Raw genomic sequence first — 72,089 nt, forward strand, 5'->3', positions numbered from 1 at the left:
GCTCACAACCCTCTGTAATTCCATTTTCAGGGCATCTGATATTATTTGCTGGGCTCCTTCGGCACCAGGAACACACATGGCACACATATTTAGATGCAGGCAGCACATACACATAAAATAAGTAATTTAAGAGAAAGTGATGGTGAGAAATATATAGGGAAGGGGACCCATCATGAGAGGGAGGGTAGGGGTGGGAAGGCCAGAGGAGCCTCCAGAGATAACACCCTTTAGGGCAATCTCTCCAGCAGTTTTAGTCATGAGCCTTGGACCAATCATCAGAATTAAGAGGAAATCTCAATTTTTATAATCTTTTAGGTGTGGTGGGAAATTTTATATTACATGATTTAATTCATGTGACAAGGAACACGGAAGAGCCAGTTATTATGAATGCCAAGTCCCAGCACAGGCAACTACTGCTTCTCGTTTTTTCCTCCTCTTCCTCTTCCTTCTCTTCCTCTTCCTCCTCTTCTTCTTCCTCCCTTTCCTCCTCTTCCTCATCCTCCTCTTCCTCTTCTTCCTCCTCTCTTTCCTCCTCCTCTTCCTCTTCTTTTCTTTGAAACAAGGTTTCACTATATAACTCTGGCTACCCTGAAACTTATGTCAGCTTTTGAATTCTTATATTATCAAGACTAAAACTGCCAAGAGGGAGCTCTAATTTCCCAAGTAACATACAGTGCCCCAAATTGCAGTTACCCAAAATTTCTGAGAATAGCAAATTTTATGATATGAATAATAATTCAGAAACATTAGTTTTAGGAACAAACAAACAAGAAGGAAACTTTGTAAAACAGAAGAGACAGTCTAGAGTCTGTACCAGTAGGCTCAGTCCAAACTGTGAAGGGCTGTGCCCCCAGAAAACCAATTGTAACTGCAGAGGGTCAGAACATTGCTTTAAGATAGAAAGCTGCAGAAAATGGGCACTGTGCTTTCAGTAACAAGTAATTTAAAGCGAAGGGAGCAAAAGAGAGGAAGTGACAGAAAGAGGCACAGCTCAGAAGATCCCCTCTTCTCTGAACTCGCACAGTGGTGAGAAGCAACTTTTAAAAGGTCCCTGTTGAAGTGGAGGCTATATGGCTCTAGAGACAAAGGATCCTCCCTTCTGCAGAAACTCGGAGAAACTATTATGAGAACATACTCTGACGTGGCCTGCAGAATTCCTCTAGGTCGAGGGAAGAGCTTAGATGAATGCAGTGATCCTTGAGGTTCAAGTTTGGTTTGGGACACAGACTGAATTGTATTATATAGAGACAGGGAGAGATTGGGGAAGAAGACTAGCATGAGTGGGCAAGGGAGAGAAGGAAAAAGAGAGCACAGAGAGAACTGTGGCTAAGATGCATGCTATATGTGAAAGAAATTGTTATTAAACCAATACAATAATTAAGAATGCATGTCAATGTTAAAACAAATAGGCAACTAGGTGGGGAACCATTTATTTTCTGATTTGTTATTATTGTGTTGCACAGACTTTTCTCAGATTTTTTTAGTTGGGCAATTGGATACTGTCTTAGTTAGGGTTTTACTGCTGTGAGCAGGCACCATGACCAAGGCAACTCTTATGAGAACAACATTTAATTGGGACTGGCTTACAGGTTCAGAGGTTCAGTCCATTATCATCAAGGCAGGATCATGGCAGCGTCCAGGCAGGTGTGATCTAGGAAGAGCTGAGAGTTCTACATGTTCATCTGAAGGCTGCTAGGCGAAGACTGACTTCCAGGCAGCTAGGATGAGGGTATTAAACCCATGCCCACAGTGACACACCTACTCCAGCCTCTTCCCTGACATTTGAAGTTAGGTTCTACTGATGCAAGGAATAATAGCGGCTATAATCACTCTTATCAAAATGGATATTACATCTCAAATAGCATCTGCTCATATGGTTTAAATATTATTCCATGTGGATTATCTTTTTTTTTTATTGCTGAGAACTGTGGTTTTATTAATTGGTTTTTTTTTTGTTTGCGTTTTTTGTTTTTGTTTTTGTTTTTTTTAATGTCAAATGGTAAATTTTCATTTTATTTTATACTTTTTAAAAATTAGGTATTTTCTTCATTTACATTTCAAATGCTATCCCAAAAGTCCCCCATACCCTCTCCCCCCCAGTCCCCTACCCACCCACTCCCACTTCTTGGCCCTGGCATTCCCCTGTACTGAGGCATATAAAATTTGCAAGACCAAGGGGTCTCTCTTCCCAATGATGGCCAACTAGGCCATCTTCTGCTACATATGCAGCTAGAGACACGAGCTCCGGGGGTACTGGTTAGTTCATATTGTTGTTTCACCTATAGGGTTGCAGACCCCTTTAGTTCTTTGGGTATTTTCTCTAGCTCCCCATGTGGATTATCTTAAGAGGGTTTCAATAGTCACATAAGAAAGTCTCTCATTTTAGGGGTGAAGACCACTTTAAAAAAATTCAAATGGCTTGCTGAAAGCCACAGACACTAGAGAAATAATTATGTTTAGGGTAAAGTCGGCTTGTCCTCTTGTGAAACTGTGTCCAACGGAGACAAGCTGAGGAATTATGGGCAATGATAACATGTTAAATGTTGAGCTAAATGTATTAAAAAGCGCAAAAAAACAGGTGTGGTGGGGGAACAGAGGCTAGAAGTCTCCCTGAAAAAAATCAAGTCTTATTTCCTACTTCCCCCGTGTTTGGTCTGGGGAAGAACAATAGTGTTTGCTTAAGCATCTCATTCTGTTTTCAAAACCTTGCATGGTTGACTTGGGAACTGATAGAGAAAATGAAGCAAACAATACTCTGTAATCAACATTAACATCAAAGCTAGCTCTCTCCACTGTGGTCCCTGACCCAACCACGTTAATCTCCCAGGGTCTTGTTAAAACTGTAGGCTTGGGAGAGAAGTGGTTGTGGTGAGGGGTACCTTGGAGTAATTCTAAGTCTCTTGGGGTTAAGCCTGGAAGATTGGTGCTTTATGTATTAAGAGTCCTGGGGATCCGAAAGTAGAAAAATAATGATTTTTGTTAGTGACTCAGTATGGTTCTTACTTCAACACCTCCTCTTAAGGGAGGAAGTAGTGTGTGCATGTAGCTGGAATTTTAAATAATAACAGTTCAGGTGTGTGAGTATTTCATTAGACAGTCAGCTTCCATCCTTTATGCATCCTTTAAGCAGGTTGGTTTAGACAGGTGCACAATAAACGCCAGGCTATTAAACACAGGGACTCCAATATTTAAACCAATTCTTTTGAATTGTCTGGCTAGAAGCACATCCAGTCTGATAAAGTAGACAAAGCACGTGGAGTCTTGAAAAGTTCGACACCCCTTCGGTCCTCAGATGACTATTATTTAGCAATTGAGAGCACTATACTCCTTCTTTTGCCCACACCTATAAGGAGATGGACATGGCACGTACATCCCAGCACTTTTGACAGCTTTAAATGGTGTTTATTACGAGCAGGTATGGATGCTGGGAACAGTGCTTATACCGAGTCCTGGAAATGCTTATTAAACCCAGGAGATACAAGGAGTCTGCCATTAACCTCTCTGTAACTCAAGAGTAGTTATCAGGAGCCAATGAGGGAGAACAAGAGAATTGAAACACGTGGGAATATCGGACCACCAGGTAGCGGGTGTGTGTGTGGGGGGAGGCAGCCCTAGGGAGCTCTCAAGCCGAGGCCCCTCGGGGTCCCCGCGGCACGTGGCGGGCTCGGGCCGGAGCGTCGCGGCGGTGGGGGAGGGGAGCGGCATGAGCCCTGGAGGAGGGGTCTAGACTGCCCGGGATTCGTTTGAGCAGGCGCGGAGTGCGCAGGCTCGGCCCAGGCGCAACCAGTGCGCGTAAGACCGAGGGGTGAACCTCACTGCTGCGCGTCCGGGTCTCTGAGCAAGGGGCTAAAGTCCGCTTGTGCGCACCTCCGGACTGTGTGTGACTACCCGTAGAAACACTACTGTCGCCCTGGCCGGTGGCGTCCACTCCGTCCCGGTCGCTCCCTCCCGACCGTAGTTGTGGTGCCCCCCTCCGCGCAGCCGCAGTGGTCGCTCCCGCCTCGCAGCCCCGCCGCCCGGAGGCCTACCCCTGCCGAGTGTCGCGCGTCGGCGCCGCTGCCTATCCCGCTCTGTGCCCTACGGCCCTCCCGGCACCCGCCGCCGTCCCGCTCCGGGCTGCCCTTGCTCCGAGGGCTGCAGCACCGGCCGTCCCCGTCAGCCCTCTTGTCTGGCCGCCGGGCCGCGGCGGGCGGGAGCAGCCGGAGGAGGAGCCGCAGCCGGGAGGCGGCGGCCTGAGCCCATGGCGTACAGTCAAGGAGGCGGCAAGAAGAAAGTGTGCTACTACTATGATGGTGAGTGGCCGAGGAGCCTGCAGCCGGGATGCGGGGAGGGCGCGGCGGGGTGTCGGGGGTGGCAGCCCGCGGGGACACCAACACGGCCTACCCAGCGGTGGCGTCTCGGGGACGCCCGCCTTCGCTCCTCTCGGGTCCTCTCGGGCACACGCAGGTTTAGGGTGCACTGCCTCTGACCGGTCTCCCGAGGAACCCCAGTTGGCACCCTGGGCCTGACTGCACAAAGCTGGCGTCCTGGAGCTCCGCCCCACGTCCCTGTCCCCTCCCCCGCTCTCCCGGTCCCCCCTTCTCGCCCCCGATCTGTCCGCGCTGCGCTTCCAGCCTCACCCGGGACCCCGGCACCCGGGTGGGGCTGCGGAGGAGTTACTGCTGGCCGGTGGCCAAGTTCGCAGAGCGGCGCTGTCTCGCTGGTGTTTTGCGTGGACTACATCCCTCGCCTTTGTTCGCGTTCTTCGAGCTCCACTTTCTCAGGGTTCAAATGGAAGGGCTGCACTTCCTCGGTGACAATTAAGGGGTTTTGAGTTGGAAGTAGGTAGGTCGTTGGGAAGTGGTAGGAGAGAGGAAGCGTGCAGTTGTTCTTGTTTGATGGGTCCTGGCATGTCTCTATGGGAGGTTATTACCTCCCCCTTCTTTGTTGCTCTTTGTTCGATCTGCTATAATACCCTGCTCTGGGGGGTTAGGAAAGAACACCGGCATCTTGCTTAGGAACTCTTCTACTGTGGTGAAGACCTTGCTGCAGGAAACTTTGAGAAGTGGACTAAATATTCACAATGCAGTGAACGGTACAAGGTGACTGTAAGGATTTTCTAATTTGGAGTATAAGTAGTAATAGTCTCTGGGTTCAGTTACACCAAATGGAATGGTGCCCTGCCTATACAGATTTCACCCAAGACATCAATAGATAAACCATTGAGAGAAGTAATAAGGAAATTTGACAGAACTTTCGAAGCTCATTGATTGAACGCTTGATCTCCACAAAGCAATATGAAATTGGGAGCGTTTTCTGTAGTTGTATTGAAGTCACAGTGTTTGGAGAGGTAGATTAGAGAACTAGGCTGAATGAAACACTTAAACTTGTTAAAATAGTCGTGCATTTTCTTGGTTTGACAGAATCTTTTAATACAAGCTTTAAATAAAATAGCCACCTGTCATTGGCTGGAAAACCAAAAACCTTACAGAAAGCTAGGCCAAAATGGAAAAGGCTGTTTTGTTTTTTGAGACAGGCTCTAAGTTGACCTGGCTGTCCTGAAACTCACTGTGTAAATGAGGCTCTAACTCATAGAGATCCACCTGCCTCTGCCTCCCAGATCCTGGGATTAAAGATATGTGCCACCATGGCCTGGCTTAATTGGAAGTTTGAGAGGACTCAAACTGTATTGCATGTTTATTTGAAGTTACACCATCATGGAGAGCAGAGATGGGAGAGCATGTCGGTTTAAACATGAGTTACATTATGACGTTGGGGTCATAGCAAAGCCCTGACCTGCATTCTCTGATCCATTGGAAATTACAGCCTTTCTAAAGTAAAGTCCTGCTCTTGTTAGAGTCAGGGGAAAGGTTGAGCTGTTGGGGAACAGCTCAGTCTCTTCAGCTGTCAGCTTCTGTCATCAGTGATGAACTCTAAGTCCCATTAACTTTCACCAGGCCTGATGGAGAACCAGAGAGGACTCTCTGTCTTGAACAGCTCCTTCCTGGCTTCATGCGTAGGGATGAGCCTTTGCTGAGGAGTGGGATAGACATTGGTCATGGAGATAAGGTGTGGAGGGAGGCATTTTTCAGTCATGTGATTTTCGACTTATGCCCATGCAGCTGCTTTACCTAGTTGTGAGTGACCAACTGTATAATTGATGGTGGAAATCTGCTGAGTTATCTATCTGTGGTTCTTACTTGACTTGTTTTTAGAATGTACTTAACTTATTTTTATTCTGACTATTTGCATTTGGGGGACGCTAACAAAAATTGAAGATATATAAATTGGTGTCATAGTTAAGCTAATTAACATGTCATAGCATGCTAGACTACAGAGAATTCTCTGCAGAGAATTCCCTTCACGTCTGACTTGATTACAGAAACCCTCTTCTTGTTAGTTTATAAAGGTAGCAGCAATCTTTAATTGTCTTTATTAAATTCTAAACAAGAGGAGCAAGTAAAGTGACTTTTGTACCAAGAAAGTGCATGACTTTCAGACGCATGCAGGGTTGGGTTGGTGGAGAACCCGGCCAGTAGGATTGGGGCTCGAATAGTATACTAGTCTTATGTTAGTGCTTTTAACTTGGTTGGTAGGGGAGGAGATCAGGAAAGGAGGAGGTTAACGGGGCACTAGGCACCCAGAGAGCCTCTTGACAACTCATGTGAGTGTTTTCCTGCTAAGACTGTGTGCTTAGTGAAGAATACTTCTGAAGATTGAATATGGTTTTCTCCGTGTGTGCTGCAGTCTTCAGAATTGTACTTGTAGGGTCTCTGTGCCACTGATCTGTGAACTTTCAGATAGGAGCGTATGAACTATCCCTAAACCTCACAAGAGAAATCAGAGTTGTTCTTAGTGGACTGTGACTACTGACTGGTCATCATAACTCCCAGAAACACATTTCAGAATGTTGGCTAATCTCTTACTAAACTAAAAGACAAAGATCGGTAAATGATATAAAGCTAATTATGTGTCTACACTGAGATCCTTTCTGACCTCTTTCCCGTTTTTCTCAAAGTGTAATTGAGCAGATGGGGCTACATTTAGTTCTAATTGCAAGGCTCAGGCTTTTAATACTTTATCTAGAAATATAAACTTTGCCTGGTTTAGAGTGAAGCTTGGGACCAATCATGTAGTGCCTTCTAATGTATAGTGTATAACAGAATTGAATGTATGCATAATTTATGTAATTAGACACCAATTGCTTTATGCTTTGTTTATTTTCTCTGATAGAGATAATCAGAATCAAAATGTTTGGAGACATAGTCCAGAGGAAAGCACGTGGCAACAAAAATATAGAATATAACAATTACTATAATTATATTTCCCAGTGTACTCCTAAGTTTCTTAACAGATACAAGAGTACTACAGAGTGGCCATCGGTTGTCAGATTTATTTTACTTTTATTTAAAATGTGTGTGCTTCTTGTGTATGCCTGGTGCCCTTGATGTTTAGGAGTGGTTGTGAGCTACCACGTAGATGCTGGAAACCAAATTTGGGTCTTCTGGAAGAGCAATAAATGCTCTTAAGCTACTCTCCAGCCTGTCCGTTCCCACTATAACAGTAGGCAGGAGGATGGTTAGGCTTCTGCCACTTATAGATGAAAACAGGTGGACACTTCATATTCTCCACATGGGTTTTCTTTCCCCACATAGGTTTCTGTTTTAATGTCTAAGAAAGATTCGTACCTAGAATACAAAGATTTTATTTTTCTTTTGCAGAGTTTTGTTCTTCTGTCCCTAAAAAAATGTATTAATAATTGGTTTTTTTCTTAGCAAAATTAAATGTTAGTAAATTCTTAAAACACATGGAGTTGGTGAACAAAAGGAAAATTTCTTACATTAGCAAAATGAAATGTGAAGTCATTAAGTAACGGTTTGGGCTTTTTTAAGGCCGCCATTGCTATGGATAATGACACCGAGATTTATTTCTGTTTAGTAATAAATGCCTAGGCCTTAAGCTAGGCCTACTCCCAACTAGCTCATCACTCAATTATCTCATTTATACTTCTCAGTTTCCTACAACCAACTTCCTCCGAGTCCGAATAGGGAATACCCCACGCCTAATTCTGAGTTCCTCTCTCTTCCAGATGTCCCACCTTACTATCCTGCCTTTTGCTGTAAGCCATAGGCTTTTTATTTTAATCTGTCAGGAGGTGCCTTAGGCAGTTGGGGAAGGATAGAGACACATCTTCACACAGTGTACCGAAACATCACCCTAACACCATTACATTGAAGTTCTACTCTCACCATGTTGGTTAGTCGGTCTCACTCTGGTTTCATGGTTTATGCTTGTACATGAAGTCAGTTTGGGGTTCAGAAACATAAGATTGTTTTAAGTCCCTGCTTTGTCCCATATAGACAAAGATTACTTAAGAAGGAAATGGGTGTTTGTAACAGAGTAAAAGAGGAATGGAGTAATAAAACAAGCATCTCTAGGAAGCATATGCGCCAGTCTTAAAACAGTCCTCCCTGTGAAACAACAAAGGCCAAGTCCTTGGAATGTGTTGTACCCAAAAGAAGGGCAACCCAGAGATAGGGATGCTGGGCTGAGCCCCAAGGGGCCAGGCACAGCAAGCTTGGTTGAAAGAGAGTTTGACTCTTAGAGGGAGTGTCTTGGAGCTTTTAAAGTGGAGGCTAGTCAATAAGAGAATTGGTGAGAAGTAGAATGTAGGCTAGAGGAAAGTGTTAAAGTGAAAGGAAATGGTTGTCTTTAGATAGAATCGGGTACATTTGAGAGTGGTTTATAAACCAAGAAAAAAATACATCAAAACTACTTGTTGGTGGCTTGGACGAGGGATTAGGGCTGGGAGTTGTGATTTCTGGACTGGTCATGAGATGGACAACATACTGTCCATTGAGATTATATGGAATCAAGGGCTCTATATTGGCTATTATGTATTTGAGATCTTGATTTAGATCAAATGAAAATACTTCCAAAAATTACCTGGAACCCAGGGAGAAGTAGTATTTCTTAGCTGGTAAGTGATAAATACTGACGTGTTTGTTGAAGGTAATGGTATGGAGAGACACAGACTCCGGAAATTGTTCCTGAGAAGTCATAGGATGAAGTCACTCTTGGTGTACTGCTTGGCCAGTGACAAGCTCTTGACTTATGAGGAAAGTGAAGAAAAGCTGAGATTTAAAAGGTTTGGAGGAAGTGAGCTTAGAGAAGGAACACAATGGAGGACAGAATTGTGGAGATCCAGACTCCACAGTGTTTCAAGGAGGAGGGAGGGTCTAACAGTGTTAAAACCTTCACAGAACTAATGTTGTGTGGCAGACAGAAATTGCACAGTAGTCTTTTTATTCTTGATTTTTTCCCCTCCCTCGAGCCCCCCCACACACACTACTTTTGGCAGCTTCTCTATGTACAGTGTGAAAGTACATTTCACAGTCCTGAAATTTACAATGATCTGAAATTTTGTTCACTCAGAATCAAAAGCTTATCCTGAAATTAACGAAATTACAATTTATTGTCTTTATTCCACTAACTGTGATAATTACACATTTTTGCTTTAGAAATACCTTTGATTATAGAATGTTGTCCCAGTTTTAGTACATTATATATTTTTATCTTGAGTCAAACTTTTCTGGATATTCTTAATTGGTAAAACTATATTTAAGTATTTGAACAAAAAATGGGATCACATTTTAAATGCCCAAATTATGTAACTGACAGAGACTATAGGTACATGAAATTAAGAAATTATGTAACTGACAGAGACTATAGGTACATGAAATTAAGAAATTATGTAACTGACAGAGACTATAGGTACATGAAATTAAGAAATTATGTAACTGGCAGAGACTATAGGTACATGAAATTAAGAAATTATGTAACTGACAGAGACTATAGGTACATGAAATTAAGAAAAGAAGAGCAGTGTGAGGTTTGATCTTGCTGTGCATTGCAATACTAAGTGCAGGCCCCAAGATCTGGAGTCTGCACACAGACCTGAGTAACAGTATGTGGCCTTGCCTTCAAGTTATTTCTGACTGGTAAATAAAGATGCCTACAGCCAATAGCTGAGCAGAAGAGTTGTATGTGGGGCTTAGGATTCCTATTGTAAATATAAAGGTTGTGTGTATCTTTTATCTGGAAACTAAATGGTCAAAGCCAGGGTAGAAACGCCAGGTTGGGATTAAGCGTTTTAACAACAGGGCTGGATGGCTTAGCAGTTTAAAACCCTGGCTGCTCTTTCAGAGGACCTGGGTTGGATTCCCAGCACTCACAGGGTTGTTCACAGGGGTCATTCACTACAGCCACAGGGGATCTGATGCTGTCTCCTGCCCTCCATGGCCACCAGACACAGTCATATGTATGGCAAAATCACCATGCACATTAAATAAAATTTAAAAAGAATCAGTTCAGAAAACATTTTCTTAAAAAAGAAAAAGGCAGAAGGTTTTTTAGTAAGAAATAGATGACTTCAAAGTCGCCATGTATAAAACTAATAGTGAACAGGAAACATTAGAAATGAAGATTCTTCCCTCTCCTCCTCCCAGAATCACCTACCCTCTGCTGCTAGAGTGCTGGTTTAAAGGTGCCTTGCCCACAAAAATGGTTCTTGTTTGTTTTTGAAATTATAATATGATCACACCATTTTCTTCCTTCCTTTACTCCCTCCAACCCCTCCTGTGTAGCCTTCCACCTGCTCTCTTTCAAATCCATACCCTTGGATTTCTTTAACTGTTGATACATATAAATACTCCTAAATACATAAATACAGTGTTACTATATGTTTTTAGAGCTGGCTATTTGTTATTGGATAACCAATGGGTTGGTCATTACCTGGAGGAGATTCTTTGTCCTATCCTTAGTCCTTAGTTGTCTGTAGTTCTTTGTCTAGGCTTGAGGCCTCCTGACCTTCACTAACGTGTCTGTTAATGACCTTGTTCAGGTCATGTTTAGCCAGTCATGTTGGTGAGACTTTGTGGATGTTGCTTCTGACATGTCTCACTGACAGGCTTACAGTAAACTCCTTGTTCTTCAAGCTCTTTAAACCCTCTCTCTCTTCCCCAATGCCCTCTGACCCTAAGGTGTAGGGGTTGTATTGTAGATGTGTCACTTGGTACTGGGCTCCAAAACTCTGCATTTCAATTGTGCTTTTCTGTAATGGTCTCTGCTACAAGGAGAACTTTTCCTTTATAGGGGTGAGGACTACAGGCTCCTGTGTTTACAAGGACAATTATGTAGAATGTAGATCGGGATGCTGCTGCTTTTGTAAAGTAGCAATTGCATATTTTATTCAAAGATGGATGACTTCAGTAGTCTTGAGTTGGCTAGGTCTCCAATACTAGGCATGATTTCCCTCTTGCTGAATGGATCTGAAATCCAATTAGAAAGCTGTTGGTTACTGTAAAGGTCTGCGTGCCACCACTCCACATTTATGCTGCCATGGTGGTTGTTACTGTGGTTCAGAGGTGTCATAACTGCGTAGGACTATTGGTTGCTTCCCTCCTCTGGAGCCTTGCATGACTCCTTTTTATAATATGAAGGGTAGTCCTCAAGAAGGATTAGGCTCTCAGTTCTGTCCAGCTCAGGGGCTTCTTGGGCCCTGCATCTCAAGTGCATGATGTCTTCAGCAATATGCAGTTACCTCTAGGGGGCAACCAAGGGCAATAGCGTATAAGATTTTGGGAGTCTCTTGGATAGTCCTGACCAGCAACTCCAAAGACGGCTGCGTAGTTTTTTGTTTGTTTGTTTGTTTGTTTTGTTTTGTTTTGTTTTTGTGGATAATGGCTCCTGGAGGGAGCCTGTGTCTATTTATACACAGTCTTATGTGTATTATAGGTACAGTAGGGCAATGGCATGATTGTGCTTGATCCTTGAGACATCCTCACTGTTCCTCTACCGTCCTCATTCCTTGTCCTGTATTTGTCTTCCTCCCTAGTTAGAAGCCCCACTCCATTCCCCTTACATTTCCTTTCCTTCCCCTTCCTTCTCCCCCTTTGCGTTCCCGTCGCTCCCCTTTTGTGCAGAGGAATTAAACCAAAAGCTTGTACATGCTAGAGAAATGTTCCACCACTGTATATCTCAAGCCTTTGGAGGGATTCGGAAAAATTCATATTATGGCTCAGCTGCCCTCGTGAATATGTGTCTTTTAGGCTAAATGAATATTCTTACTGAGAATAAGGCCTCAAAATTATGACAGAAGTTTGTCGAAAGCTGTATATATTAATATAACGTTAGGAGTCTCATAGTTAGAAGGTAACTCCCTTCATAAATTAGGTAAGCCATCCATTTTGTTCATATTCGTCAAATGAACAAATTCGATGCTGAGCACAAGCATGTATACTGTATTCTTTCCTCATTCGCCATTGTCCTGCTATTACATTGCTGTGCCAGTGACAATACAAAAGAATATTCACTGCCTGTGCTCTCTTCTTCCTAAATCTGAATGTAGCTCCTATCTGCTAGTTGTATAATTTTGGCTACATTATTTAACATGCTTCTCGGCAGTTATAAAGTTGTGGTACATCCTAGAGTTGAGAAATAAAAGCTGATGCTGAGTACTAGGAAAATGTTCTTGCTGTTACTTCTCAAACACTACAACTTAAAGTTGGCTGCATAGGGAGAACATCTGGAAGGATTAGGGGAGGGGAAAATAGGACAAAAATATATTTAAATTTAAAGTTAAATAATAATATAATAAAGAAAGTTTCTACTTAGGTCAACAAGATGTATTGTTTTCTGGTTCTGAAGTTTTCATTTACCTTTGAAAAACTAGTTAGCATTCTGAGTGCTCCTAAATTTGTAAATCATTTTGTGAAAAAATTGAACTAAATAAATCAGAGGTACTATACCAACAGATTCATACTGTTTGAAGGCAGGTTTTGTAAACCTGAATGTTCAGCTGGGTCTGGTGGCAAAAGCCAGTGGTCTCTCAGTGGAATCATGAATTCAATGCCTGCCTGGGACACATAGCTAGAATTTTGTCTCAAGGGGGAACAAAAGCAAATGTTTTCTGGATTATTGTCAAGTAGATAGATAGTATGAAAATTTCTGGATTTTTGATTGCCCCTATATAAGTGAAAAGGTACTATGAGAGGAGAGTTTGAAATGGGGATGTTTGTGTTTGAGAGCTGGTCTTGCTGTGTTGTCTGGCCAGCCTGGAGTCCTGTTTGCAGGTAGATAAGGCTTGCCTTGATCTTACAGAGACTCCTGCTTCTGTTTCCCTCAGTGTTAGATTAAAGGTGTGCACTACCATACCCTGCTTAAGCTTTGTCCTTATAAGGGCAGATATATGAAGTGTGGGGGCTGTCTTTTGTTGTATAAACCTGTGCTGAAACAGTAAGATCTGCAGGCTGTTAAAGTCAGGTCAACTGTCCTAACAAATTATGAATATTTGATTTTAAACTATAACATTAATAGTAATTTCTCATTTCTTGCTTGATAAGGCCATTGTAAAATTATTCCTTATAGGGCAGGAGAAATTACTCAGCAGTTAAAAGCATTGGCAGCTCCTACTAAGGACCCAGGGTTGTGTTCCTAGCATATAGCCATCTGTAACTCCATTTCCAGGGGATCTGACACATCGTGACCACCACAGGCACCAGGTGTCAATGCAGGCTGCCTATGTATATATAGGCAAGCTCGCAGGCACATAAAAGTAGATAGTGTCCCTCACCTTAGAAAAAGTAATACATAAGTTTTCTAAGCTTGTTGACAAGCTTTCTTATTGTCTAAAAGTATTTTGTGGTTGAAAATCAGATTTTGGCATTATTCTGTGTGTTGTTTTAAGACATTGGCATCTGTCTTACTTAGTTTGGGTTTTACTGCTGTGAACAGACACCATGACCTAGGCAACTCTTACAAATGCAAACATTTATTTGGGGCTAGCTTAGTTTCAGAGGTTTAGCTCATTATCATGGTGGGAAGCATGGCAGCATGCAGGTAGACATAGTGCTGGAAGAGGGTTCTACATCCTTATTCAAAGGCAGCAGCAGGAGACTCCTTCACAGGCAGCCAGGAGGAGGGCCTTTTCCATACCAGGTAGAGCCTGAGCATAGGAGGCCTCAAAACCCACCTCCATAGTGACACACTTTCTCTAACAAGGCCCCACCTCCTAATAATGCCACTTCCCATGGGCCAAGCATATTCAAACCACCACAGCATCTAAGATGTTTTAATGCACAGGCTACTACTGTGTAGTCCTGAGAAATGAAGACAAGAGTGTCTTTATTACCCTGAAAAATGCTGTGACTCTCCCACTTGTGGACACTGAACATTTAAGCCCTTCCATAATTCCAGCTCGACTGTAAGGTATTTCTACAGGATTCCAATAAGTTATCCAAGAAGCACTACTAGCTGACAAATTAGATCCTACTCCGTACTTCAAGAATACTTCTTATGTATCTAAATTTACAAAATGAACAACAACAACAACAAAAATCCACTAAAAATGGATTTCACCTTAAGGAACCAAACCAGGGAAATTGGAAAACTAAAAGTCAGAAAAACTTTCTCTCTCCACAAAGAATGTGAATCCTAGGCATGTATAAAATCTGCATAATATATTAGATTTCTAATGTAATTTGAATGTTACAAAAACAACTCTTGTTTAAATATAAATTTTTTGATGTTGGGTACATGTCAGTGGTGGTATTTAATAAGCATCTTTTCTCTTTTAGGTGATATTGGCAATTATTATTATGGCCAGGGTCATCCCATGAAGCCTCATAGAATCCGGATGACTCATAACTTGCTGCTAAATTATGGTTTATACCGAAAAATGGAAATATATGTAAGTACTAGTTGGCACTGTGTTTTTAAACTGGTATTTGAAAGCTCTTCTTAGGCTGCTGTGGGAGATGCATGTGGTAGATGAAAAGATCTGAACGAACACAGACAGGTCTTGTGGTTGTGTCCCTCAGAGAACGCTTAAGGAATTGGAGTAGTCCTCTCTTCCCTCTGATCATTTCAAACACCAAATATTTTTGTGACAATACTGTTAAGTTGCCTGTGCTGCTAGAAACAATTGTCCTGGGGTTGGTGAGATGACTTAATAGGTAGAGGTGCTTGCCACCAACTGGATGGCCTGTTTACCTTCCCCAGAACTCTCACAGTAGAAGGAGAGACCTAATTCCCCCAAATTGTTTTCTAATTCCACGTGGGCATGAGGACACACCTCCAATAATAAGTAACCACAGTGTAATTTTAAAAAGAAATAAAAGAGAATTGACCTGAATTATTGCAAGAGTTTGGTAGAAAATTAATCATAAATATTTATTTGGTTAACATACATATGAAATGTTGCCAATGATAACAAGGTAAGTAAAAAATGGTGTAAGATACACAGCCACCTAAAAAGTCTTCGAAACATGGGCAGGAGCATACATAAAAAGTGCAAGGTAGGATAAGGCTTAACTAACTACTCCAGGAGAAGAGGGCTAGACAGTGTTATAGGAAGCATTTCTTTAAGATACAGGTATTTTAGAGAAATGGGAAGACTTGTGGAAGAAGTCTGTGGTAAGTGAAGCTGAGCTCTTCAGAGCAGAAGTTAGAATAAACGAAGGCTAAGGGAGATCTCAAGCTGGTGTTCTTAGAAACCTTTGATGAAAGTCAGTGGGTAGACAGCAGCGAGGCTATGCTGGGAAAGAGCCTGAACAAACAGGAGTAGCCTCGCTTGGAGAGGGGCTGCCGGCTGCCTGCTGCCTGCCACAAATGTGTGCATTTGAATTAGCATTGTAACTTGCTACTCAGGTGGATCTGGTTCATTTAGAGAGACTGATCGTGGAAACTTACACATATCATTTGATAATTCTCATTTAACAACTGATACTTCCAACATCCTGGTGTTTTTCTTTTCAGAGGCCTCATAAAGCCACTGCTGAAGAAATGACTAAATACCACAGCGATGAGTATATCAAGTTTCTACGATCAATAAGACCAGATAATATGTCTGAGTACAGTAAGCAGATGCAGAGATGTACGTTATAAATAATTATTTTACTAGTGCTGAATGTAAATGAATCTTTTTAAAGTTTCTGATCAGAGTTGCCTCAATAGGTATTTTTCCTCATAATTTAAAATATTAATATAATTATTAATTCAGAAGGTCATTGAACCAATATTAATGTTACTTTAGAAAACAAACCTATTTAAATTTGTTCTTTTACTTTTTATTTTGCACCCATGAAAAGTTTGGGATTGGTAGGGAGATCACAGAGTTACAAGAGAAAAATATATTTCTTTCTTTTTTTTTTTTTTTAATAATTTTTTTGAGACAGGGTCTGACTTTGTAACCAGCTGTCCTGGAGATTGCTAATGCAGATCAGGCTGGCCTCAAACTCCCAGAGTTCCACCTGCTTCTCTCTTGCATTAACAATCCTCCATTTCACCTTCTGTGTACTCCAGTCACATTGTTCTGTAATGTAAAGATGTTGCCTTTTGTTGGCTTCTTTGTGTTTCTTTTTATTCTTCTACATGTTTTTGATTATAGGTGAAAGTGTATTGTTATTGGTAGTCAATTGTATTAACTGGTAGTCAAGTGTATTAAAGAAATATTGCCAAGTATCCTGAAACTGTGGGCTGCTGTCTTTTGAAGCTTAATACCGGAGCCCATTTCCTCAGTGAGAGGTGGATTTAGTTCAGTGATGACGAATGATAAGGATTTCTCAAGTTCACTGAACACCATATTTCCCTACCGTATGTTATCGCATTTGGTTGACTCAAGACTGGAATAGGACGGACGGATGCTATTACATCTATTGTTTTTTGGGTTTTTTATTTGGGATTTACACAGTAATGGGTAGCCAGCCCTTGGGTAAATGACAGGATTTGTTTAAACCATTATAGTGCTTGTTTATATTAAATTCTATTTGAGCATAAAAAACTAAAACTTTTTTTATAGTATCTGTAGGTCTGTAAAACCCCTGCCCTCTTGCTAACGTGTGATCTGAGAAGTGAAGAATGACTAGGGATGGGCCACACACACTTCTGTTGTGTTTTTTCCTCTCAGCACAGGGAGCCAACCATGTCATGACCAAGTGACATGTCATCTGTCTTATGTTCCATGAAACTGATTCATTCATGGCTGCTTCTGAAGTCAGTGTTAGCCACAGAAAAAAAACAAAGTAACTTAATATTTTGATACTCACTAAAACATGTTTCGGAGTCAGGGACACTGTGTGTGAGGGTCAGTAAGATGAGTTAGAAAGGGGTTGCAGCCACTTAATCTTTAACTCACTATCATATTTAAAGAGAAAACTAGATTTGTGCCTATTTTCATATAGGCTTTTGATTTATGTTGTTGGTGATGGTGGTGGTTGGGTAGAGTGACTTCACAAATTTCCTAATAAGATTTGGTAATGGAATTACATAGATAACAATTTAATTATCTTGTAAAATAAGCATTATATTATAAAATTATAACTTTTATAATACTACCTACATTGAAGTACTACTCCCTGTGAATTTTAAAATTCATAGGTAATATTTTAAAATTACAAATTTCACATTGCTACCATGAAATATTATATTATTACCTATGATTGCCTGAAACAAATATTTTTAATAGTTTATAAGAAAAAGCCTTCAATGACTTGATAATAGATTGACTTTAATGAAGTTCACCTTCCACAGTTAACGTCGGAGAAGATTGTCCGGTGTTTGATGGACTCTTTGAGTTTTGTCAGCTCTCCACGGGTGGTTCAGTTGGTGAGTATCCTAAATCAGTCAGCCTCAAGAGGATCTGAAGGGGTTAGAGTGTCTGTAGGTTTTGTCTAAAGCGGAAGTTGTAATGGTAGTAAGGTTGTGTTGGCTTGATTTTGCTGTATCACCCAGGTGGGCCTCCGTCTCAGCCACCTCTGTGGCTACCTCCCAAATGCTTGCTTACAGACATGTGCTATCATTCCAACTTAATGAGTACCCAAGCTGTCTTGTAGTTCACTGTGGGGCCCGGGCTGACCTTGATATTGTGGAAATCCTCCCCTGGAGCCTCTCAATCATTGGGATTAGAGGCTTGGAATATTATGATATTGCTATTCACTCTTCTGTTAATGTAACAAAACCTGCGGTAACTTTTAAAAGAATGGTTTATCTTGGTTCACAGTTTGGGAGCTTAACTGGCCCTGTCCTTGGGGACTGTGATAGCACATTATGGTATGTGCATTTGGGAGAAGGCCAGTTTACCTCATGGCCGCTGAATGGAGAAAAGAGGATTCCAGTATCCCTTTCAAGCAAGATCAGATCTCCAGTAAACTAAAATCAGATCTTGGCTCTTAGAGAGTCCACCCCCTTCCAGTGGTACCATACTGGTGACTAAATGTTCCCTGGGGTTCTTAGAAGGCATTTCAGGTTCAAAGTAGCAAGTATAATTGTCTTTAAAATGCCAGTGTTTAACAGTTTTTACTTGAACACAGTCTTTAAGCTTGTGTCTTTTTACTCAGAGACCTTTTTCTCCTCTTCTTTCTTCCGCCATTTTTACTAAGACTTTGCATGTGCACTGTGATTTAGTTGGGTAAACTGTAGGAAAATGGTTATCTGAGGAAAGCTTAGGCTCCGAAGTTATAATCCTTTGCTTTTGAATGCCAAACCTTTTGTGCTTACACATGGCATATTTAATAGGGCTTCGCTTATATGTATTTTGTGTAACCTGATTTTTTAAAATTCTGAGTATTTTATAAATAACATAGCATGTATCTCCTTCTTAGCTGGGGCTGTGAAATTAAACCGGCAACAAACTGATATGGCTGTCAATTGGGCTGGAGGACTACATCATGCCAAGAAGTCAGAAGCATCAGGGTTCTGCTATGTTAATGATATTGTGCTTGCCATCCTCGAATTACTTAAGTAAGTTAATTCAAACTGAATTTTCCCTGTGATCAGATCTCTTAATTGAAAGAAAAAAATGATTTTAAAGACTATCAAATAAATGGTAATAGATTAATGCTGAGTCTTCCAGGGTTTGTTGTGAGCCCCTGCAGAAGTGTGAGAAATAGACCACTACAGTGGGAGAGCGAGAGGGCAGACAGTGCCGTGCCTGAGACTGCCGGTAAATGGTCTCTGCTCATTTAGGTTTGCAGTCGTCTAAGCTGATTAAAAATGGCTGCTAGAGATCCGGAAATGTGAATGCTAAAGTAACTTGAAGTCAAGCCTTTGCAACTTGTGTTATAAGAAGTTTGTCTGGCCACTTAGTAGCGTGGCTGACCCCAGTTCTCTCATCCATCCTCTACACAGACACACAGAACACATAGATAATAGACACACAGTGATGCCCAACTGCTGAAGGGGTTTTGGAAGTTATCCTTCACTGCTTTTTCAGAAGTGTGAAGGTCCTTAGGAGTGTGGACACTTGTGAAACTAGCTTATTTTCCACTGTTAGCTATAATGCTGCAGTGAGTTGTATTTCAGCTTTGACTGCAGCTGTGTTCTGTGGGCTTTGAGAGTGATGCTCTTGCCCCGCATGTACATCCCAAGAGTTAACTTCCTGACCTTAAATAAACAGCAGCTAAGTGCTGTCAGTGTAACATATCTGACTCCCCCAACCGACAGAAACCGGAAATCTCCTTCATTGACTTGAAGCTTCTTCCACTGGCTTCAGTTCTAGAGATCTGCTGCTTTTTCCTTCATAGCTTAGTCTTGAGTAAGCCCAGTTCTGTACAGTTCTTCACCTGGTAAATCTGAACATGATTTGATTGGTTTGGTAAGCAGCTCTCTTTGCTCATCTAAACACATTGGGCATTTGATCATGTTTGATTTTGAACTTTATGAAGAAGTTCTGCTATGATGAAGCCCGCTCGCTGTTTGCACTATTTTAGATTTTCTTAGTGTTGCTTTTCTGTGCCTTGAGAACATAAATGCCTGGGTTTGATCATGCCAGCTTACGTTGTATGAGCACAGTTACAGCATCTTTAAATAATAAACAAAATGTTTTAAGTCAGCCACAGTGACAAGATAATCATTTACTACCTTAAATGGTGAATTTAAATTTCATTTTGTATGTATTGGTGTTTTGCCTGCGTGTGTGTCTATGCACCACATGTGTGCAGTGCCCATGGAGGACAGAAGAGGCCGGTAGATCCCCAGGAACTGCTGTAAGAGATGGTTGTGAGTCACCATGTGGGTGCTGGGGATTTAACCTGGATTCTCTAGAAGGCAGCCAGTGCTCCTAACTACTAGTCCAACTTTCCAACACCAGTAGCTTTTTTTAAATACAGTTTTTTTCTATTTGCACTTTGACATAGGGATGGAACTGATGTCATTCTATGGTGGAGTGACTACAGAAGCTCATTTGAGTAGTTGCTGTGACTGGTGGTGTACAGAGCATCAGGGAATGATGAAGGCACTTGTGATCTGTCACAGTCATGAGGTCTTAGTATGCTGTAGATGATGTGTAAAATGTGCTCATCTCGCTGTAAAAGGTGTTTATGGATATGGACATTGGACTGTCTCAGAACTGTCATGTTATAAAATACTCTGAGTTTTGTTTTATTCTTGGACCATTGGAAACCGGGGAGTGGGGTGGCACACCGGCATGCCAGAGGCAGGTAGGTTTGAGATGAGCCTGGATGAGCAGCTATCAAAATAACCACAGGGAAAAGGAAACAACCTATAGTTCTGCTCACTCCAAAGCTGTTGAAAGAATAAAAATAATAACAGCACTATGTTGGTTACAGTTGCCCATAGATTATTTTATAATGCTGAAATTTTTTTAATTGATTTATTTTCACTTTATGTCATTTGTGTTTTGTTTACACATGTGTCTGTGTATGTGTTGGATTACCTGGAACTGGAGTTACAGGTAACTGTGAGCCTGCTGTGTGGGTGCTGGGGACTGAACCTGCGGCCTCTGGAAGAGCAGCCAGTACTGCCAACTGTTGAGCCATCTCCAGCCCTCCCTCCCTCCCTCCATGTTGAGTTGTGTTGTTTGTTTGTTTGAGATAGGGTTCCTCTGTGTAGCCATGGGTCTCCTAGAATTTTCTCTGTAGACCAGGCTGACCTCAGACTCAAGAGACCCACCTGCCTGTACCTCCTGATGGCTGTGATGAAAGGTGTATGTCACTAAGCCCAACAATTCTGAAATTGTGTAATGTAGCCCTTGGCATACCCTTTAGGTGTGAGTACATAGATAATGTCTGCCCGTTTTTAAAGTGTAAAGACAAGGGTAGACCTCAGAGTACAGTACTCGATTGTCTTGGTAGCCCGAGGAGACGTGACGTGCTGGGGTCTGGATGCTGAGACTGCGGGGGAAGAAGGGTGAGCATTCGCTGTAAGATGAAGGACCTGCTTCCACATTCCGGCTTGCGCTTTCCTTTCAGGTATCATCAGAGAGTCTTATATATTGACATAGACATCCACCATGGTGATGGTGTTGAGGAAGCTTTTTATACAACAGATCGCGTGATGACCGTCTCATTCCATAAATATGGGGAATACTTTCCTGGAACAGGAGACTTGAGGGTAAGACTGAGTTCTGTCAGAATAAATATAAGAAGAGCATAGGAGGTTGCTAATTTCTGGAAGAGCCATGTTGTCTTAGTCATTTTGTTTGTGTATTTGTGATGGGACCTCGGCATCTGGTGTGTATGGTTTTTTTTGTTTGTTTCCGGAGATGTGGCCTCACCTTAGTTGAGCAGTTGTTGGGATCATTGCTTACTGTTAGGATTTGTCACATGTGGACCCACTGAATGCTGCTTGTTGTTCAGCTGTGATTACTTTGAATATGTAGAAACGAGGGATCAGAAGTGGTCTCAACTCAGTTAGGTGTAAGTGCTGATCCTAAAAAGTTTGCTGTCCTCTCCAGGTTGCATAGGTTGTCTTGGGTAGCAGGGGTGGGGTCACAATGGGAATGGACAGTGTTCTATAGGTGTGGGGTACAGATTATCACACTGTCTTGTGGTAGGTTGGGAGAGGTCAGGCAGTGTCTTTATCTGAGATCACAGGCATAGAGTCCCAGGGTGTCTTATTAGGTGGTGTTGAAGACTGATTTTGGGCTCCCTACCTGGGGTTGTGTTCTCAGGACTCCATGTTGCCCCAGAGTGGCGCAGTGGATGTAGAAGCTCTGAGGATCCCTCCCTACCTATGGGTCTGGGTCACAGGGCTCCTCACTTTGAGAATGGTGGATAAGTGGGCTCTACTTTTACATCTTGTAAAATTGTTTCATGCCTCAAACTGAGGTTTGTAAGAACTTTTTAGTTTATTTTGTGTGGTGGGGAGGAGCACATGTGTGCCCTGTTACATGTGCAGGAGTCCTCCTGCCATGGGTGGATCCTGGGGATCAAACCGTGGGGATCTCACTTGTTGGGCTTTATCTACCCAGGTATTTCGCCAGCCCAAACTACAGTGCTTGTGTGTTATCTAAAAACTGCCTTAGAGCTTAAAACGTACTTCTACAACCTAGAATACCCAAGACACAATTTACAAAACTCATGAAACTCAAGAAGAAGGAAGACCAAAGTGTGGACACTTTGTTCCTTCTTAGAAGGGGGAATAAAATACCCACGGAAAGAGTTTCAGAGACAAAATTCAGAGCAAAGACTGAAGGCATGGCCATCCAGAGACTGCCCCACCTGGGGATCCATTCCATAAACAACCACCATACCCAGACATTATTACATATACCAACAAGATTTTGCTGACAGGACCCTGATATAGCTGTCTCCTGTGAGGCTATGCCAGTCCCTGGCAAATACAGAAGTGGATGCTCACAGTCATCTATAGGATGGAACACAGGGCCCCCAATGGAGGAGCTAGAGAAAGCACCCAAGGAGCTGAAGGGGTCTGCAACTCTATAGGAGGAACAACAATATGAACTAACCAGTACCCCCAGAGCTCGTGTCTCTAGCTGCATATGTAGCAGAAGAAGGCCTAGTCGGCCATCACTGGGAGGAGAGGCCCTTGGTCTTGGGAAGATTATATGCCCCAGTACAGGGGAATGCCAGTGACAGGAAGCAGGAAATGGGAGTGGGTGGGTAGGGAAGCAGAGGGAGGGGGGAGGATATAAGGAATTTTTGGAGAGGAAACTAGGAAAGGGGATAGCATTTGAAATGTAAATGAAGAAAACATTTAATTTTTTCAGAATTGTGTGTTACTTGGTCTTTTAATCATTTTAAAATATGTCAGACTTTTTGTTATGAAATAGTCTTCTAAGATCTACTTTTGTGTTTTAGGATATTGGTGCTGGAAAGGGAAAATACTATGCTGTCAATTTTCCCATGAGAGATGGTATAGATGATGAATCATATGGACAAATTTTTAAGCCTGTAAGTACTGCTTTCAGAAATAAAATGGGAGTTGTAAATATCCTTAGATACTAATGTGTCTTATTCTGTGGCTAGATCATCTCAAAAGTGATGGAGATGTACCAGCCTAGCGCGGTGGTGCTGCAGTGTGGCGCAGACTCCCTGTCTGGGGACAGGCTTGGTTGTTTCAATCTAACTGTCAAAGGTAAGCAGTTCACGTTCCCCCTGGTGTGGTGTTTCTCCTCCCCAAGAACTTCCCATAAAAGTTTTCATTGCTGAGGGCTGGAGAGATGGTTAAGAACACATGTTCCTTTTGTAGAAGACTTGGGTTGGATCCCAGCTCCTACATGTTGGCTCAAAATCTAGCACTCTCTTCTGATTTGCATGCATGTGGTACGCACCATACATGTTTAAAAACATATTTTTAATTTCTCATTGTTACCTTTTGCTTGCCAACTCGATGCCAAACTCTATATTTGAATTTTTAGTGGATTTTTATTTGTTGTTGTTGTTTGTTTTTGTTATGTGGCTGACTAGTTAATTTAGTTCCCCAAGTCTTACATGTTATCATATTTATGTTTATGTATTTATCCATGAGTAGTTTGTTGCCATGTCAGCGCCAGCAGTTTTTAATCAGTTTTTTCAGAAGACCTGTACCTTGTTGTCTGATTCAGTTGCTGTTACAGAGTATGAGGATTTAGCTTGGCGCACTTTATTCTATCATGGTTACTCTCTTCCTTACCCAACCCTAAGAACTTCGGTCGCTGTGGCTAGTGCTCAGCAGCAGTGGTTTTTAGCTTAGCAGTCTTCTCTACTGGCAAGACTCACTTTTTTTTCTTCTGGATTTTTTTGTTTGCTTAGTTTCCATATTCCTTATTACTAAACTATGAATTTCTAATGTATTCTGCTCAGCTATCTCAGGTGCTCTGTCACTGAGCTCCTCCTGTTCGGACTTAGTGTCCTCATGGGTTTAATGGGACAGAGAGCTCTCTGCTTCTGCTTTATTATGTCTCCTGATCAGTGGGCACTGTATCTAACTTGCTGGTGGAACACATAAGTGTCTTCATGAGGAAAGAAGCCCAAGTGTAAATGTGTAAGGTGGTGTTGAAATTCTCAAGTCCTTACGAAGAGCCGAAGTCCACATGCTGAATACAAGTCTCATATTGCTGTTATGGGATGAACTTCGAGGGTTTCAGAATGAAGCAAAGTTGCATGTGGCAGCGCATGCTTTTAGACTCAGCATTAGAACAGCAGAGATGGGTCCAGGCCAGCTAAGGCTTTATATATAGTAAAACCTTGTCTCATAAAGAAAAAGATAAATAAAATAAATCTTTTTAATAAAGTTAATGTTTGGATTAGAAATGACTTAGCATGCACATTGCATGTTTTACTTTAGACTTTCTGTGTGAACTTTGAGGTAGTAAGTAACATCTTGCTTTGAGTTCTCTTACAGAACTTTTAAGATAATTAAATATAGATGTTAAGAACTTCTCATGATTGTACTCTGCAGACCAGCCTCAGCACTGTGGCATGCTCTGGTACTCTCCTTCGTATCTAGTTGGGTCATACAAAATTAGTTGGCCACTCTCCTGGAGGTCAGCATTCAGTTAACAGCACTTTCATGTGGGCCATAGAATGTTCATAGATATCTCGTGTTTCCGAGCAGATAAGACTTAACCGGAAGTCATCAGCCACCAGGTAGTTCCTTTCTTTTTAGGAGCTATATACTGTTAGTGTTCTCTTTTGTAACTGAAAGTTTATAATGCTTGTATTTAAAAGTAGTAGCTTTCATTATAAACTGCATTTGACTCTTTATAGTACATCTGCATTGTGTTTCAACAGGTAGAAGTTCATTTGTGAATTTGCAATTCCATTTTCAGACTTAGAATACACTGCTGCGACTGGCTTCAACTACATTGTCTCAGGCCTAGTGAAGCCAAGCAGCCAGCTGCTGTCCACCTTGCCTCCTTAATTATTTCTTCTTGTGGTGTTCTTTTCCGTGCTTCCTCTTACGGGTTATAGCCTTCATTGTATAAAACCCCTTTGTAGTAATTTTTCCTGCTGTTGGGTGGTAGAATGCTGGTCTTGTCTGGGCTCTTTCATTGTACTCTGAAGTTAACTTCTGTCCTTAAAAATGTCCAAGAGACACTGTTGTAGTAGAAGATGCCTGGTTGATAATGTACATGAAGAAAACAGAGAAGGCACTATAAACTCTCACTAGGTAATGAGGATTTTTTTTTCTTTTGTGGCATTTTCTTTTTTTCCAAATATTTTAAGCTTTGTTATAGAAAAGTTACAAAAACAAACAACAAAAATAAAATCACACACTGAAATTAACCAGACCCAAAGATTCAATGACTTTTGTGCTTAGAGCAGCCAGCGTCTCAATACCAGGTGAAAGCCCACTGCAAAAGGAAATGACTTTGTTTTTTAAAAAAAAAAAAAATCTTTTTTTTAATAAGGCTAAAATCCATGAATCTCTGCTGTCATCATTGAGGGACTTTCTTTCTTTAATGGTTGAATTATGTGCCTGAATGGCACCAGAAGTTACTGGAAACTTGTAACTTGTTCCTGTGTGAGGCTTGTAATCTGTTTTGTTTTTTTTTTGTTTTTTTTTTTTTTTTTTTTGGTTTTTCGAGAAAGGGTTTTTCTGTGTAGCCCCGGCTGTCCTGGAACTCACTCTGTAGACCAGGCTGGCCTCGCACTCAGAGATCCGCCTGCCTCTGCTGGGTGCTGGGATTAAAGGCGGAGGTTTGTAATCTTAAATAAATTAAGAAAATTATCCACAATACCAGCAATAAGGATACTCTGTGGTCAAACTTTTTGGTATTGCTTTTCGAAATTAAGCCACACATGTCTGTGCGGGAGAAACAAAATTTAGCATTTGTTTATTGTGTTCTCTCCCTTATGTGATCTCTCATGAACGTCTTCTATGGTAGTAAAATACATGTGTGCGTATTTTAACACTTAGTACAAGTTATTAGTTGGATATACACCCCCCCAGGCCCCCCACCCTCGTCATCATCCCCTGTCATTGTTCCTCCCTGCCCCCCCCACCCCTACCCCCCCCCCCCCACCTTGTGTTGAGGTGCCTGCCTTGTAGTCATGCTGTATAGACTGGCCTCCCAATTCTGATCCACGTACCTTAGCCTCCCAAGAGCTGGGATTGCTGGTATGTGCCACTCTGCCTGGCTGTCTACAGACATTTTTTGGTTGAGTAAAATTGTTTGTATTTATCCTTTTTAAGGTCCTATTTTAAATTGCTAAAGAATACATATTTCATTGTTACCCAAATCTTCTTTGTCTAAGGTCATGCTAAATGTGTAGAAGTAGTGAAAACTTTTAACTTGCCATTGCTGATGCTCGGTGGAGGAGGCTACACAATCCGGAATGTTGCCCGATGTTGGACATATGAGACTGCAGTTGCCCTTGATTGTGAAATTCCCAATGGTAGGTGTTCAGGTTGCAGTATCTAGAAGAACATCTGCTATGTACAAATGGATGCATGGGAGAGTCTACTGCCACACCCCTGAAATGTGTGATCTCTTCTGATGGATGAGTGGTTAGATTGCAAATCTGTGTGAGAGCATTCCATGTGCACTTTCAAGCTTTCCTTTGGGAATAGTTCTTTTATCTGGATTCGGATTATGTTTCTGAGATTATACGGAAGCTAAGCTTTTAATGTGTAACTTGTTTTTTCATTGTTTTTAATAGAGTTGCCATATAATGATTACTTTGAGTATTTTGGACCAGACTTCAAACTGCATATTAGTCCTTCAAACATGACAAACCAGAACACTCCAGAATATATGGAAAAGATAAAGTAAGAAATCACTTCGGCTTAATGAAACTTCAGGAGGCTATAGAAGGTCAAATAAAGGAAGTTGGTTTAGCATATACATCAGATACTTCCTAACCTTAGGCTATTCCTGTTTTTTAATCTCTTATATTAATACAAATATGTAACCTTTGTAAATAGAAACATTCTTATTAGATCAAATGCTTTATGTCTACAGAATGTAGAAACATTGATCAGAACGGGCTGTGTCCTCTCTCCCATAGACCAGTTGTATGACATTTATAAGTACACCTCATTGTCAAATAGAGGTGAAAAGGTACATGTTTGTGTGCTGTGGGTTCAGTCAGCTAATATATGCAGTGATCTGATGCTTAGATAGTGTCCCATTCAGTGGTTAGTAAATGAAAGCTCGTTCTTGTTTAGTTCCTCCTGTGTATAACAGAAACTTTACATACAGTGGATTTTGTCTAATAAATTGTGTCATTTAGACAGCGTTTATTTGAAAATCTACGTATGTTACCACATGCACCTGGTGTTCAAATGCAAGCTATTCCAGAGGATGCTGTTCATGAAGACAGTGGAGATGAGGATGGAGAAGACCCGGACAAAAGAATTTCCAGTAAGAAAACCCTTGCTATGTCTTCTTGCATTTTTCTTATGTGTCAAAATAAGACTTAAAATTGAAGGTACACAGGGAATGGTTCACAGCACATGTTGTGATTTTCCTTCTCTCCATTTTAATTACATATAGATTTAGCTCCCTGATGTCTCAAAGCCTGAATTAATATCACCAGTTTCATTTTGTGTGACTACACAGACATGGCTGTGTCCAGAAAGTAGGCACTTGATATATCTATCTATCTATCTGTCTTACCTATGCAATGATTGTAGAACCTGTGGCTATTATCAAATTTATAAAATCTTTTGTGTATCAGTTCGAGCATCAGACAAACGGATAGCTTGCGATGAAGAGTTTTCAGATTCTGAGGATGAAGGTGAAGGAGGTCGTAGGAATGTTGCTGATCATAAGAAAGGAGCAAAGAAGGCTAGGATTGAAGAAGACAAGAAGGAGACAGAGGACAAGAAGACAGGTCGGTTTATGTTTTGGTGACCATTTCACTTTCCCTACTTAAGGGTTGCACTGTGTCTCTTAGCGATCCTGCAGTCACACGTCTCACTTTAGGCAGGTAACTTTTCCTGGTGTAAGAGATAGTTAGTTACCGCTCATGCTTACTGTTTAGTGCTTCAGAGCTGACTTAAAGGTTTTACAGTTGTGCTCAAATTTTCTTTGTGGTATAGAAACCTTCCTTTTAATAACATAGTAGTAAACGTTACATGTCATGGGATGGGGTTAAGGGGATGACAGTAGTTACAGATGTTGGGCCTCAGAACATTTACTGTAGCTTAGGTGGACTTAGACTCAGTGCTCTTCTGCCTTGTCCTCTTATATACTGGGATTGAAGGCATGCCAGTACACCTGGCTAAAATTCTAAATAATTTATACTGGTTAAAGCTGACTTCATGTAGCAAAAGTTAAGCTACATAGTCCTTTGAAAAGTTACTTTAAGAGTGAAGACTCTTTAGGAACTGAAGAAACTAAAACTGAGGAAAGATAGGAAGGGGCAGTTTCTGGTGTCTTCCGGTATTTCATTCAGAGTGTTTATTTAGCATGCCATTACAGCACCTCGTTAGCACTCTCAGGTTTCTCATTGCTATGCTGAACTGTGCAGGGGTAAGGAGTGGGCAGTAGCCTCTTTAAACATGATAATGCTGCAAGTTTTAGTTGACCTACTAGTCAAGTGAGGCTGCCTGGCTTTACTAGGCCTCACTATATAGACATGGCTGCTCCGGCTACTTACTGGGTGGCCTTGGATTCACACCATTGTCCTTTCTCAGATGCCTGGGTGCTGGGATTACAGAAATGTGCCACCACCTCCAACTCAGTTTCTTTCTATTTTAAAATATCTTCTGCATTTTCTTTTTTTTTTCCAAATAGGAAAGTGATAAAGTAAATTGACTCTTGGTATTTTAGACAAAATACCACAATAATCTATGGGTCATAACCTCAAATAAGACCCACCACCACCCCCTCTTGGCACTGAGTAAAAATTTAGCCAGAATTATCCAAGACACTAAAATGTGAAATCTCCATTGTCGGCATGTAGATTTGTATGGGAGGTGACAGCAGTGCCCTGCAGTGTCTGCATTGCCCAAGCGTGCTGCTGTCCCTGCACCTCTCCATGAGGCCATTGCTTCATAACTAATTTACACAGAGAAAATACTCTGGCTAATCTGGGACATTTACTTTAATTACTGTATTTAAGTTATGAAGTTCAGTTTAGTAGTAATTAAAAATTTAAGGTTAGAACAATGGGATATTGTGGGCCAGCAAGGTAAAGGTGCTTGCTGCCAAGCCTGATTACATATGATCTGCATGTTGGAGGAAGACTCCTGACTTCTACAAGCTGTCTTTTGACCTCCCTATGGAAGTCATGGTGTGGATGCCCAAACATACACACACACTCTGAATAAATAAATGTTAAAAACAAAAAACATAATCTAGCCTCTTGCCTTTAGGATCACGTCCTTCTTACAGTGCAGACACAGTTCTCTTGAGCTCCTTCTGTCTTACCACTGCTTCCGTGCCTCAGTCCTTTTACAGTTTTCCCTGGAAGATACCCTTTCCTCTTACCTGAGAGTTTGTTCATTCTTTGGGACCCACATTCTAGAGAACTGTGTCTGCACTGTAAGAAGGAAGTGATCCTAAAGGCAAGAAGCTAAATTATTTTTTTGTTTTTAACATTTATTATATATACACTATATACATACATATATATATTGTGTGTCTTATATTTCAAAATAGACATCAATATTTTTCTTCTGTCTTTAGATGTTAAGGAAGAAGACAAATCCAAGGACAATAGTGGTGAGAAAACAGACCCCAAAGGGTGAGCGATGCTTGTGTCTGTAGACGTCATGCATGTCTTGGGGGTTGGGCGGGGGCATGCATACTTGAGAAATACTGGCACAGCCTGAGAACATACAATGAGTGCAGGTCTGCGTGTGGGTAACGTGCTTAGGCTATTTGACCGGTAACTTTTATGTATGCAATCGTGTTTTTCATGATGCTCATATTACTGTGCTTAGAATACTTTGATGTTAGGAGACAGGCTAGTTTAAGGAAAAAACATTGGGCTAAGTGAAAGCCTATTGGAGAATTTTGTTATCAGAATGCATGTATGGCTAGGTAGGTGAAGTGTTGCGGTAAATCTCCAACCCAAATATGCCCTGGCAATGAAACACAACTCAATTAATATGAATACATGCTGTGTGCCTAGAATGGGCAGATCTACCGCTACACTACCATCGTCAACAACTGTGAGAGCCCTTAGAACTTGCAGTTTCTCCAGGCCACGTGCTTCTGCTCCACTTTTCTTCTTCCCCCTCCTCTGCATCCTCACCCTCCCCTATTTTCTCCTCTCTCTCCCCACCTTCTTCTCCACCTTCCCTTTATCTGCCCAATCATCAGCTCTCCTTTATTTTACAAATTAGGTGGGAAGCAGGTTTATGGGAAGTAAACCTGAGTGCTGACTCATTGCTTGTTTGTAGGCCCTCACTGGAGAAGGAAGTAGCATCAAATATAATAAGTAAGCCCCAGGGCTATCCACACCTGTGAAGAGGCTTGAGTCTATAATCTCAGTCCACTGGAGAGGCTGAGCCCAGAGGATTGCCATGAATTTAAATCCACACTAAGCTACATAGTGATTTTTAAATCGTCACTCTGGGCTGAAGAATGAGAGTCTGTGTTAGAAGCAAGCACGTGTGCTTGGTCACCCAGTTGTTTGCTAATTTTGAAGGATAACTTAGAATGCTCAGTTGTAAAACAACTGGAAAGATTAAGGCTTTTATTGCTCAGAAAAAAAAGAAAAAACAACAACAACAACAACAGTGAATAGCTTGGTGTGAATCTATAAGACTGTGCAAGTAGCCAGGTCAGTGCTCCTAAACCAAGACTATTACTTTTAATATTTCATGATCCTCTTTCAACAGAGCCAAGTCAGAACAACTCAGCAACCCTTGAATTTGACTCTCCAACTTTAGGAACCTCGAAAAGTGAGACGATTCTGGGATAAGAAACCTTCCCTGTTTGAGGACATTGGCTTCATTTTATACTGTTTTGGCATGGACTGTATTTATTTTCAAAATGGCTTGTTTTTGTTTTTCTTGGCAAGTTTTATTGTGAGTTTTTCTAATTATGAAGCAAATTTTTTTTTCCACCATGCTTTATGTGATTGTATTTAAATTGATGTGTTATTATGTCAAAAGCCGGATCTATTAAAGAAACAATTGGCCTTTCTGAGCTGATTTTTCCATCTTTTGTAATTATCTTTATTAAAAAATTGTACTTGGATCGTTTTCTGTCTGTTTATTATGAAAGCTTGTTTCCAAGTCAATGACTTGATGGTCTTAAGACTGGAACATACCAAAAGGAATGTCAGTGTCAGAGACCATCACTAGATCTACACAGTGCTTACTGGCTCTAACAGCTATTTCTTACTTCAGGAAAAATAACAGTGTCACTTTGTGTCAGGAAGACTGGTATTTCATAAATTATTTCCAAATTCATAATCTGTGCACTTGGGATGAAGCAATTATTTTTGAACTGAATCAAATACTCAGAAATTGGAAATTGTGAATTGAAAAAAGAAACCTGTCCAACCAATAACTGGCCCAACTTAAGACCCATCCCATGAGCCAGCACCAGTCCCTGACACTTAATGATACTCTGTTATACTTGCAGACCGGAGCCTAGTGTGGCTGTCCTCTGAGAGGCTCCACCCAGCAGCTGACTAGGACAGATGCAGATACCCACAGCCAAACAGTGGATGGAGCTTGGGGACTTTTATGGAATAGGAGGAAGGATTTCAGGCCTCCAAGGAGATAGGAACTCTACAGGAAGACCAACTGAGTCAACTAGCCTGGACCTTTGTGGCTCTCAGAGACTGAACCACTAACCAAAGAGCATACACGGGCTGGACCTAGGTCTACCCACATAGATGTAGCAGATGTGCAGCTTGGTATTTGTGTGAGTCCCAGACAACTGGAGAGGAGGCTATGCCAAAAGCAGTTGCCTGTCTGGATCTTCCAGCTTGGCTACCTTGTCTGGCCTCAATGGGAAAGGATGTGCCTAGCCTCAGACTTGATGTGTCAGGGCATGTATACAAAAGATTGTAGGCGGTAGAAACATACCCTTTTGTGATGTCAGTGTAAAATGAACCAGCTAGCAAAACCTGGTTCTTGCCCTGTAGTTTGATCACAACCAGGGTTTCTACTCAAGAAGTAAAACTTAATATGCTTTGGCATTCCGCATTCATTGAGTGTCTACTCACCTTTTGGTAATAACTGCAGCTGAATAGAATTTTAAGTGCTTTCACCTAAACTTAGATTGTTATTGTAGAAAGCCCACAAATGGAGTTTCCTCTCCCAGTGTGTACAACAGAAAAATGTTTTAGGAATTTGCCAAAGTTGGTGAAACCATCCTACTTGCTAGAATCAGGTTGCTGATTTTGAGATTAGGAGAACAGAGTGGTAGAAAGGAGGCAGTCGTGGAGAATGTTCTTACATTGTCCTGAGGTTCGAAGGTTTCATGTTCATGGGTTTTCCCCTTTTGCTATGTATTTGCCAGGAGTCCATATCCTTTATGACTAAGGAAGCAGGATCCCTTCGCTGCAGAGACTTATTTAGTGTGTAATTTTCATGAAACAAAGTGTATCCTTTGGATACTTCATCTGGTATTGTGATCTGCCTTCTGGCACATGTCGCATAATAATTACAGTGTGTTAAGTTCTGGTCTATGAATCTACTAGAATGATGTCCCAGATGCCACAGTGATTCTCCTTGGTTGGATCTGGGAGGTTCTGGTTTCATAGTTTAAGGCTGTGAAACTAAGCAGTTTCAGAACAGGTGATTTGGGACGGTAAAAATACACAGATACCAGTAATTTGTAAAGTCAAACTACAGCCCACATTGTTTGGAAGAACAAAGGCTCCTTTTGCATAGCAGTAATCACAATTTCTACAAATGTGTAAAACTGATTCTATGCATAATGAATAAGATGAGTGTTAATAATAGCCTGTCGGGACAAGGGTTGAAAATCAAAACAATGAGGAAATAACAAGAACCAGGTGGAGGGAGGCGAAGTTCATTTTTCTGTCACAAGAGTGAGATTTATAAATAGAAAAGACAACAAAACAGAACCTGGTAAAAGCCATGGGAATTTTTCAAAAGTGAAGGCCAAAGCTTGACACCGAACCCCACATAAGTTACATACTTAACAGAAGTTCTCTAGACCAGCAAAAACAAGTAAAATAAGATAGGGAACCCCGGCAGTGGTGGCGCACTCCTTTAATCCCAGCACTTGGGAGGCAGAGGCAGGTGGATTCCTGAGTCTACAGAGTGAGTTCCAGGACAGCCTGGACTGCACAGAGAAACCCTGTCTCGGAAAACCCAAAAAAAAAAAAAAAAAAAAAAGATATGGGAACCATAATGGACTTGTTCCACCTCAAAGAACTTTATTTCTTTATTTTAAAAATAAAGGGTCTTTGTTTTTGGCCAGGGGTAGAGAGAAAATTCAGTGGTTAGGAGTATTTGCTGCTCTTACACAGGGTCCAGGTTTGATTCCAACCACATGCTCACAGCCATCTGAGGATCTGACACCCCTTTCTTTGAGTACCAGGTATACATGTATAAAACACCCATACATGTTAACTAAAAATAGCTTAAAAATTTGACAAGAGTTCAATGAAACCCATGAATGTAGTATCTTGTTAGGAAGACACAATGTCCAAGGTAATTCTTATAAAGGAAAACATTTAATTGAGGCTGGCTTTCCATCGCATAGGTTCAGTCCATTATCGTGATGGGAAGCATGGCTTGCAGATAGACATGGTCTTGATCAGCAGGGAACAGGAGGAGACTGTTCCACACTCGGCCGAACTTGAGCATAGGAGACCTCAAAGCCTGCCCCCACAGTGACACACTTCCTCTAACAAAGCCATACCTACAACAAGACCACTAATAGTGCCACTACCTATGGGCCAAACATTTAAACACATGTCTAGGGGTGGGGGTTAGTACCTATTCAAACCACTACATTCCACCTTCTGGGCCCCATAGTCTTGTACCTTTACCATAATGCAAAATGAATTTAATTTCAAAAGTCCACATAGTTTAGCACAGTTTCAGCAGTGTTTAAGTCCAAAGTCTCTTCTGAGATTCATGCACTCTTTTTTATTAGATATTTTCTTCATTTACATTTCAAATGCTATTCTGAAAGTACCCAATACCCTCCCCCCCCAACTCCCCCCCCCCCCCGCCCTGCTCCCCAACCCACTCACTTCTGCTTCCTGGCCCTGGCATTACCCTGTACTGGGGCATATAATCTTTGTAAGACCAAGGGCCTCTCCTCCCAATTATGGCCGACTAGGCCATCCTCTGCTACACATTCATGTACTCTCTTAACTTTAATTCCTTATAAAATCAAAACCAAATCACATGCTTCCAACATACAGTGGCACAGGAGATACATTACCACTACAAAACAGGGAGGGGAACATGATGCGGAAATAATTAACCAAAGCAAGACTGAAAACCAGCTGAGTAAACTCCAAACTCTGTATCTCGATGTCTGACGTCAAAATGCTCTACAGATCTCCAACTCCTTTCAGCTTTATTAACTGCAAGGCGTTTCTTTTCCTGGTCTAGTTCCGTTCCCTGTTAGCAGCTTTCCTTGACAGGTATCCTATGGCTCAGATATCTCTAGATTTTTGGGGTCTACAGGGCAATCCAGGCTTCACCTTCACAGCTTCACAGAGTGGCCTCTCTGGGCCTCCATGAAGAGACACCCCTGACACATTCCCAGTCTCAACAGCTTTCCTTAATTGTAGAGGGAAATTCCAATATCCTTTTCTTCTATCCTTGATTCTAATGCCAGAACCCAATGGTCAAATCTGTCAAGTTCTGCTGCTGCTGGTTTGAGCTGGAATATGCCCCCCCCCCCCCCTGTTCAATTACAAGTTCAACAGCTTTCTGTTTTCCATGGTTTCTTTCACTGCCTAAGCTTAGCTGACATGGAACTTGGTCTATAGACCAGCTGGCCTTGAACTCAGAGATCACATGCCTCTGTCTCCTAAATGCTGGGATTAAAGGGTGTGTACATGCCTGGACCTAAGCTTTTCTTTAATTCCATTTTACAAGGTGGAAGATTAGCTGGGTGGGATCTTGCCGCAAGATCACCACTCACTTAATTCCACTAAATATCTTTAATCTGTTTATCTCCTTGAACAAAGAGTTGGGCTTTGTTCCACTTCCTGGTTCCCCTTTAACCCTTGAACCATACGATTTCTATTTTTCCTTTCTAAGCTTGATGAAAACACTCCTTACAAGAGTGGATCACAACACAAAGTCTAAATTAGGCTTTTCTGAGATTTCTTTTGCCAGTGCAAGGAAAGTAATCTAAATCTCTTGAACTTAGCCTCAGGCAGACTCTTTGGACAGAGGGCAAAAAACACCCACATTTGTCACCAAAATATCACAAGTACAATCTCTAGGCAACATACTAAAATTCTCCTCTGAAACCTCAATCTTGAGCCAGGCCTTCACAGTTCAAAGAATGCTCAGAGCCATGTTCTTACTACTGTGGCCCATTAAGCAGCTTTTAAAGCATTCTACTGCTTTCCTAATACAGAGTCCCCAAATCCACGTCCCTGCAAAGGGTCAGTCTTATCACAGCAGTACCCTAGTCCCTGGTACCAACTTCTTAGTTAGGGTATCATTGCTATGAAGAGACACCATGACCAAAGCAACTCTTATAAAGGAAAACATTTAATTGGGGCTGGCTTACAGTGTCAGAGGTTCAGTCCATTATCATCATTATGTGTAGGCAGACATGGTACTGGAGGACCTGAGAGTTCTACATCTTGATCTATAGGCAGCAGAATGAGACTTTCACACTAGCATATCTTGAGTTTAGGAGACCTCAAAACCTGCCCCCACAGTGACACACTTCCTCCAACAAGGCTATACTTACTCCATCAAGGCCAGACCTCTTAATAGTGCAGCTCTTCATGGGCTAAGCATTCAAACACAAATGTCTTACACAGAGTCATTACCTACACAAACCACCACAGATAGATTAAAATAATCTCTTGTACTTAATTTTACATTGTTAAGATTACTAAAAGGATTCAGCACTTCATTGGGGGAAAATGGACATTTTATATACATATGATTCAGAAGATTCTGTCATGTAATACTAAAACAATTTAATTTTTTTTATAAGGGACAGTTAAATGACACTTGTGAATGAATGCTGTAAATGCAGCCTTAACTGTGAGGTTGTGGAATATTGTCTAGTTCAGGTCACACGGGAAGCAGACACAGATAGATCTCTGAGTCTGAGGCCAGCCTGATCTACATAGCAAGCTCCAGGACAGCCAGCTACTTAGAGAGACCCTGTCTCAAAAACAACAATAACAAAAGGAAGGTGTGAGGTATATGGCATGTGCTTTTCTACAAAATAGAATGTTCAGCTATTTAAATTCCATCCTGGGGAAGAGGTTCATGAAATCAGTGCATCAAAGCAATGGCTGCCTTCAAGGGGAGATGAACAATGAGCCGTGTGGATAAAGTTTTCTTTAACTAGAAACAGGAGATTCCAAGATAAGAGTGCTCTGTACTCCTGTTCTTTAGAACACGGTCATATAGTTCAGGAGTGCTGAAATGGTTGTGGACTAGTTTCCTTCCTTTTACATGGGTAACAGCCCCATTGCCAAGACCAAGGGTTCGTCTGCAAGAGTCATGTGGAAAGAAAAAGTCACAATCAGCTACATCCTTGCCTACTTAAAAATTACATGTAAAGACAAGACTTCAGCTTGAAAATCCAATCATGTATAAAGACATTATTGCTTTGCCCTTAAGAGTTTCTCCTTTTTCAGGACAACCTGAAAAAGCATTGGTGCTCTATAAAATAAGATTGTAACTAACTTGTCCTAGAAAGCTTCCAGAAGTCTCCCATCAGTTAATATATTCAAATATTTATGTGTGTTTGTGTATATATTTGCATGTGTGGGCACACACCCATATAGATGTATATCCACATATAGAGACCAGAAGTTGACACTGAATTTCTTATCTTCTATGATCACTCTCCACCTTAGATAAGAAGGCTAGCTCTTACTCTAACCCAGAGCTCACTGTAGCCAGGTTACCGAGGCATTCTTTCTTCCCAAGTGGTGGAATTACAGGTAAGCTATCATATCTGTCTAGTATATACATGGCTGTTGAGGACCTAATCTCCGATCCTGGTACTTGCATGGCAATTGCTTAACCCACTGAGCTATCATCTCTTTAGCCCTGGATCCCTTCACTATCATCTCATGCAAATTATCTTCTGTGTGCCTAAACTGAAAAGACACTCCACCATACCACAAGGACCTTTGCTAAACTGCATTCATAGCCTCTTTATTCAGAATAACTAGAAACTGGAAACAAGCTAGGTGTCTCTCAACTGAAGGATGGATAAAGAAAATGTGGTTCATTTACAGAGTGGAATACAACTCAGCTATTAAAAACCAAAGACACTGAACTCAGCAGACGGTCCCCAGGTCCCCAGAGAACTCTCCGCATCGCAGGTGCCCTAGCACACCCAGGATCTTGAGATCACTGGTGAGGGGAGCGCAACATCTGTTCCAAATCAACCCAGAGGGGCGTGTGCCAGCATGAACAGGGACAAAGGAAACCTGCCCAACCAGCATCTGGATTTCCTTCCGTTCAGTGCCAGCCCTGTACTATCTTGGTCGCAAACTCTGTGGATAGTCCCAAAGTCCCCAGAGGACTCTCCATGCCTTACATGCCATAGCACACACAGGATCTTAGGATCACTGAGTAGAGTCAGCCGCCAGAGAGGGCTCTGACCCTGGGACTCAGGTGAGAGCACCATCTTGTATGCCTGGTCTCTAAGAGACCAGTCCACACAGGAGAGCACATGGGCCACAGAAGCAACAGAGCTTCTTGGACAAGGTTCCTTCAGGCCTTCATCTCCAGCCAGGAAGTGGATCAGAGCTCCAGAATCAGAGCTCTGTACACGTTCCCTACAAGAGGAGAGCTTGTCTACAGAGAGTGCTTTGACCATTGGGACTCAGGAGATAGTTGGACTCCCATGAGTGCTTACAGAGGCTAACAGAATCACAGGAAAAACAAGCTCCAGCCAGAGACAGCTAGAACATCTAACACCAGATATTACCACATGGCAAAAGGCAAATGTAAGAATCTTACTAACAGATACCAAGACCACTCGGTGTCATCAGAACCCAGTGTGCCCAACACAGTGAGTCCTGGATAGCCCAACACACCAGAAAAGCAAGATTCAGATTTAAAATCATATCTCATGATGCTGGTAAAAGATTTTAAGAAGGGCATTAATAACTCACTGAAATAAATACAGGAGATCAATGCTAAAAAGGTAGTCCTTAAAGTCCTTAAAGAGGAAACACAAAAATCCCTCAAGGAATTAAAGGAAAACACTGCTAAACAGGTAGAAGTCCTTAAAGAGGAAAAACAAAAATCCCTTAAAGAATTACAGGAAAACACAACCAAACAGGTGATGACATTGAACAAAACCATCCAATATTTAAAATTTGAAGTAAAAACAATAAAGAAAACAAAAAGGAGACAAATCTGGAGATAGAAATCCTAGGAAAGAAATCAGGAATCACAAATGTGAGCATCAGCAACAAAATACTAGAGATGGAAGAGAGAGTCTCAAGTGCAGAAGATTCCATAGAAAACATGGGCACAACAATCAAACAAAATGAAAATGCAAATAATCCTAACTCAAAACATCCAGGAAATCCAGGACACAATGAGAAGACCAAACCTAAGGATAATAGGTATAGATGAGAATGAACATTTTTAACTTAAAGGGCCAGTAAATATCTTCAACAAAATTATAGAAGAAAACTTCCCTAATGTAGTGGCTATTCCTGGTTGTCAACTTGACAATATTTGGAATGAACTACAATCCAGAATTGGAAGGCTCACCAGTGACCCTTATCTGGAGGCTTGGAGATCCTTATCTGGATCTTGGTATGAAGATCTTGAGCCATAGTGGCTATGGATTCCAGAAGATTGAATCTCCGAGTTTAAGGAACACACCTTTAATCTGGGCTACACCTTCTGCTGGAGACAATATAAGGACATTGGAAGAAGGGAGTCTTGCTCTTGCTCTTGCTCCTTCGCCTGCTTGCTGCGTGAGACTGAGTAACTGCTAGATCCTTGGACTTCCATTCACAGCTGCGACTGAACCATTGTTGGGAATTGGGCTGCCGACTGTAAGTCATCAATAAATTCCTTTACTATCTAGAGACTATCCATAAATTCTGTGACTCTAGAGAACCCTGACTAATACACCTAACTTAAAGGAAGAGATGCCCATGAACATACAAGAAGCCTACAGAATCCAAATAGACTGAAACAGAAAAGAAATTCCTCCTGACACATAATAATCAGAACAACAAATTTACTAAATAAAGATAGAATATTAAAAGCAGTAAGGGAAAAAGGCCAAGTAACATATAAAGGCAGACCTATTAGAATTACTACAACAGACTTCTCACCAGAAACTATGAAAGCCAGAAGATTCTAGGCAGATGTTATGCAGACCCTAAGAGAACATAAATGCCAGCCCAGGTTACTATACCCAGCAAAGCTATCAATTACCACAGATGGAGAAACCAAAGTATTCCATGACAAAACCAAATTCACAAAATATATTTCCATGAATCCAGCCCTTCAAAAGATAATAATGGAAAAACTCCAACACAAGGAGGGAAATTATGCCCTAGAAAAAGCAAGAAAGTAATTATTCAACAAACCTAAAAGAAGATAGCCCCAAGAACAGAATCCCAAATCTAACAACAAAAATAATAGGAAGCAACAATTACTTTCCCCTAATATCTCTTAATATCAATGGACTCAATTCCCCAATAAAAAGACATAGACTAACAGACTGGCTACACAAACAGGACCCAACATTCTGCTGCTTACAGGAAACCCATCTCAGGGAAAAAGACAGACACTACCTCAGAGTGAAAGGCTGGAAAACAATTCTCCAAGCAAATGGTCTGAAGAAACAAGCTGGAGTAGCCATTCTAATATCGGATAAAATCGACTTCCAACCCAAAGTTATCAAAAAAGACAAGGAGGGACACTTCATACTCATCAAAGGTAAAATCCTCCAAGAGGAACTCTCAATTCTGAATATCTACGCTCCAATGCAAGGGCAGCCACATTCATTAAAGACACTTTAGTAAAGCTCAAAGCACACATTGCACCTCATACAATAATAGTGGGAGACTTCAACATACCACTTTCATCAATGGACAGATCGTGGAAACAGAAACTAAACAGGGACACAGTGAAACTAACAGAAGTTATGAAACAAATGGTCCTGACAGATATCTACAGAACATTTTATCCTAAAACAAAAGGATATACCTTCTTCTCAGCACCTCACGGGACCTTCTCCAAAATTGACCATATAATTGGTCACAAAACAGGCCTCAACAGATACAAAATTATTGAAATTGTCCCATGTATCCTATCAGACCACCATGGCCTAAGACTGATCTTCAATAACAACATAAATAATGGAAAGCCAACATTCACGTGGAAACTGAACAACACTCTTCTCAATGATACCTTGGTCAAGGAAGGAATAAAGAAAGAAATTAAAGACTTTTTAGAGTTTAATGAAAATGAAGCCACAACGTACCCAAACCTATGGGACACAATGAAAGCATTTCTAAGAGGGAAACTCATAGCTCTGAGTGCCTCCAAGAAGAAACGGGAGAGAGCACATACTAGCAGCATGACAACACATCTAAAAGCCCTAGAAAAAAAGGAAGCAAATTCACCCAAGAGGAGTAGAAGGCAGGAAATAATCAAACTCAGGGGTGAAATCAACCAAGTGGAAACAAGAAGAACTATTCAAAGAATTAACCAAACGAGGAGTTGGTTCTTTGAGAAAATCAACAAGATAGATAAACCCTGGAAACAGAAACGAAACAGAGACACATTGAAACTAACAGAAGTTATGAAACAAATGGATTTAACAGATATCTACAGAACATTTTATCCTAAAACAAAAGGATATTCTTCTCAGCACCTCATGGTACCTTCTCAAAAATTGACCATATAATTAGTCACAAAACAGGCCTCAACAGATAAAAAAATATAGAAATAATCCCATATATCCTAGCAGATCATCATGGACTAAGGCTGATCTTCAATAACAACATGAATAATAGAAAGCCAACATTTACCTGGAAGCTGAACAACACTCTACTCAATAATAACTTGTTCAAAGAATAAATAAAGAAAGACATTAAAGACTTTTTAGAGTTTAATGAAAATGAAGCCACAACATACCCAAACTTATGGGACACAATGAAAGTATTCCTAACAGGAAAACACATAGCTCTGAGTGTTGCCAAAAAGAAAATAGAGAACATACACTAGCAGCTTGACAGCACACCTAAAAGTTCTAGAACAAAAGGAAACAAATTCACCCAAGAGGAGTAGATGGCAGGAAATAATCAAAATCAGGGCTGAAATCAACCAAGTGGAAACAAAAAGAATTATACAAAGAATCCTCCAAACCAGGAGCTGGTTCTTTGAGAAAATCAAAAAGATAGATAAACCCTTAGCCAGACTAACTAGAGGGCACAGGGACAGTATCCTAATTAACAAAATCAGAAATAAAAAAGGAGACATAACAACAGAACCTGAGGAAATCCAAAACATCATCAGATCCTTCTACAAAAGGCTATATACTCAACAAAACTGGAAAACCTGGATGAAATGGACAAATTTCTAGACAGATACCAGGTACCAAAGTTAAATCAGGATCAGATTAACGATCTAAACAGTCCCATTTTCCCTAAAGAAATAGAAGTAGGCATTAATAGTGTCCCAACCAAAAAAAGCACAGGACCAGATGAGTTTAGTGCAGACCTAATTCAAATAGACCTAATTCCAATCCTCCTCAAACTATTCCACAAAATAGAAACAGAAGGTACTCTACCCAATTCATTTTATGAAACCATAATTACTCTGATACCTAAACCACATAAACATACAACAAAGAAAGGGAACTTCAGACCAATTTCCCTTATGAATAGCAAAACAAAAATACTCATTAAAATTCTTGCAAACCAAATCCAAGAACTCATCAAAAACATCATCCATCATGATCAAGTATGCTTCATCCCAGGATGCAGGGATGGTTTAATAAAGAGAAATCCATCAACATAATCCACTATATAAACAAACTCAAAGTCAAAAAACACATGATCATCTTGTTAGATGCTGAGAAAGTATTTGACAAAATTCAACATCTATTCATGTCTTGGAACGATCAGGAATTCAAGATCAATACCTAAACAAAATAAAAGCAATATACAGCAAACCAGTAGCCAACATCAAATTAAATGGAGAGAAACTTGAAGCAATCCCAATAAAGTCAGGGACTAGACAGGCTGCCCACTTTCTCCCTATCTACTCAAGATAGTTCTTGAAATCCTAGCCAGAGCAATTAGATACAAATTGGAAAGGAAGAAGTCAAAATATCACTATATGCAGATGATATGATATAAGTGACCCTAATATATATATATATATATATATATATATATATATATATATATCCCTAAAAATTCCACCAGGTAACTCCTAAATCTGATAAACAGCTTCAGTGCAGTAGCTGGATATAAAATTAACTCAAACAAGTCAATGGCCTTTCTCTACACAAAGCATAAACAGGCCGAGAAAGAAATTAGGGAAACAACACCCTTCTCAATAGTCACAAATAATATAAAATACCTTGGTGTGACTCTAACTAAGGAAGTGAAAGATCTGTATGATAAGAACTTCAAGTCTTTGAAGAAAGAAATCAAAGAAGATCTCAGAAGATGGAAAGATCTCCCATGCTCATGGATTGGTAGGATTAATATTTTTAAAAAGGCTGTCTTGCTGAAAGCAATCTACAGATTCAATGCAATCTCCATCAAAATTGCAACTCTATTCTTCACAGAGTTAGAAAGGGCAATTTGCAAATTCATCTGGATTAACAGAAAACCTTGGATAGCAAAAACTCTTCTCAACAATAAAAGAACCTCTGGTAGGGGCTGGTGAGATGGCTCAGCAGGTAAGAGTACCCGACTGCTCTTCCAAAGGTCCTGAGTTCAAATCCCAGCAATCACATGTTAGCTCACAACCATCCGTAATGAAATCTGACTCCCTCTTCTGGTGTGTCTGAAGACAGCTACAGTGTACCTACATATAAAAATAAATAAATCTTAAAAAAAAAAAGAACCTCTGGTGGAATCACCATGCCTAACCTCAAGTTGTACTACAGAGCAATTGTAATAAAAACTGCATGGTATCCGTACAGAAAATGTCATTCTGATTGTTATTTAAAATGAGAACGAGATGTTTCCTGTTGGGTTCATTGTGATATTCAAGTAAATGGCTATGTAATGCAGCTAACAAGGTAAGAAGGCAAAGGGTTGTGGAATGGTGTGAGAAAAATGTCGTCCACTTCAGGTGTTTTTATCAATATCAGATGGGATGATTTCAAGCTTTTGTTGAATTTGATGCTTTCTGATTTCATATCAACAGATAATGGTACATACAGAAGCAGTCTTCCAAGGCTTCGTTTCCTGGAGGAAATGAATAAATTTTGGCAAGCTTATAGAAATACTAATTTCCTCGTATTTGACTAATTATAATCTTAAGGAAAAGATGGTCAAGTGGGTCAAGGAAAATGATTACTGTTTATGGTCATAGTAATGTAAATGTTAGAGTGGGAAATTCACAGCCTTCTAAGCTGCTCTGTTGCTTGTCTACTATGCTGCCGCAAGATGGCAGTGTCTCCCTATAGAACAAGGGTTGAAGAGTGTATGTTTTCCAGTAGTCAGTTGTTTAAACACACAGAAGCACAGTGCTAAGGAGCTTCTTTCTTTTCTAGATCTGAGGATATAACCCAGACCTTGCAAGGAAAGTGCCCAACCACGCAACTGAATCCCCAACCCAAGATTCTTTTGAATGTATAGTTTAATTTGGGTTACTGATGGAGGTTTTTCTGTAAATGAGATAATTTTTACACTAATTTCCAAGTTTATATCCATAAAGCACTGTGTCTGATAGCAAATCGCTATTTGAGAATTTTGTAGTTGGAAGTAGAGTAGAACCGCATATTAGAGTTGAAGGAATTTTTATTTTGGCCAGATGTAGAACATGTTAATATACATAATGGAGAGTGGAGAGCTGTCTTCCAGGAACTCAAGTAATATGGTGAAATTGAGATTTAAGGGAACTGGAACACTGTCCCACGGCTGCTGTTTCTGAATCTTTGAATAGAGTTATGAGTGAGGGGTGGGAGGGTGCCTGCCACCAACCAAGCACAAGGCCTGGTTTAGGCTCCGGAGCTCCATAGTCTGGACTGAATAAATGAGGGCGCAGTCTTGATGATAGTCTATTTGTTCATAGTAATTTAAGAGTATTTTATTCTAAATATTGAAAATGGGTGTATGACTTATATGATGTTATATTTTTTTTTTAAATAACAAAGAACCCCCCCCCCCACACACACACACACACATACAAAGTTATTAGCAGATAACAAGGCTGTTCTGCCTTGTGTCCAGTGCTTTGTGTTTAGGAACAAGGCGAACAAACTATGACTGTAACCTAAGTCTATATTTTTAAGTTGTGATGTGTTGGGTTTATTGATAAGTTTCTAGCATCAGTTGTGTATTATCTAACACGTCACCTTTTTCTCTCTTCAGAATTCAATATTTCAAGGGTCACTTCTCAGCCATGTGGCACTCAAAACTCAGAGCTCAAACACTAGCTGTTCACTGAGCCTGCCTGCTCAGTGCAGGTGCGGAGAGGCAGTGAATGTCATCAAAACCAAGCTGGGTGAGATGCCTCCTGTGCTACTCGGCGCTCAGGAGGGTGGACAGAAAAATCAAGTTCCAGGACAGCCTAGGACACAGTAAGCCCCTGACCCAAAACAATAAGCAAACACACAAACCGCGCTTCTACTTGACAAAGGCCTCTTTCTTCCAGAGAGGAAGCCACCAGGAGCCAGCAAAACCAACCACCGATTTGAAAAAAATGAGAAGCCCAACCTCACACTCACAATCCTTCTGCCTCAGCCTCCTGCACCAGCTCGATTTTTTTTTTTTTTTTAACTTACACTTAATGCTACAGGCTGTGTGAGAAAGTCATGTCATACCAACTACTCAAGCAACCCACCCTGGGTAAAGGTCAGGAGCACCCACCTCACGTGTATTTCAGAAGTCTTTTTCTTATTTAAAAGGCTAGAGCTGGGTGTGGTGGCAGGCACATGCCTTGAGTCCTAGCACCTGGGAGGCAGACACCTGTGGATCTCTCTGAGTTCAAGGCAAGGCTAGCCTGCTTTACAAAGCCAGTTCCAGATCAGCCAGAGATATGTACAGAGACTCCACCTCAAAATAAACAAACAGATAATATAATATAATACAATATAATATAATGTAATAAACATGATATACAATAGGCTGGATTTCAGGTAGCTTATAACCACCTGTAACTCCAGCCCTGGGAGTTGATGCTCTCTCCTGAACTCTGCATGCACCTGTAAACACATGTGCACAGACTCATTCAAGACCCACACAGACATTTATAATTAAAATAACTCTGTAAAACCACTTAAGGGGACAAAGTTCTTACATCTGTCTTCCCCTCGTCCTAGTTTAGCACCTACCGCCTAACATTGTTGCACTGGGGGTGAAGTGTCCAAGGCATGCCCTTTAGCTGATAACTAGGAATGTGTTCCCACCACTCCCTGCCTTATACAGAGCCTGACAAACCAGATTCCTTTCTGGACTTTAAGTCCTCATTAGTCCAGAGAGCCAATCTGGTTTGTCACAGTTGGATTTAAAGATGAAATGCTTTTGCCTTTCCTATGCTGTAAGATTGTTATGGCCTAAATCAATAGTATGTCTTTCAATCTTTTCCTCCTATCCCCCACCCCTACCCCAGCCCCACCATGCTGCCCTTGCACGTGTGATCCCCTGCCTCAATCTACTGAATGTTGTGATTTCAGGCATGTGCCACTATGTCCATTGTGTATTGGCAGTTAAGTATGGCATACTCTTCCTTATATCTAAACATTTACTCAATAGACATTTATCTTTTTAAAAGTTGTGGGGCTGGTGAGATGGCTCAGCAGGTAAGAGCACCCGACTGCTCTTCTGAAGGTCCAGAGTTCAAATCCCAGCAACCACATGGTGGCTCACAACCATCCGTAATGAGATCTGACGCCCTCTTCTGGAGTGTCTGTAGACAGCTACAGTGTACTTACATATAATAAATAATAAATAAATCTTTAAAAATGTTTTTAAAAAAAAAGTTGTGATTGGTGGACTATACTGAGTGTTGCTATTGAGAAAATACAAAGATCAGAAAGCAAAATTTACCTGCGCTCAGGGTGCAGGCAAGAGACAGAAGTTTGTAAGAAGATTGGGGTAATTATGGATTGAAAGAGATTGGGGTGAAGGGAGAGAAGAAGGGAGAGGGAAAGGGGAGGAGGAGGAGAGGGGGAGAGCAAAAGTGTGAGAGAGAGAGAGAGAGAGAGAGAGAGAGAGGTCTTAAGCAAAACCTAAGCCCTGCAGGAGCCATGTATTTAGGAAGCAGTCAGCATCCCCAGTTGAGACAGTGTCTGGGGACCGCCCACCTCCTACTCCAGGACTGCGAACTGAGATCTAGACAGTGACAGGCACCCTGCATCTCTGTAGAATGCGAGGACTCACTAGATTACTACCGAGGTACTTGCTTGAAATGTGCTGTCCACTGGAGTTCCAAGGAAAGCAATTCAGAAAAGACATCCCCTGGGAGAAACTAGCAGAGACTGGCTGAGCTGCTCAGAGCATAAAGAGAAGCCATGCTGCTGACCTCTGTGCACTGCAGGGTCCTGGCAGTTGACAGAGGGTGATGCCAGAGCTCTGGCTGGAGAAGTCCAAGAGAAAAACTCTTCATTCTTCCCTCTAGCATCTTCTATCAATGAAGCTTTACATTGTGACAGCCAGAAAAGGGGAAACATTTTAAAGGGTCAAGTTTTAACATTGCAGCAGAGGCAATGAAAGATGTATTTCAAGTAGAGAGCAGTAAGTTGACTGCTGGAATGTTTCGTTTTCCAAAAGGTTCTTTGTACATTGTAGCTATTGTGTACAGGGTAGAGTTCTTATGGTCTAGACCACACCCTCCCTTTAGCCCCTACTGCACAGAATCACTGTGTTGGGGATGAGGTTTCCGAAGTATGACTTTGGGAGGCCATAGAATTAGCTAACAGCTGTGAATGTAAGGTTGGATAGATCCACGTCACCTTTGGCTTTCTTCACTCTTTGAATGCCCTTCACCATCCTCAGCCACTGTTTCCACCTTCCTCTTTGACTGTCTTTTTGAACGTTTGCTAGCAACCTTCCAGCAGGGATTTTTGTTTATGTAGGACAGCAATCAATTAAAATAACCAAGTTGCATGCTCTTGAGGTACATTTACTAGGAAAATGAGCTTGCTGGGTTTTACCGTAGAATGGAAGGAACTCTAAGATCAGGCTTGTTTCAGGGCTGGTGAGGCGGACGACTCAGTGGGTAAAGGCCTCTGCCGTCGAGCCTGAGGACCTGATTCAGTTCCCAGGATCCTCCTGGTGGAAGGAGAGAACCGATTCCCACAGATTGTCCTCTTACCTGCACATATGCACTGTGACATGTGCCCCCCTACACACATGCAAAAAAAGACAAACAAAATGTAATAGAATAAAAGACACTTTTCAGAACATCTGCTTGAAGCCAAATGACATTAGAAAAAAAAAAAAAACAAACTGTGTAATACTAGTTTAACAAGATTATCTTAGCAGCCTGAGGACCACTAAACCTGAGCTCAATTGCCTACTACTTCTGTGATGACATTAGGCATATTTCCTAAGCTCAGTTTCCTTGTCCAAAAGTAGAAACAATACCAACTTCATACAGAACAAGGTTAAACAAGAGACGAATTTATCCCTAGGTCATCTCAAAGTTCCACTAATACACAAAAAGTACATCATCTTTGAAGGATCCAAAGATAAACAAACAAAAAAAAAGTCACAATAAAGGGGAAATGAGCATTCTGGGAACCTAATGGGTGGTAACAGAAAGCACCTGCAAGGGAGAAACCTGGAGGAATCTGTTCCTGTGCCTCCAGAATGACTTAACATGAGGCAGAACACCTTTTCTTTAGCTAGGAAACATAGAACGTCTGCTTCCGTTATCATTGTTTCCAGTTGTATTGGAAATTCCAACAATACAATTAAGCAAGGAGAGAGGGCAATCCATCTGGGAATGAAATGATCCTATAGAAAAAAGGTCAAAGATTCTGACTAGAAAGTTTCAAAGCGGCCAGGCAGTGGTGGTGGCACACACCTTTAATCCCAGCACTTTCGAGGCAGAGGCAGGTGGATTTCTGAGTTCAAGGCCAGCCTGGTTTACAAAGTGAGTTCCAGGACAGCCAGAGCTATACAGAGAAACCCTGTCTCGAAAAAAACCAAAAACCAAACAAACAAAAAAACAAAAACAAAACAACAACAACAACAAAACAAAACAAAAAGAAAAAAGAAAGAAAGAAAATGAAAGTTTCAAAGCCCTCCAATATAATACAGCTATTGTGATGGGTCTTAGTTGCCCACTGGAACTTGATAGTAAGACCTATTGTTTAGGACATAACACACCTTGGTCACAGGACAAAAAAAAAAAAAAAAAATCAAACTGGTACAGATCTGGAAGCTCTTTCTTTGTTGGTTAACTCCGTAGTCCTAGAAGTTGCCATACAGGTTCCTAGATGGTAGGCCATCAGTGATCTTACCCAGATATGAACCTTGCAAGTTGCAATAATCATTGGCTCAGAAAGATATATCAAAAGATGTAATCATTTGGTTCAATAATGGCATGAATGTTATGAAAGTTACCAATCACTTGGATAGGTATTTAAGACCTATACCACAGGAGAAAATGCATATCTGGTGCTATAAATCTGACAAAGAATCCATGGCTAGGAATTCATAGGCTCTAGGAAAGAATCAACAGTAGTAGTTCTACTAAATAAACATAGTACCAAGCTATCTTCTAAATATTTGTCCTAATAGCCATGGATTAGTGCAACTCTCATCCATCATTAGAGTAGATTCTTTTGTGTAGTAGACAGAGAATAATACAGAGACACAACTGGCCATTCTTTTGAATCATACCTCCTACCCTCAAGACCGATGGAACATCCCAGAAGAGGGAACAAGAAGATTGTAAGAGCCAGAAGATGGGTGGACTGCTACAAAAAAAGTGTCTTGTGGGGGCTGGAGAGATGTCTCAGCAGGTAAGAGCACTGACTGCTCTTCTGAAGGTCCTGAGTTCAAATCTCAGCAATCACATGGTGGCTCACAACCATCCGTAGTGAGATCTGATGCCCTCTTCTGGGGTGACTGAAGACAGCTACAATGTACTTACATATAATAAATAAATAAATCTTTTTTAAAAATAGTTTTTAAAAAAGTGTCTTCTGGAGATACAGGGCTGTTGGACCATGAACTCACAACAGCTGTAGTTCTGACAGGAGAAATATGCAAGATCTGGTCAGTCAACATTCCAACAGGAATGGGGAGAGTCTCACAAAGCCCCACCCTTAACTGAGGAGTTGCTGGTAGTTGATGCTGGGAGGTAGAGAGTTGGTTTTCTTCAGAGATATGGCCCCTGATATATTATTGCCTATCTCCAGTGGAAGACCCTACACCCATGCACTCTGTAGAGTATAAACTGAACTCAGTAGGGAATAATAAATTTTTTAAAAAGGGAGCACAAAGTTGGGACAGAGATGTGAGGGAAGGAGTATAGTAGGAGTGGGGAGAGAGAGTGGTTTCAATAAAAATACATTATACACATGTATAAGGTTCCAAAAGAAACAAATACGTGAAAAACTCTACTAGAGCTAATAAAGTGGTCGCTATAGACTAAACTATATGTTAACAAAACTATTCCATATGCTATGACATCCAAAAGAATAAAATATTAAAGGTAGATTTAGCCAAAGAAGTCAATTTACTTGTATACTAGAACTACAAAAATGTTGAAAGAAATTCAGATAAACCAAAATAAATGGTCAAACCAAAAATGTCCCGTCTTTGTGGACTAGAAAATATTAACCCTAAGATTCCAATACTACTCAAAGAAATCTATAGATCCAGGGCAACCCCTATAAAATTAGAAAAGCCACCCTCAGCTTCATGTGGAATTTCACAGGGTTTGGATAGCTAAAAAAATAAATAAATAAAAATAAAAAAATAAAAATAAATAAAATAAAATTGGAAGAGTTCTGATTTCAAACCTGACAGTCATGCTATAGTAGTCACAATGTTATACTTTCATATTTTATATCAAATGAATAAAAGACATGCATCTTTATTTATTTATTTATTTATTTATTTATTTATTTATTTATTGGTGTTTTTGAGACACCTTTTTTTGTGCTGGAACTTGCTCTGTAGACCATGCTGGTCTCCAACTCAGAGATCTGCTTGCCTCTGCCTCTTAAGTGCTTGGACTAAAGGTGAACACTAGGGTTGATTCTTTTTTTTTTTTTTTTTTACAAGACTGGCAAGGCCATTCAGACCATTCAGTTGGGCAGGGGATGAGGAATGGAGAGGTGCTGACTCTGGATAAGGAAAAAGAGAGCAGGAAGTGTTTCTGCAGCAGTGGTTTTTGTTTGTTTGTTTGTTTTTCCGAGACAGGGTTTCTCTGTGTAGCTCTGGCTGTCCTGGAACTCACTTTGTAGACCAGGCTGGCCTCGAACTCAGAAATCCACCTGCCTCTGCCTCCCAAGTGCTGGGATTAAGGAGAAAAAAAAGGGATATCTGTGTTAGAAAAAGTTGGTAAGTCATGGTTGGACTTGTTAGCCAGTGTAGGCAAATTGCTCGACCTTGGTGTTTTGATAGTTGGACCTTGAAGTTTTAGCCAAGCTTAAGGAAGTGGCCAATTAAGGGACTAGACCTTGAGGGCTAGCTTTAGGAATCTAATCTAATGGTTTAGCAAGGGAGAGGGAAGGGGAGAGAGAAGGACTGACCAGGGCATGTTAGAGATCCCTTTGCTCTCTGCATTGCCCTGGATGTCCTGGAGCTTGTGCTGTACACCAGGCTGTCCTGAAACCCACAGACATCTTTTTACATCTCCTGAACATGTGCTAAGTTAGTTTAAGGCATGTTCCACCATGTCATCGGGGCCCTGAAGTTTCTTCAATGAATAATGAGGATCAATTGGAATCTCTACTCAAAAGAATGGGAGTTAAGTCCCTCTCTCATATATGTACTTGGACTTAAAATGAATCAGCTACCAGGGCTAGAGAGATGGGTCAGCAGCTAAGAGCTCTAGTTGGTTTTCCCGAGGACCCAGGTTCAGTTATCAATGCCCACATGGTGCTCACAACCATCTGCAAGTCTTTGGGGCCCTATTTGGCCTTGGTTAGGGCCTTGAGGACAAACCTGGCTTGATTTTTGAGACCTGTCATTCACTTGAGAATGACTCAGCACTACCTACCTACACAAATGAGATTGTGAGATCCCGACTTAGAGCATTTCTCCCAGGAAGGTAAAGCCCCTGGACGTTCCCCAAGCTTGTTTTCCCTGATCTTTAAAATCACAGCTAGAAAGAAGCTCTTTGTTCTCTATAGCCAGCAAAAAGCCTTTTTGTTTCTATACTGTACAACCAGAGATGCCTGCCTTCCTGTGCTGAGGACAGGGAGATAAAAATTCAGAAAGAACTCACTCCCCACTCCTGCTTTGTAAATTTTACCAAGGACACCCTGAAGAGAAGAACTCTTCCCAACTCCTCCCAACTCTCCTCCCAACTCCTCCCAACTCCTCAGCTAGCTGTTAAAAGCCCCTACTGTCACTGCTCGGGGTCTAACTCCCCTGCCCTGCACTGCGGAGGGACTGATAATAAAACCTAGCTGATAATAAAACCTCTTACAGTTTGCATCAGGTGTGGTGAGATGTTGGGGTGTTGGCCAGCTCATCCCTGGACTTGAGTGGAGGCCCAGCATCGGGGGTCTTACAAGATTACCTCTGCCTAGCTACTGCTGATGTATCAATTTCTCATAGGCCCTGTGAGATCACCCCGTACCCCTGTCATCTCACACCACCCCATACATCATCTCATCCCATAACCCTATCCCCGCCTCTTTGCCTTCTCTATATAAGCAAGTGCCTAGTTTAATAAAGTAAGTTCCTGCTTTGACAAGCCTCCAGGTCCGGTGTGTTTCTTTTTATCTGTGACACTCACCATTCCTCTCAGCCCTGGACAGACCTGGCTGGACCAGGTTCTCTCCTTTTGCCTGGACCTGCTGGCAAAGAGCCAACCCAAGTTCAGTTCTAGGGGATGTAACACCCAATGCTGGCTTCCAGGGGCACCAGGTCCACAGTGGTATACAGACATACATGAAGGCAAAACACTCATACATACAAAATAGAGTAAGTTTTTAACTTAAAAAAAAAAAGCTAACCAGCTACCAAAATATAGGAGCTAAAATAATAAAACTCTGAAAACAAAGCGATAAATCATAAGTTTGGATTTGACAGTGTGTTCTGAGGTTGAAACTAAAAGTACAAGCAGTAAACAAAATACATAAAATGAAAATCACAGTTTAAAATGTTGTGTATCAAAAGACATTAGCAAAAAAACCCCAAAAAACTAGAAGACAACATAAAAATAAAAAATATTTGTAAACTTTGTGTCTTATAATGGCCTGGTATCCAGAACATATCTGGACAAAGATTGGAACTGAAATCACATCAACAGACACAAGGATCTTTCAGGGTCCTGATAGCCATCAAATACATGGAAGGATGTTCCACATCACTTAAGGTAATACAAGTTAAATCCAGGATGTGATAATATGTGTCATATGTGAATTATGAATGGAAAAACAATGCACAATATAGATACTGCCAGAGTGGAAAAAGACATAGTTAACTGTTCAAGTGAATGATGAGATTATAAATATTTTAGATTTTGCCAATGTTTTTTAAAATTATGGCTTTGAGACAGTGTTTCACTATGTAGCCCAAGCTGGTCTGGAACTCAGAGATGGGCCTGCTTCTGCCTCCCAAATGCTGGAATTAAAAGTGTGTGCCACCATTCCCACCTAGAGATATAGATGGATAATATAAGTGGATAATATCTTTTAATATGGATAACAAAGTGGTAAGTCTACACATATTCAGCTTTGATGATTAACAATATTTTTCAGGGCTGGAGAGATGGCTCAGTGGTTAAGAGCACTGACTCTTTTCCAGAGGTCCTGAGTTCAATTCTCTGCAACCACCTGATAGTTCACAACTATCTGTAATGGGATTTGATGTCCTCTTTTGGTGTGCCTGTGGGCAGCTACAGTGTGCTCATATATATAAAATAAATAAGTAAATCTTAAAAAAAAAACAACAAAACTTTTTCACCTTCTTGGTTGCTTTCTCACACAATGACTTTTTTTAATTTATTTTTAAGATTTACTCATTTTTATATTCATTCATGTTTTGCCTGCATGTATGTTTGTATGAGAATCCTCTGGAACTATAGACAGTTGTGAGCTGCCATGTGGGTGCTAAAAATTGAACCTGGTAGAACAACTAGTACTTTTAACCTCTGAGCCATCTCTCCAGCCCAAGTGGATAATATTTTATGGTAGCAACTTTCACAACAAATATTTGTTAACTGTGTGGGCATTCTTACATCTCAGCTGGTGGGAGGCTCAGTCAGACTATGGGTGAGAGGCTCCCTTAACTTCCCATGACCCCATCATTTCCTGGCATTTGTAGCCTGCCTCAAACCAATGTTTGTACAGTAGGAATTTAACATTCCTGAAAGCCACTCTTTAAAATGTCCTATTTGAACTGGCAAGATGGTTTATTGGGTAAAAGCACCAAACCTGATGTGGTGGAAACATTGCTCTAAGTTTCAATAATGAACACACATTCTACATATAGAAAAACCGAATCTCTTCTTTTTCCCTGACATTTGTTTTGCAAGTTCCTGCTGAGAGGATGCTGGTGAAAAGATACAAACAACCCTTTCTGTTTATTAGTCCTGAGACAGAATGTCTAGGATGCAGAGGAAGTCATCTCTTTTTTCCTCATTTGACTTTGATTTTATTTTAATGCAACATTCAGTTAAAAAAAAAAACTGAACATGGTTTAATAGCACGTATAATGCTAACAAAGAAAATGACCTTAAAAGCAATTTAGCTCAGCTTTAAGAAATAAAATCTATTTAGACGCAACAAATCGGTTTATAGAGTGTTCAATACAGATTTATGCCTGGCAGTTGCCGTGTTTTTATACCATCTAAGATTTTTGGAATATATACATTCTTTTTTCCTAAGAAAGGAAAATGAGAGTGTGTGTGTATGTGTGTGTGTGCTTGTATATGAGAGAGAGAGAGAGAGACAGACAGACAGACAGACAGACAGAGGAGACAGAGGAGAGAGGAGACAGAGAGAGCCAGAGAGAACGTCAGAAGCTGAGGGTTTTTTTTTTTTTTTTTTTTTTTTTAGTTGAGCAGAAAAGCACTGAGAAATAGGTTTTCTACATCCTGTGCTCATTAATAAGCTTATAGTGTCTGCTTTTCAGGACACAGGCATGGTAACCTATAGTGTTAGCACTTGGAAGGTGAGGCTGATGAGATTATAAATTACATAATCTATAATCTAAAATGTATAAACAGCCAGAATGATGTAGCAAGATTTTCTTTAGATTATTCATGTTAGTACTTTGTGTCTGAGTGTTTTGCCTACCTGTATATATGTTCACCACATGTGTGTTTGGTGCCCATGGAGGTGTGGGCATCAGGTCCCCTGAAACTGGAGTCCAAACAGATGTAAGTAATTATGAGTAAGTGCTGGGAATCAAATTGGATTCTCTGTAAGAACAACAGATGCTCCAGTCCCCTGCTTAAAAAAATATTAATTAAATAAAATCACTTTACTTTAATGAACTAATGAATTTAAAAAATCACACAGCTAGATTAAAATAGCCACTCAAAAACAAAATCAAAAACCCTTGCCCAGTCACAAACTCAGGCATCTACACAATTGGGTTGGCTATTCTGAAGCCAGGAGCTTCACTTGGGATTCTGGACTTTCATCATCTACAACATTTCAATGAACGTGCCCACCATACACATGAAGAAAAAATTGGACAGAGCTGAAACCTCAGTGACAGTAGTTTCGCATTCTCTCCGATTGTCTCTTGACTGAATGTCGCTTCTGCTCATCACCCTGCATTGTTCTTTTCTGGTCTCCTTTCTAAACACTACAACAGAATGCCCATCTTTACACCTGTTTGCATGGATCCATGTGTGCATTGCTGGCTAGATTCTGCACATGAGGGAAAATGTGTGGGTTTTGTTTATTCTGATTTCAGATCTCCTTGCTTAATATTTCCTTTCCAAGTGCATCCATTTTCTGTACTTTTTCTTCATAGCAGAATCATATTCCTTTTTGGATATGTACTACATATTCATTTCTCAGTCGCCTGTTGAAAGCCCTCTCCTGAAAGGCGGGATGGGTTCTGGACTAAGGCTGGTCAGTAGGCCTTGCTCCCCATCATCTCATGTATTTCTCTTTCTATTCCACTCATTTTTCAGTGATCTACATTCTTAAGAATGATCTACATTCTTAATTCATTCTATTGATGAAGATGATGGTGTTATCTTGTACATACCAAAACTTTGTGGCTTTAAAAGACAACACTCGATTTATCATTATCTCTCATAGCTCTGGATGTTGACTGGGTCTGATTCTGGGTTCCCTAAGTATTTGCAGCCTTAAACAGCCAGAATTTGGAGTTCTATTGGAAACTTCCCCAGGGCATCAGTACTGGTCTCCAGTCAGCATTGGGCTACTGGCTAGTACATCTGTGTATGACCTCTCTCTATTGTCTGACTTCATCATACCTTGGCTCATCCTAGCAGAGAGACCTAGGAGGAACCTGTAGTCTTTGCCAATACATCTTAAGCCTTACAACTTTTACTCCCCTGTGTGCTGACAGAAGAAATGAGTCACAAAAGTCTGACAGAATTTAAGGGTGGATATGCAGATTCCAATTTCTTATTTTAATGAGTGGCAGAATTCTGAGCCTATATTGGAAAAACACTGTAGAGTGTGGATACTGTGAAAACAGATTTCTAAGTCTTCACTTGTGCTGGTTTTATTTTCTTCATGACATTGCTCAGTTTTAAACATCACCTCCTTTTTCTACTAGTGGAATATCAGATTACCTACCCTGGAATTCGTTCCATAAGGACAAAGCTTTGTTCCCCTCTCTGCTGAAGATGAATCTCCGGAATCTAGACCAGAGCTAAGAACACATGGCCTCAGTTACTATCTGTGGAACACAACAAGCCAGATGTGCAAATCTGAATAATAATTCTGTCTTACTTCTGTGACTAAAGCAGAAGTCATCTGATACTCTGCTCTCATAGAGCATCATTCAATGTGAGCTCATCTGATGTCTCTTCATAGTTCAAGACATAGTCAGCTGTGTCTTTCACAGGAGTATTCCAAGGAGTTGTACCGGTTTCCAGGACACCAGCTCGTAGATGGTCTTATTTGTCTCAGTCTGGATGTGTTCTATTAGATAGCTTGTTAGTGGTGGTGGGAGCAGGCTTCTTTGCTGTGAAGCTATTCTTCTTTATGTGTCTTATGACGAATATGCATCCTATTCCTAGATACCCAGTTCCTCATCGAGCTTTGTACTCTGTATTAGCATAGACTCATAAGTTTCCATTTTATCTACTACTGTCATTATTCTAACGTTTAAACTATACCACACTTGGTCAATAAGAGCTTCATTGATTTCTGTATGCGTTTTTTTATAACTGACCATGCTTCAAGCACTTTCTTACAGTGTATATCCCAAGAGAATGAATTTTTTTCTTTCCTTGACCCAGAGCCAGCTATAACTTAGGAGAACTTCCATTCCTGTTTGTTGAGTACAATATTGAAAATTTGCAGTTGACAAGTTAGTCAGAGCAAAGTCTGATGTTTGGTGTTAATTAATGATTTTTAGTTTAGTCTAGGTTTTGAATCTTAAACCAATGTAAAGATTCAATGTAGTCAAAGCAACTTTGTCTCCAAATACTTGTGGCTTCAAAAGGCCCAAGTAGATTTTTTTTTTTCTGGCAGGAAAAGCATTGGTAGATAAGAATTTGAACCACTTTAAAGATCAAGATTGTGATGGTGACAGTCTACTCGTGTATATGGTTCCCCTAAATGCTAAAGACGCATCTAGAAAACACACAACTAAGGACATGCCCTTCTCGTTCCTCTCTTCAGTCACAAGTGTGAAGCTGGTCAATGATTCCCATTGCTATGCGCCCTTTGAAAGGAAAGAAAGGGGCAAATAGATGCATGGAATTGGCAATTTTATAAATCTTTTAAGGCATGATTTTTAAATATTGTCATCTACATACTATAAGTTTTAAGATGCCCACTTTAGTCCTTAAATAACAATCTAAACATACACTCTCAATAAAAATTAAAGAAATTATACTTTATTAATTCAGCAAAATACTAACTCTTCCATAATTATGATGTAGGTCTGGTATTCTTGACACAGATTTTATATATACATATATATATATAATGGTAAAGTAGGTTATATAACAAGTACATAATGTAACATATATTGATATATTTCAGGTCCAGAAGAAACTCCATTGAGATTTATAAACTGATGACATGACCACTCCATGGTATGGTTAAGAGGATGGATTTTCTTGTAGATAGGAGAGAAAGAACAGCCAGAGGCATCTGAAAGATTCTGGACGAGAAAGAGAAAGTAGTAGATTGAATATAGTCAGCAGACTGGACCTGGCTATGAAAGAAGCAAGGGGAGAGAGAGAGAGAGAGAGAGAGAGAGAGAGAGAGAGAGAGCAGAGTTATAAGAAGAATGAGTAGCTGGGGCGGGGGGGGGGGTGTCTGTGAGCTGGAGGGAGTTTAGGGTAGGGGAGGAAGTGAGAAGAGCCAGGATGCAAGGATGGAGTATGAAATGAGTAACAGGTACTTGTGATACTGAAGGAGACTGGAGGACAGAACGTATTGGTATGTTAATAGGCAACACAGATACCCACTTGTCCCTTCAGCCTTTGGGAATTTGGAGAAATAGTTTCCTTTGGACTTGACATTCCAGCCTTTTGTTGATGATGAGGGTGATGTAATCCCTTCTGTAACTGCTCCTCAGCTGAAATAAGAGCATCATTGTCAGGGCCCAGGATGGTTGAAATGCTGGTCAAAGGCTGCGAGGGGGAGAGGATCTAGGTAATGTTAGGGAACAGCTGGTTTTCTGACCAAACCTAAAGAGACAGAGAGCAATCACATTGGCCTGACTGGTTTACATCAGCTTTTATCAAGTCAAGGGCTCTCTGGTTCCACAAGACAACCTGGGCTTGACATGATGTTTTGGTTCAGTTGTCACGTCACAGTTGATTCCTGGATAGTGAATATCAACTGACTCAAAATCTGCTGAGACAGGTAGAGACTGGGGACAGAAGGCAAAGTAAAGGAGCTTAGGAAAAAGTCTTTATCTTGGGTGTCCACTTGAAACTTCCAAGCCTGGTAGCTGGGACAGGCAGGAGACACAGAAAGCTTAAGCTGGGGAATGACAGGAGGACTTGTCTGGAGGCTATTTGGCCCGTGACAGGTCACAACTCCCTGAAGGTTGCACGAAGTTTATGAACACCTTAAAGTTGAGAAGACATAAAACGTTTAGATATGTTAGCATGACCACTATCTGCCGTCTGCACTGAAATTCACATTGTAGTAGAAGCAGTTAACAAGTATTTGTAAACAGCTGGAGTAAACCCACACCTTAAGCCACAACAAAAGTGTAGGGACCCAAAAGGATCCTTCTGTGTTAAAGCATGAACAGTTTCCTCTCTCCAGAGTCCAGATATATCTATCTGTGTGTCTATATGTCTGATCCATGTTTATCTTTCTATAATCAAAGAAAATCAATTAAAAATTCTGAGCCTGTGACTATGCTAAGGCTAGATTAACAGATTATCAGAATGGCATTGGTTAGTGTGTTAAAAGTATGAACTTTTGAAGTCTTAACATATTAATAGCATAGCAGTAGGGAAAGAAATCTGAAATGTTTCTCAGGTTTTACATACCTTAAATCACATTCTTACACCCTCACAACTTGAGTAAACTATCCAATCATTTACCATGAGACATAGGTGGCTGATTACTGAGAGAAGTCATTGAAAAGCAAGTTCTCTTAAACAAAGCAGTAGTAAAAATAGTAATAGCAGCAGAGCTTGACTTTGCTTTTCACATGGAACCCTGTTTTATGAGTTTATTGGGCTTCATTGTGAAGCCTGTCAGCAAGGAAAAGCAGTCTGTGAGGCTGCCTTTCTCAGAAAAAGAACTAGCAGCTCTCGGAAAAACAAGGTTTGATCCTACTTATGAAGTGGCAAATGCAGCCTTGTGAGAAGGTGTTATTTGCCTTCTACTGCTAAACTGTAAAGGGTATAGCTTGCTAGCAATACCACTGGAGATACACGAAGAATAATCTGAGCAGAAAGTATATTCTAAATGGCCTCTGTATCAGTGAAAATGGCAGAGACTTACCCATTACGTGGATGAAGATTACCATGGTGATCTCATTTGTTTCATTGGGGGGTAGAGGATTCAGGGAAACATTAGTCTTCGACTCTGTGGTGGTTTGGATAGGTATGCCCCTCATAGACTCATGTGTTTGAATACTTGGCCCATATGGAGTGGCATTATTAGAAGGTGTGGCCTTGTTGGAGAAATGTGTCACTGTGGGAGTGGGCTTTGAGGTGTCATATGTTCAAGTTATGCCCAGTGTGACATGTGGTCCTCTTTTGCTGCTTGTTGATTGTTATGTAGAACTCTCAGCTCCTTCTCCAGCACCATGTCTGTGTGAACACTGTCGTGCATCCTGCCATGATAATGGACTATACCTTTGAAACTGTAAGCCAGCCCTGGTAAATGTCTTCCTTTATAAGAGTTACTTTAGACATGGTATCTTTTCATGGCAATAAAACGGAAACTAAGACAGAATCCCAGGCCCAGAAGATGTGAGACACTTACCTGTGGATGGTGATCTATCTTAGCTAGGCAAAGAGGGTTAGCCAATTCTCCAGTGTCCTGTTTGTCCATAATTTGGGCAGGGTCCTGGCTGTGGACAGGGTAGTCCTGGTAGAGTTTGTTTGTGCCCCATCATCTTCTTTGAAAGAACCCTTAGGGATGCTGGATTTCTGTCTATCATGGGAAACTTTTTCATTAACCACCTTAAATTTCATATTCAGCAGATCTTTTTGAGGAGTTCGAAGGATAGCATGTAATATAGTAAATATACCTGACTTTATACAAACTTTACTTGTTTTTAGATATTGCTTCAAGCTTAACCATGATAGCATCTACACAAGACTAAATAAAACTTGTCCTTGTAAATTAATTACATTTGTACTTAGCATGACTACATGTGTATTTCTGAGCACATTAAAGAATTTAATCACTTACAAGGTGACTGACCTTTAACTTGCATGTCTTAATTATCCTTAACTGTTTATAATACATGAGTAGCTTTTATAAGACTAGGATTTTACAGTTTTATCCCTGTTACGTTTGAGTCTTGAAATTTCAATTTAAGATTTAATTGAAGATCCTGTAGCATCAAAATAAAACTTTAAATCATAAGTACAGTCAACAGATAAACTGGGACCCTTACTTTCATAGTGTACCATTACAGAATATTATCGTTTCTTGTATAGCTCAGTTTACCCAAATAATTAAAGTTTAACAAAGTTAGAAGAGACAAAAAGCTAGACATAAATCTTCAAGTCAATTTCTGTTAGACCATAGGAATTTGTAAACCTTATTCATCAAATACACATTGTTCCTAATATAAAACTTTTAGTATCAGGACAAAAGTCATCATACCAAAATCCATCTTAATCCAAAATATCTTGGCAATATGCTGCTGCTTTCTTACTCTAAAAGGAGATAGTATGACAAGCAGATGGCCCAGTAGAACTGAAATATTTTATGGTTGCTGCCTTCCTTGGCTTATTCCGCATGATCATCTTAATCAGTATGGTGGTGAAATTACATGGTAATTACCCCCCTTTAACCTTAATAAATATGGCTGCCAGTCACATGGCGGTTTCTATCCCGATTGGGTCATCATCCAAGATGCCAGCAAACCACATGTTTACTATTTACTTCAAGGTGCACCTATCAGGCACACACACCCTCTTTTTCTTTTCTTTTTACCATCTATTTCTCTAAACAAAAGTTAGACCTAAGTGATGCATTCAATATGCTGTAGCAAATCTATTTTCTTTCTTAAACAAGAGTTGATTCAAGTTATATACACATATGTTTTAGCAAATTAAGATTACCGATATACAGATTTTTAAAAAACTAAAAACCTTTTGTTACAATTTTAAGCTAACTTTTTCTTACAGATTTCATAGATTTTTTTTTAACCACACCCAGTAAATTTACAAATTCTGAGATAAAGAGAGTCTAAACAATGGTTTTAGGAGATATTTTGAGAGCAGAGGGCAAAGAAAGCATAGAGATAGATTTTCAAGAGTGGAAAGTTAAAAAAAAAAACATAGAGATAAAAGACTTTTGAGATCTTTTGCCTATATGGAGGTAAAAGTTGTTATAATCTTCAAGAATTTGAATTTTTTCTGTGTAATTTTTGGCCATTGATTACACTGTACTGAGAACCAAGCTATTTGCCATAGGACATAAAAGAATCTCTGAATCCAGGGAGGAAGATATTAGGAAATACAGTTTAGGAGTGTCTTGATTAGAAGAACATTTTGGAGAGAAAGCAAGGATGGAGAAGGGTTAGTGCCCTGGTGACAAGAATTTCAATCTGGGGAATCCCCAAGTGGACCATTTGCCAGAGAGAAATGTTCCAAACCACAAAGAGAGGCATCTCTTTCTATGTGACAGGCATGCTGTAGAGTGAGAAAAGCTCTCTGGTAGTTGGTATGACTTTTGTAGTAATAGTAGGCTCCAGGAGGCACTAGTAGGTTACAGCAACTGACAGGGACAAAGCAGCCAACTCTAAGATGTTGTATATCTGAGTACCAACAAAGAATGGGTACCAAGGAGCCAGAAAGACTAAGAGATGTTCTGAATCACAATGGAGCAGCATGGCAGATGGAGGGAAGAAGTCAGCATCTAGAGTTGGATATGGTGGGTGTCAGAAGCTAGCAGCAACAAATGATCCATACATCAGGAGAGTTAAATCAACATCTTGATTGATTTAGGCAGGAGAGACTTGAACCTTTGGAAAGTGGCTCATTTGTGCCCTTCCTGGATATTTCCGCTCCATGGGATGTTTAAAGATAAGATTGGTAAGATTTTTGTTGCAGATATAAGGGAGAATACATCCAAAGACATCTGAAAGAATACAAAACATGGAAAGAAAGTAGTAGACAGAGCATGGCAAGAAGACTAGTCCTGGCCATGAAGAGGTGGGGGAGTGGGGCAGAGAGTGGAAGACAAAGAGATCAAGGGATAACAGAGAAACAGAGACAGAGACAGAGACAGAGACAGAGACAGAGACAGAGACAAATAGCGTGGTTATAAAGAGAATGAGTAGCTTCAGGGAAGGTGAGTCAGCAGTAGGCATGAACTCTGAAATGTGCATCAGGTACTTGTGACACAGAGAAGGCCTGGAGGCCAGCATGTGCTATAGTACTTCAATAGGCACTACAGATATCCATTTGTCCCTTCTGTCCTTTGGATTTGGTAGAAGGGAGTTTCCTTTAGAAATTACAGTTTTGTTCACACTATAAGAACACACATTAGAGAATACAGAGGAATAAACAAAGAGATAAACAATTTGGATGCAATAAATAGGAGATGTAAGAAGGCATCAATATAATCTATTTCTTATGTGCATTTTTATTTTCTATTTATACATAATGGAATATATTTCAAAATATTCTTTAGACTTTTTTATGTGTATGAGTGCTTTGTTTACCAGTGTGCGTGTGTGTACTAAGTGCATTCCTGGTACCCTTGCAGGCCAGAAGGTACCAGGTTATTAATTCTGAGAACTAAATCTGCATTCTCTGGAAGAGCAAAAGTGCTCCTAACTGTTGAAGCATCTCTCCAGATGCACACGCATATCTTAATCGGTAGCTTTTATTTTTGTTGTTGTTGAGTTAGAGTGTTGTTGAGTCTGTGTGGTCCGTGTTTGCCTAGATTCTCTTGCCTTAGTCTTCTAAATAGTTTAAAATGTCAAAACAACCCAGGGACTGAAAAGCATGATTAATTTAATGTCCACAGAAATATTATTAACATTAATATTACTAACATTTTCTAGCTTCCTGTAATAGACAAAAAAACTGAAGGTCATAAAAATCCCCACTGAGAAGCAAAGTGGGGAATGCTGACTCTTTCTTATTTTTATTTTTTAACTAAAATCTCAGATTGTCACCAGAAAGCATGCCTACTGTGTTGCCTGATGTTTCTTTGCTACCATATTAGTTTCGCTTAACCATGTTTCCCAAATATCTAGGCCTTCAAGAGTTTCTAATTATACCAGACAGAGAAGGGTGGTGTGGATTCCCAACGGCTTTATAGACCTTCACTGGTGAGGAAACTGTTTTCTGTTCTCATTCAGATTTTTTGAAAATAGGTTGGAAGTGAAGCTCAGTTGAGAGAGTTCTTGCTTAGCATGCACAAAAGCCCTTAGTACAATAATCTGCAGCACTGTAAAAAACCATGTGTGCAGTATTCCCCAATAATGCTGGCACACTAGAAGTGAAGGCAGGATGCAGAGTCGAAGGTCACTCTTGGGTGTATACCAAGTGTGATGGGCATAGAATTATCTGGGGAAGTCTTGATGGTGGAATTCCCAGATTAGGCTGGCCTGTGGACATGCCTGTGATTTTTGGGTTTGAGGTGAGAAGACCTACTCTACCAGGGGCAGTATCATTGGTTAAGTTGGAGTCCTAGACTCTTTCAAGAATAGAGAACGTGTGTTAAATTTCAAGCATGCACACATTCATTGTTAAATTCCAAGCATTCACATTCATTGCTCCATGCTGTGGGTATAATATGACCAGAGGCTTCAGGTTCCTGCTGCCTCAACTCTCCTGAAATAATTGACTCTACCTGGAACTATAAGTTAAAACTAAGATTTTTTTCTAACCCAAATTAGTTATTACCAGGGTATTTTATCATGGCAAATGATGTGAGACCAGGACAATGAGTTTGAAGCTAGCCTGGACTACATGAGACTTTATCACAAAAAATAAAGACTATTAAAAAAAAATTTCAAACAATCAAAAAGTATGAAACTAAAAGGTTTAAAATCAACAAGCACAAACAAATGACCCTTCAGCTCAGGTGACATCTCCAAAGGAATAGATTCTGGGGAAAGACTGAGCAAGCAGGTACTGCCTGCTTCCCATCTCTTTCCTTCTACACACCACGGGAAGGCGGGCCCCTCCCTGAAGCACAAGAAAGCATGTCTGGGAAACCTACCAACAATCTATGATGGAAACTGGAAAAGGAGACTAATGTTTTGATTCAGCGAATATTTGAAATGATTTCATCCCAAAGAAAACTATCCCAATTAAAGTGCCAAGCATTCAAAAATCCCAAACAGAAAACAGATGCGACATGTGTTCAGTTCAGAACTGGCTTGGGAATAACTCTCCTGAAATTGAGTGAGGACACATTTAAACAATATAATTCATACCAGAGCGTTGGAGACGTATTTCAGAACAGACAAAGCGGTATTATGCACACATTTGGTTATCCCTAGAGCATGTACATGCACCAAATTCAAGAAATATGGCTGCTATTTAGTCCTGACATTTCCACATGCTTTTTAAGTGAGTGAATTACTGATTGCATAAGACACGTAAACAGGAAACTTAAATATATATGCCTGGTAATGTTTTTAGTACAGAATTTTTCAAATAACTAACCAAGAGGTGAGGAAAAACTACTTCCCTACTTCAATACTTTCCTAAAAATATTCTGCTTCCTGGTTTGGAAAATGACTTTGGAACCAACGTTTACTTTGTCTTTAAGAAGACCCTTCCTAGAGAGTTTCATGCTTTACTTATCTTAGGGAAATGAGGAGTACTGCATTTTGAAAAAAATAAAAAGGTCCCTTGATAATTTTTTCACAATAATTATGCATTGGGAAAAAATTGGGACTATACAATTTAGAAAAAAAGGCATCAGATTGGCTACATTTTAGCCAATATTCTATCCAAGTGTATCAAAAACTTCCATCACTTCCAAAAAACACTTCCACATGTTTTTAACCAGAGCACTGATGGTGGGTTCCAAATTGTGACATTTTACAGCTAATGCTGTCATCAGTATTTTGTATGTATTGTTTTTATTGTTGATGTTGTGTTTTGTTTCAACAAGTGGGATTTCCCACATCTTGAACATGTTGTTTTAGCAACGGTTCTCACATTCAAAACAAATTCTCATAGACTTTATCCAACAAATATATACTGAGCCATTGCATTGTAGAAAATGCCATGAAATATTCACTTGAACTAACCTTTTGTTACTTATTAACTTATGTTAATTTTACTGACGTTCAGAATCACATTTTCAATGTGATGTTCTTTATTCTGTTCCTCACTCTCTAGGATAGAGACAATTATGTCAACCCGAAGAGATCTAGAATCATACGGGTGCCACGTCTCTGGGCATGCCTGTGAAGTTATCTTCATTAAGTTAATTGAGATGGAAAGACCTGCCAACTGTAGGCGGCACCACTCCCTGGGCTATGATCCTGTTCTGAATAAAATGAAGAAAGGAAACTGAGCACAAGCATTCATCTTCTTTCTGTTTCTGGGTGCAATGTCACCAGCTGCCTCAGACTCCTGCTCCCATAACTTCCTCAGCATAAGGAACTATGCCCTGGAACCATTAGCCAATAACCTTTTCTTTCATAAGTTGCTTTTGTCAGGCTATCACAGTAATAGAAAAGAAACTAAGACTATTCTATATAATTGAAAACATACCTCTGTAGTCCCACTTCATAAGGATTGATATAATCTGTATGTTACACAACGAATAAAATGAAAAAATGAATCCTATTTTAAAATGTAAATAGTATTAAGTGCTAAACTGGAAGTGTACAGATATAGTGTATAGCTTGGGTTAAGGATACAATGTAAGTACACACACACACACACACACACACACAAAACTATCTAAAGTATTATGATACAGGACATTGTTATTCCCAGTTCCTCTACCCCACTACACACTCTCTATAGACATGCACTGCTTTGGAATGTTCTCCAACAGTAGTTTCTACCTTGGGCTCAGTAATGTGAATTGTTATGATCAATAGAATAAGACAGAAGTACTGATTCTCTGGTTTTAAGAGGTAAACATGTCCTCCCGCCTCTCGTCTCCATAAGCCATTAGAAGGACCTGTCATGGATAGTCCATAGATATTAGAAGGAGAAATTTCAACATTGGAGGGTTTTCCCCCTGAGATAAAGTACTTAAATAAATCCCATCTAGCGAATAGCCTGAACCTAGCTCAGCCTAGCTGTATTGATTTATCAGGGATGCCACCACTAAGTGTACACAGAGTGAGTTAATCAACAGGAATCCCTTTGTTGAGCTTCTGGAGGCCAGAAGTCTCAGATCAAAATATAAGCAGATTAGGATTTTTCTGTGACCTGTTCTCTTGGCTGTGGGTGGCTCTTTCTGTTCATGCAGGACTCTCCCCTTATGTATGTCTATATCCAAATGTTGTTTGTTACCAGGATTAATGCTATATTAGGACCACCATGATAACTTCACTTAACTTAAAGATCTCATTTCCAAATATAGTGATATTTCAAGGTTGGGCAAAGGTGTCACAGTTTAGCACAAGCCAGTCAAGCTCCTTGCAGATCAGTCAAACATTAGGTATCGCACAGACTCGTGTGTGTGTGAGGATGGAGAGATGACTCAGTGATTAAGAGTACCTGCATCTCTTACAGAGGACCTGAATTCAGTTCTCAGCTCCCACACTGAGGAACTGATAACCACCTCTCATTCCAGCTGAAGGGATCCAATATCTTCCTCTGGCCTCCGATATACCCTGCACCCTTGCACATTTTTCTGTGCACTTTTTTTTTTAAGAAAAAGAGAGCCCTTCCGCTCAACTCGAGACTCGACCCCCGGGCTACCTTGCCAGCTGAGTCGCCTGACACCCGCAAGGGCCCACACAGGATTCCACACGTGATCCTAAGACCTCTAGTGAGTGGAACACAACTTCTGCCAGGAGTCTGGTTCGAACACCAGATATCTGGGTACCTGCCTTGCAAGAAGAGAGCTTGCCTGCAGAGAATACTCTGCCCACTGAAACTAAGGAGAGTGCTACCCTCCAGATCTGCTTATAGAGGCTAACAGAGTCACCTGAAGAACAAGCTCTTAACAGTGACAACTAAAACAGCTAACTTCAGAGATTACCAGATGGCGAAAGGCAAACGTAAGAATCCTACTAACAGAAATCAAGACCACTCACCATCATCAGAACGCAGCACTCCCACCCCACCTAGTCCTGGGCACCCCAACACAACCGAAAATCTAGACACAGATTTAAAAACATTTCTCATGATGATGATAGAGGACATCAAGAAGGACTTTCATAAGTCACTTAAAGAATTACAGGAGAGCACTGCTAAAGAGTTACAGGCCCTTAAAGAAAAGCAGGAAAACACAGCCAAACAGGTAGAAATCATTAATGAAAAACAGGAAAACACATCCAAACAGGTGATGGAAATGAACAAAACCATAATAGAACTAAAAGGGGAAGTAGACACAATAAAGAAAACCCAAAGCGAGGCAACGCTGGAGATAGAAACCCTAGGAAAGAGATCTGGAACCATAGATGCGAGCATCAGCAACAGAATACAAGAAATGGAAGAGAGAATCTCAGGTGCAGAAGATTCCATAGAGAACATTGACACAACAGTCAAAGAAAATACAAAATGCAAAAGGATCCTAACTCAAAACATCCAGGTAATCCAGGAAACAATGAGAAGACCAAACCTACGGATAATAGGAATTGATGAGAATGAAGATTTTCAACTTAAAGGGCCAGCTAATATCTTCAACAAAATAATAGAAGAAAACTTCCCAAACATAAAAAAAGAGATGCCCATGATCATACAAGAAGCCTACAGAACTCCAAATAGACTGGACCAGAAAAGAAATTCCTCCCGACACATAATAATCAGAACAACAAATGCACTAAATAAAGATAGAATATTAAAAGCAGTAAGGGAGAAAGGTCAAGTAACATATAAAGGAAGGCCTATCAGAATTACACCAGACTTTTCACCAGAGACTATGAAAGCCAGAAGAGCCTGGACAGATGTTATACAGACACTAAGAGAACACAAATGCCAGCCCAGGCTACTATACCCGGCCAAACTCTCAATTACCATAGATGGAGAAACCAAAGTATTCCACGACAAAACCAAATTCACACAATATCTTTCCACGAATCCAGCCCTTCAAAGGATAATAACAGAAAAGAAGCAATACAAGGACGGAAATCACGCCCTAGAACAACCAAGAAAGTAATCATTCAACAAACCAAAAAGAAGACAGCCACAAGAACAGAATGCCAACTCTAACAACAAAAATAAAAGGGAGCAACAATTACTTTTCCTTAATATCTCTTAATATCAATGGACTCAATTCCCCAATAAAAAGACATAGACTAACAGACTGGCTACACAAACAGGACCCAACATTCTGCTGCTTACAGGAAACCCATCTCAGGGAAAAAGACAGACACTACCTCAGAATGAAAGGCTGGAAAACAATCTTCCAAGCAAATGGACTGAAGAAACAACCTGGAGTAGCCATTTTAATATCGGATAAAATCGACTTCCAACCCAAAGTTATCAAAAAAGACAAGGAGGGACACTTCATACTCATCAAAGGTAAAATCCTCCAAGAGGAACTCTCAATTCTGAATATCTACGCACCAAATGCAAGGGCAGCCACATTCATTAGAGACACTTTAGTAAAGCTCAAAGCATACATTGCACCTCACACAATAATAGTGGGAGACTTCAACACACCACTTTCTTCAAAGGACAGATCGTGGAAACAGAAACTAACAGGGACACAGTGAAACTAACAGAAGTTATGAAACAAATGGACTTGACAGATATCTACAGAACATTTTATCCTAAAACAAAAGGATATACCTTCTTCTCAGCACCTCACGGGACCTTCTCCAAAATTGACCATATAATTGGTCACAAAACAGGCCTCAATAGATACAAAAATATTGAAATTGTCCCATGTATCCTATCAGACCACCATGGCCTAAGACTGATCTTCAATAACAACATAAATAATGGAAAGCCAACATTCACGTGGAAACTGAATAACACTCTTCTCAATGATACCTTGGTCAAGGAAGGAATAAAGAAAGAAATTAAAGACTTTTTAGAGTTTAATGAAAATGAAGCCACAACGTACCCAAACCTATGGGACACAATGAAAGCATTTCTAAGAGGGAAACTCATAGCTCTGAGTGCCTCCAAGAAGAAACGGGAGACAGCACATACTAGCAGCTTGACAACACATCTAAAAGCCCTAGAAAAAAAGGAAGCAAATTTACCCAAGAGGAGTAGACGGCAGGAAATAATCAAACTCAGGGGTGAAATCAACCAAGTGGAAACAAGAAGAACTATTCAAAGAATTAACCAAACGAGGAGTTGGTTCTTTGAGAAAATCAACAAGATAGATAAACCCTTAGCTAGACTCACTAGAGGGCACAGGGACAAAATCCTGATTGTCAGAATCAGAAATGAAAAGGGAGACATAACAACAGATCCTGAAGAAATCCAAAACACCATCAGATCCTTCTACAGAAGGCTATACTCAACAAAACTGGAAAACCTGGACGAAATGGACAAATTTCTGGACAGATACCAGGTACCAAAGTTGAATCAGGATCAAGTTGACCATCTAAACAGTCCCATATCACCTAGAGAAATAGAAGCAGTTATTAATAGTCTCCCAACCAAAAAAAGCCCAGGACCAGATGGGTTTAGTGCAGAGTTCTATCAGACCTTCAAAGAAGATCTAATTCCAATTCTGCACAAACTATTTCACAAAATAGAAGTAGAAGGTACTTTACCCAACTCATTTTATGAAGCCACTATTACTCTGATACCTAAACCACAGAAAGATCCAACAAAGATAGAGAACTTCAGACCAATTTCTCTTATGAATATCGATGCAAAAATCCTCAATAAAATTCTCGCTAACCGAATCCAAGAACACATTAAAGCAATCATCCATCCTGACCAAGTAGGTTTTATTCCAGGGATGCAGGGATGGTTTAATATACGAAAATCCATCAATGTAATCCATTATATAAACAAACTCAAAGACAAAAACCACATGATCATCTCGTTAGATGCAGAAAAAGCATTTGACAAGATCCAACACCCATTCATGATAAAAGTTTTGGAAAGATCAGGAATTCAAGGCCCATACCTAAACATGATAAAAGCAATCTACAGCAAACCAGTAGCCAACATCAAAGTAAATGGAGAGAAGCTGGAAGCAATCCCACTAAAATCAGGGACTAGACAAGGCTGCCCACTTTCTCCCTACCTTTTCAACATAGTACTTGAAGTATTAGCCAGAGCAATTCGACAACAAAAGGAGATCAAGGGGATACAAATTGGAAAAGAGGAAGTCAAAATATCACTTTTTGCAGATGATATGATAGTATATATAAGTGACCCTAAAAATTCTACCAGAGAACTCCTAAACCTGATAAACAGCTTCGGTGAAGTAGCTGGATATAAAATAAACTCAAACAAGTCAATGGCCTTTCTCTATACAAAGAATAAACAGGCTGAGAAAGAAATTAGGGAAACAACACCCTTCTCAATAGTCACAAATAATATAAAATATCTTGGCGTGACTCTAACTAAGGAAGTGAAAGATCTGTATGATAAAAACTTCAAATCTCTGAAGAAAGAAATTAAGGAAGATCTCAGAAGATGGAAAGATCTCCCATGCTCATGGATTGGCAGGATCAACATTGTAAAAATGGCTATCTTGCCAAAAGCAATCTACAGATTCAATGCAATCCCCATCAAAATTCCAACTCAATTCTTCAACGAATTGGAAGGAGCAATTTGCAAATTTGTCTGGAATAACAAAAAACCTAGGATAGCAAAAAGTCTTCTCAAGGATAAAAGAACTTCTGGCGGAATCACCATGCCAGACCTAAAGCTTTACTACAGAGCAATTGTGATAAAAACTGCATGGTACTGGTATAGAGATAGACAAGTAGACCAATGGAATAGAATTGAAGACCCAGAAATGAACCCACACACCTATGGTCACTTGATCTTCGACAAGGGAGCTAAAACCATCCAGTGGAAGAAAGACAGCATTTTCAACAATTGGTGCTGGCACAACTGGTTGTTATCGTGTAGAAGAATGCGAATCGATCCATACTTATCTCCTTGTACTAAGGTCAAATCTAAGTGGATCAAGGAACTTCACATAAAACCAGAGACACTGAAACTTATAGAGGAGAAAGTGGGGAAAAGCCTTGAAGATATGGGCACAGGGGAAAAATTCCTGAACAGAACAGCAATGGCTTGTGCTGTAAGATCGAGAATTGACAAATGGGACCTAATGAAACTCCAAAGTTTCTGCAAGGCAAAAGACACCGTCAATAAGACAAAAAGACCACCAACAGATTGGGAAAGGATCTTTACCTATCCTAAATCAGATAGGGGACTAATATCCAACATATATAAAGAACTCAAGAAGGTGGACTTCAGAAAATCAAATAACCCCATTAAAAAATGGGGCTCAGAACTGAACAAAGAATTCTCACCTGAGGAATACCGAA

At 40.5% G+C, this 72,089-nt stretch overlaps 1 protein-coding gene across 4 annotated transcripts; it reads left to right on the forward strand.

The window, feature by feature from the left end:
• Window positions 1-3,785: 3,785 nt before the first annotated feature.
• Hdac2 (histone deacetylase 2) lies at window positions 3,786-31,378 on the forward strand. Of its 4 annotated transcripts, none has more exons than NM_008229.2 (14): window positions 4,033-4,292; window positions 14,616-14,728; window positions 15,796-15,913; window positions 17,569-17,643; window positions 18,639-18,777; window positions 21,246-21,387; window positions 23,097-23,189; window positions 23,265-23,373; window positions 26,478-26,618; window positions 26,883-26,991; window positions 27,456-27,586; window positions 27,903-28,058; window positions 29,858-29,915; window positions 31,018-31,377. In NM_008229.2, exons 1-14 carry the CDS (start codon window positions 4,241-4,243, stop codon window positions 31,046-31,048), a joined length of 1,467 nt encoding a protein of 488 aa, NP_032255.2. In that variant the 5' UTR covers window positions 4,033-4,240; the 3' UTR covers window positions 31,049-31,377. The 4 variants fall into 4 exon arrangements, with proteins under 4 accessions (XP_030100750.1, NP_032255.2, XP_006512618.1 ...); XM_006512555.4 differs by lacking the exon at window positions 4,033-4,292 and adding an exon at window positions 4,361-4,824 and having other exon boundaries at window positions 31,018-31,378; XM_030244890.1 differs by lacking the exon at window positions 15,796-15,913 and having other exon boundaries at window positions 3,786-4,292; window positions 31,018-31,378.
• The last annotated feature ends 40,711 nt before the right edge of the window (window positions 31,379-72,089 follow it).

This window comes from Mus musculus, chromosome 10 (genome assembly GCF_000001635.26).
Source record: "Mus musculus strain C57BL/6J chromosome 10, GRCm38.p6 C57BL/6J".
In the NCBI taxonomy this organism is placed as follows: Eukaryota; Metazoa; Chordata; class Mammalia; order Rodentia; family Muridae; genus Mus; species Mus musculus.

Bases quoted from the DNA above. Each gene is read 5' to 3' on its own strand.
- Hdac2 (NM_008229.2), top strand. From the start codon at position 4,241: ATGGCGTACAGTCAAGGAGGCGGCAAGAAGAAAGTGTGCTACTACTAT. The intron at 18,778-21,245 runs GTAAGTTAATTC...CTTTCCTTTCAG, and splicing joins GCCATCCTCGAATTACTTAA to GTATCATCAGAGAGTCTTAT. The intron at 23,190-23,264 runs GTAAGTACTGCT...TTCTGTGGCTAG, and splicing joins ATGGACAAATTTTTAAGCCT to ATCATCTCAAAAGTGATGGA.